The sequence below is a fragment of the Chamaea fasciata genome, unplaced genomic scaffold (genome assembly GCF_029207755.1).
Source record: "Chamaea fasciata isolate MVZ Bird 193981 ecotype frontalis unplaced genomic scaffold, bChaFas1.0.hap1 SCAF_60, whole genome shotgun sequence".
NCBI lineage: Eukaryota > Metazoa > Chordata > Aves > Passeriformes > Sylviidae > Chamaea > Chamaea fasciata.
The window spans coordinates 151,003-221,817 of NW_027094145.1; the positions used below are offsets into that span (position 1 = coordinate 151,003).

General features: G+C 47.7%; 1 protein-coding gene and 1 pseudogene across 1 annotated transcript; one reads left to right on the forward strand and one right to left on the reverse strand.

Annotated features, from left to right (window-relative positions):
- Positions 1-20,060: 20,060 nt before the first annotated feature.
- LOC136304236 (forkhead box protein J1-like) lies at positions 20,061-21,521 on the reverse strand. The gene is made up of 3 exons (XM_066207852.1): positions 21,000-21,521; positions 20,595-20,945; positions 20,061-20,522 (listed from the first exon to the last, which is right to left on the reverse strand). Exons 1-3 carry the CDS (start codon positions 21,519-21,521, stop codon positions 20,061-20,063), a joined length of 1,335 nt encoding a protein of 444 aa, XP_066063949.1.
- Positions 21,522-29,875: 8,354 nt separating this feature from the next.
- On the forward strand, positions 29,876-43,832 carry LOC136304237 (tudor domain-containing protein 1-like; annotated as a pseudogene).
- The last annotated feature ends 26,983 nt before the right edge of the window (positions 43,833-70,815 follow it).

Sequence of the window (70,815 nt, forward strand, 5' to 3'; positions counted from 1 at the left end):
GAGGCCAATCCTCCATCACGCGGATGAGTGCTGGCAGCACCTTCTCCGCTGTCACAGCTGACGAGCCTATGGCTCTCCACATGCTTGCAGCAGCTCTGTGGGATTGGAGCTCTGTGTCAGGGCCGTCTGAGTCACAGTAGCATGCCCTGTGCAGCTGTGGAGGCCCAGGTGACAGAGCCCTGGTGCCCTGAGGGGCAGGGAGGGAGCATGGCAGCAGGCTGGTGGAACAGAGGGGCCCAAGGGTCCTGGACCGCTCCGCCTGTCTGGCAGAGCCCATTGGACAGGCTCTGCAGGGCAATGGGCCCTAAAGGCTGCTGAGCCCTGAGCTCTCAAGGCAGGTGGGCCCCATACCTGTCACACGTTGGGGCACAGCGCAGGAGGGTCAGCACAACGTCAGCAGGTTGCTCTTCGGCCAGCCTCAGAAAGTCCAAGCGCATCCTGGCATCCAAAGTGACACAGGCCGCCAGTCTCTGGTGAAGGTCCTTCACCATGGCTGGCACCTGGAGGATACATGGGGAAGACCTGGAGCGCTGTCCAAGGGAGCAGCTTTCCCCAAGAAGTGCTTCCCCTCCCGCCACACTCTCCTGGCCTCCAAGACTCAGGGTCTCCTTTGTGTTGGTGTTTCTGAAGACCACGCACTCAGTCACTGCCATGTCCGTATTTGCTGCGTCACTGATTGCAGCATCCAAGCGCTGAGTCAAATCTGGGCTGACATTGGGCTCTGCCTGGAGCTCAGTCGGCCTGCGGTCAGGCTCAGCTGTTGCACGGCTTCTGGTCATCCTACGTCGAATGGGCACGAGCCTCCGGAACATCTGCAGGAGGGCAAAGGACAGGGAAGAGAGACGCGTTCCATGGAGTGCTCCAAGCACGGAGCTCGGCCGAGCAGTGACAGCAGGCCCAGCCCAGGCGGGGATGGCTGCACGTACCTTCAGTGATCTGCGGAAGCGGCCACGGGTGGGCTTCTTCTCCTGTGTCTGCTCCATGGCTGCATCTGGCAAAGAGCGAGCGTAGCCAGAGCTGAGGGGTTGCAGGAGAGGCCAGAGAAGCCAGCCCTGCTCTCCCCAGGCAGGGACAGCCCCGGGATGCCCCAGGGGATGGAGCACAGCTGCTGCAGGGGCAGCCTCGGCCCCTCTTCCATCCTGTCAGTGGGCGGAATGGGAACGGGGATGGGATGGGGCCAAGCTGTCCGCAGCCATCGGCCTTGTGGCCCGGCTCTGCCACTCACCACCCTGCTGTGGCTGGAACTGCTCCAGCTCTTGAGGGGGTTGTGCTGGAGCATCTCCAGGGCTTGTATTTCTTCTCCTCCAGCAAACTGTGAAGAGGTTGCGAAATCTGCCCGCCATGTCAGTGTCTGGCCTCGAGGGCACCTTCAGACAGATGCCTCTGAGGAAACCAGGGAAAACCCTGAGGCAACAAGTCGTGCAGTTGTGCCTTGAAGGCACCTGCGGCAAAGAAGCCTCAGGAAGGCTGCAGGACAGCAAGTCCTGCACACTGGTCTTGAGGGCTCCTGCCACAACGACAGGAGACTCCTTGTGGTGCTTCAGGTCACCAGATCCTGTGGTCTGGCCGCGAGGGCACCGACCGCAGGGTTGGGAGATGCCTCGGGAAAGCTCCGAGTCACCAAGTCCCGCAGTCTGGCCGCGAGGTCAGCTGCAGGAGCAGCGCTTCGGAAAGGCTCCGGGTCGGGCACAAACGAGCGGGCTGTGTGGGAACTCCTCACAGCACCTCTCTGGCGCGTCCTGTCCCGTGGCGTGCTCCGAGCACTGTGGCGTGGCTGCGTTGTTGCCAGCACCTATGTCACCGCGTGTCACAAAGGCTCCTTGGACACCCTGTGCTGTTCCCTGCCACGGTGACCACGCTGCTGCACCGTGTCACAAAGGGCCCATGCACACCCTGCCACCTGCCCCGGCCCTGCCCCCGCTCCACCCAAAGTGGCCCAGGTCGGAAGGAATCCCTCGGCCCAAGTGTCTAAGGGAGCCCAACAGGACCTTGAATGATTTGATGGCTCGAGCCATCGGCAACCGCTGCCCTGCTCTGCGGGCTCAGGGCGGCAGAAGGAGCCCCCAGGGCTGCCGACGCAGCCGCAGCGGGAAGGGCACGGGGCCTGCCGCAGAAGCTGGCACGGCCTCCCTTCTCTCAGCTGATAATTGTCTTCAACCAAAGTCAGACTTTCACTTCAAACCCAGCTCAGTGCAGGCATCCATCTTTCCATTTGCTGTGTTTCCAAAGCAAGGAAGGGGCATGAGTTTAGGAGGGGCTGGTTCAGCTCAGCCTTGCTGATAAAGCAATTTGGGTTTTCCCTCATCAATCTGTTTCATTAACTACAAATGCAGAATTGGAGAAGTTGTTGGATATTTTTGCGTTTTTCTGCAGCTGGCGGCAGGAGACTTTGCTCAGACTGCGGGTTGGGGCTGTCCAGCCTGGAGAAGAGAAAGACCTGGGGAGATTTCATTGGGGCCTTCCAAGACCACAAGGGAGCCTGAAAGAGCTGCAGAGGGACCTTGGACAAGGACCTGGAGAGCCAGGACAAGGGGGAATGGCTTTAAACTACAGGAGGAGAGATTTAGATGGGATCTTGGGAAGGAATTCCTCCCTGGGAGGGTGGGGAGGGCTGGGCTGGAATTCCCAGAGCAGCTGTGGCTGCCCCTGGATCCTTGGGAGTGTCCAAGGCCAGGTTGGAGCCCCTGGGACAGTGGGAGGTGTCCCTGCCCGTGGCAGGGTGGGGCTTGAAGGTCCTTCCATCCCAAATTCCATGATTCCAACCCAAAGATAACCTGGATTGGAGGCAGCAGTGCCTGGGGGCTAAAGCACCTTCCCAGCTGTTATCAGAACAGGAGTTGCAGACATTTTATCCCTGGGTTTTCTTCATTGTCCCTCAGCTGGGAGGTGATGGGAACGACCAGCAGGAGCTTCCCCAGGCCCTGGGACTGGGACACTGGGAAGGGGACACTGGGAATGGGACACTGGGAGTGGGAAACTTTGGGAATGGGATACTTTGGGAGTGGGACACTGGGACTGGAACACTGGGAATTGGACACTGGGAGTGGGACACTGGGAGTGGGACACATTGGGACATTTTGGGAGTGGGGACACTGTGGGAATAAGACTCTTTGGGCATGGGACTCTTTGAGAATGGGACACTGGGAATGGGACTCTTTGGGAATGGGACACTAGGAATGGGACACTTTGGGAATGGGACACTGGGAATGGGACACTGGGAATGGGACACTGGGAATGGGACAGTTTGGGACAGTTTGGGAAGGGGACTCTTTGGGAGTGGGACGCTTTGGGAGTGGCACTTTTACAACCACTATTGGCTTTGTGGTTTATCCTGAGACAACAGACCCAACCATAAATTGTCACTTCAGGGCCAGCATTTAGTGCCAGCTCAGGGAAATGCAGGGTGGTTGTGGCAGGTATTAAACACCCCCAATAAATCCTGGAGGAGGATCCCAGGGTAACAATGCCTGCTTGCCAAATCTGTTTGCAGAGCGCACAAAAGCAATGAGGAAAACATTGCAACAGCACAAAGGTTTTCTCACAGCTCCACCCAGGCTTCTGCCTCAGCAAAGCTGATTGTTGGTGCTTTTCTTCCAGCCCCAAACTGGGATTGAGCCAGGCCCTGCATCCATTGGGACTGGGATGCTGTGGCTGTAGGATAAACCCCCAGCCAAGCCCCGCAGGGAGCCATTTATCCTGTTTGGAGCCCGTTTATTTTTCCTCCTTCCCCTGAAGATGTGTGTGAGGAGCAGAGATTCAGCCAGGCCCTCTTCCCAGGCCCATGGGATGTGTGTTTCTTTCCCGTTTCCTGGAAGTGCTCGGTGTTTGGGGAAGGTTGCTGGGCCACGAGGAGCTGCTGGACACCATCCACAGCCCCTCTCAGGCATTTTCTGCTGGGTGGGACTCCCTGAAAATCCCTTCAGCTTTGTAGGGAAAGCACTTTTCCTACGGGGCACACAGGGTGTGAGGCTGGCTCTGGGAAAGAAATATTCCCAGGGAAGAAAGGCTGGGAACGTGCTGACGGCAGCACTGTTCTTTCAGGTGTCACTGTAAGAAGCTTCTAAAAAGCTCCATTTCTGCTTGGTGGGCAGAAAGTGCAGGAAAAAGTGCTGGGAATGTGTGGAGTAGGAGCTGAAATGATGTTGGGACAGCTCGGGCTGGAGGCAGGAATGCTCAGCAGGGAAGGAACAGGCAGCCTTAAAAGAAGAGAAAGCTTGAACATGTGAATTCTAGACAAAAGAATTTATACAGAGCTGATGAATTATGACTGATTCGCAGCGTGTTTGGGCTCCTGAAGACACAGATTTGGGGTCCCTGACTGTCAGAGCTGTGCTGTGAATTTTGTGGTGGTGCCATCCCCTCCTCCCCAGCACCCCCAGAGCAGGGCTCAGCTGGGCCTCATCCCACCCCTTATCTCCAGTGCATCTGCTGGCTCCAATTCCCCGCAAGAATCAGATTTGAAGGAGTGACAAATGCCCTCATCGGTTGTTTCTCCTCTTTGGGTGGGGATGTAAACTCAGAGAAGCCAAGGAAAAGAGCCCAATGCTTCGCAGGGCTTGGGCAGATTCCCAGGGGTGAATTCCCAAAGGAATGAGGAGTCTGTTCCCCAGCAGGCTCCATGTTCAGTTGGATCCAGGGAATTCAGCTGGACATCCTGGAGCCAAGGCCTGCCCCAAAGCTTTTCTTGCTGGGGTGGAACATAAGAAGTGTGAGTTCCCAGTTTGCCAGGCAGCTCAAACAAGGCAGCAAACACCCCACTGCAGGCTGGGATGTTCTGACTTGGCGTGGCTCTCTAAAGCGGGATTTTTATCCGTTCCCTTTCCTGAGGTCACTTTTCTCTCCCCATTTTCCCCTCCCTATCGCTTTCCAGAGCCATACCCTTGGCACTGGTTGGCAAATGTCAGATATTTCGACTTGAGTTGTGTTTTCTATGAATGTTTTGTGATGTGGATCTCAAATTTCCAGGAAAAAAAAACACCAACAAACAAACAAACAAACAAACTCAACAACAACAACAACAACAACAAAACAGTATTTACCTTCCAGATAAGGAAAAAAAAAAAAGAAAAAATTCATTCCTTTTTTCTTCAGTTTCTTCTCATCTGACTTCATCTCCTGGTTTCCATGCCGGGAGTGGTGGAGGCCCCAGCCCTGAAAGTGTTTCACAATCCTGTGGATGTGCTGGGTTAACAGCTGGGCTGATGCTCCTGGAGGTCTTTTCCAACTTTAGGGATTCTGGGATGATTCTAAAAGGACAAAGAACTGGTGGTTCCAAAGGGTTTCAGCTCCTCTGGGTGTAAGCAAAGCAGATTCCACAGGAGATGTGCATGGCCAGGTCAGCCTGGTGGGATTTCCTTCCCCATCCAAGGGGAAACTGGTTCCTATGTGCAGTCACAGTCATTTACATGTTAATATCTTTGGGAATGTTGTTCCCAACGGAAGCAGGGAGAGGTAAAATCCCTTGCAGCCTTCCCAAGTCTCTGGGATCCATTCCTCGTGCTGGTGGTCAGGGGTGGGTGGAATTCAGGATTTGCCCAAATGGAAGAACTAAAAATAGAAAGAAACCAAGTTGTGAGGGAAAGCTTCTCACAATTTCCACTAAAACAATCCGAGAACTTGCTTTACTCATTTCCTTCTGCTCAAACCAGGTTCTTGTCAATGAATCCTGTTCTTTTTCCTCCTTCTCAAGGAGCATGTGGAGCCCAGGCCCAGCTGTGACTCAGGTGAAAGCACAGCACCATTTTTCCTGCCTCGGGGGAAGAAGGTGAGTCCTGGAGGTCCCCTAAGAAATGACCAAATTTTGCAAGCCAAGGAAGCTGGGATGAATCTTTCCTTGAAACTCTGGGCTGGGAATAATTCCCTTCGCATTTCCTGAGCGGGGATGAGCTGGTTGTGGTGCCAGGAAAGGCCTGGGGAATATCTCAGATACTCACCTGTAGGATTTGTGTTTTATACACTTGGCATTTGTGGGGAACAGCAAGGTGAACACACTCGTTTCCTTCTCTCAGGCCGTGAATAACACTGAGGAAATTGTTTGCACTTGGAAACCACAAGGTGGGGAGCTCAGGGACATCAAAATGCAAAGAATTGTAATCTGTGGGTGAAACTCTGAAATCGAGTGTTGAGCAAGATGCTTCTAAAGGAAACAATATATTTTCAGAATTAGATCACTAGGGATTTTTTTCTGCTGTGCAAAATAATTTCTCATTCACTCTTTGAAGGAAATAAAGAAGAAAATTGCATTTCACCTCCCTCTCCAGCTCCTTACTTTAATGTATACCTAGGCAGAATTTCTTGTCCTCTAATTTGAATTATCAGTTTGTGAAATGGTTTTTTCCTCCCCTCTTCCAGCTTGTTTCCAATTCTTTGCCTATAAGGAAATGATTGTGCTCCCCCTTTCCCACCCTTTTCTCATCCAAATTAGAGCTTTTTGTCATTTTTTTCCCCCATGGTATCACTTTCTTGGGTTATGAAGCAAAGCCTCATGCTCTGAGATAAACCTGGATACGTGGAGATGACTCAGGATTATTGGAATAATTGTGACTTTTCTTTTTGGGTTTTATTTTAAACCATCTCAACCCAATGAGAACATTTAACACAACCATGTCAGCTACAGGGGTAGAATTTAATTGAATTTCCTCAGATCCAAGGCCTGGCAGAGCTGCTGAGAAGGAATTCCACAGAGGGGAGGAATTAATCTAAAAGTGAGGGATCAGGTGTATCAGCAAAGGAATTCAAGTTGAGGAAACAAGGGGAGCACTGAATCAAGTTGTCTGCTTGGGAAATTCTCCAGGCTGCAGCAGAGAGAAGGAAAGAAACCCAGCCCACCTCAGCCAGGTCTTGGAAAATCTCCAGCAAAGTTCAGGCACTGGAGGGCAGAGGAAATGCCTGAGGAGGAACTTCTGGATGTGCAGAAAATGCTCAGCCCTGGGCGGGGGAGAAGCAGGAGCCTGCCAGGAGCTCTGCCCTTGGGATAAAGAACTGAGGGAGAGAACACAGAGCTCAGAGGGGACAGCAGGAGCCTGCAGTGAGGAGCTGCTGGGCTGTCCCACAGCCCTGGATTTGGGAACAGGATGGTTTCTGTGTCAGCCCTGCCACGTGGGGAGCAGTTCCCTGTCCCATCCATTCTGTGCTCCCAGAGGATGAGGAGCCCTGGTGACAACCAGCTCTCCTCGGCCCTCAGCCAGAGAAGGGAAGCAGAGCCCTTGCCCAGGCTGGGAACTTCCTTCACTCCCAGCCTGGGTGACACCAACCTCCAGCATCTGATTCAGGATCAAAGCTTCCTCCTGCAATTCCAGCCCTTAGCGACGCAATCCTTCGTGTCCATCCCGCTGGAAGAAACTGCAGAGTTTGAAGGAGTTTAAATCTTTTCAGAATGCATCTTTTCAAAGGTGAACTACCCAGGAAATGCTTTGCTTCAGTGGCTCTCAGGCAGCTGCAGTTGTTCAGGATTTCCACCAAATAACCTGGAAGATCCTCCAGGAGTTTGTGTATCCTGAGGAAAACAGGCACAACAGGAAAGTTCGTGCATGGAGCCAAGTTCAGGTGTTACCCAGAAATTCAATTCTGGTCCCCAGAGCCCAAAGCTCTGAATTCCCAGGATCACAGAACCCCAAACTGGTTTGGGTGGGAAGTGACCTTCAAACCATTCACCACACCTTCCACTGGACCAGGCTGCTCCAAACCCTGTCCAACCTGACCTGGAACATTAAAAAAAAAAAAAAAAAAAAAAAAAAAAAAAAAAAAAAAAAAATTCCTCCTGGAAGTCCTGGCTCAGCTGAGAAGCTGCACATCATTATTGGTGCTCCTGCACTCTCCCAGGGGGTGTTTTTCACTCCATTCCCTGAGCTGGCTGCTGGAGAAGGAGCCTGGCATCAGCTGCCCTCGGGAAAAACTGTGAATTTTGGGGAGGATGCAGAACAGCATTTAACAGTGTGGGACAGCCATAAACCCACCCTGCTGGTGTGACTCAGCAGAGGCAGGAGCTGTTTGCTTTGGCACAGGAGCTTCCTCAGGCCAGGATCTTTGCTCTCACTGAGATTTGTGGGGCAGAAAAGCTCCCTCAGCCTCTTCCCAGCACTCTGAAGACATCAGACTTGTCTTGGGATGGTGCATAAACGCCCAATAACATTCGAGTGACACAGAGAGGTTCATAATAACCCATTCCTCAGCACATGGAGTGATTCAGAACTGTTTGCATGCCTGTGTGGGACAGATCCTTCATCCTCTGAGGGGAAAACGTGAGATTTTTCCTCCAGAAAGTGGATAATGGGGTACTGATGGTGGAGTCAATTTGATCACGTGAAATACAGCTCCTGCTTGGCTGCAGTTTTGAAGCACCTTCCCAAAGACAGCAATAACTCTGAGGAGCTGAACCCTGAGACTCATCCTTGTCTCCTGGGAGTTTTTACTGCCCTCAGTGCTCCCTGCACCTGCACTGCAAGGAGGGCAGGATTTTATGGCCCCTCGAAAGTCCTGTACACAGCTTTCCCTGCATTTACTGCTGCTAAACACAGCCTTTGTGGGATCATATGGCACTTTAAGTGCTCTGATTTACAGAGAGGCAGCAACTCCATCTGTAACAAACATCCTAAAGCTGAGTTTAAGAGCGATCCACTGTATTTATTTGGCACATAAACACTCCCCTGCAAGGCATGTGCCTGAACTCACAGGAACATCACGAGCACAGCAAGGTCACAGCCAAGGTGAAGGTGACAGGGGAGAAAGGCAAATCTTGGGAATTAGCAAATGGAAAACCGTCCTTTTCTCCTGGTAAATATTCCGGATACGTGGCTTAAATTTCTTACTCAGATAAAGAGCCTGGTGGTACACAGAACAAGAAAAAGACAACCCCAGGCTCGGTTTAGCTTTAGCTTTTCAAAGTTATCCGTTTTATCTGTGGACAGAAATTGTTTCCCTGGAATTAGGAAACTCCAGGTGGCTCTGTGAGGTCAATTATCTTTGAGCTCCCTCAAGTGGCACTGAAACCTTGGGGTTTGTCACAGAAATCCTTGAGTTTCTTACAAAAAATCCTCGAGTTTGTCATAGAAATCCTCGAGTTTGTCATAGAGATCCTCAAGTTTTTTACAAAAATCCTCAGGTTTGTCATAGAAATCTTGGAGTTCGCAACAGAAATCCTCGAGTTTGTCACTGCAGTCCTCAACTTTGTCACAGAAACCCTCGAGTTTTGTACAAAACCCCTCGAGTTTGTCACTGAAATCCTTGAGCTGGTCCCTGAAACTTCCCAATTTGTTGCACAACTCCTTTCCTAACGAAGCCCTGTCATTCGAGCCCGTGTTTTTCACAGCAGCTGTAGCAAACAGAGATGCTTGGGTTTCCAGGAATCGAAACCACTTCAGAGCAGTTGAAGGCGATCCATTTAATAACACAGTTCTCTTCTGACAGATCTCTGAAAAGACACGGATCAAGGGAAATGAAGCGTTTTATGTCCAAGAGGAGTTTGCAGCTGATTCCCAACATGATACCTGCGTGTTGTGAGAAGTTGTTTTGACTTTTTTTTCTTTTTCTGTGGTTCCTTCTCAAATTCATGCCTGAGTCGCTGGAAAGTGAATGTGTTGTTCAACATCTCAGGTAAAACTCAGCCCTTTGCTTTCTACACCTTGAAGAGGTAAATAAATCCTCTGGCTTCAGTCCAGAAGTTTTTTAACGTGGTTTTGCCTCATTAAAAGCACATTTTATTTAAGAAGAACATCTTTTAATCAGAAAGCAATTGATGGGCACACAGGATTCAGGTCGTTTTTGGTGCAAGGAGATGAAATTTGATAGCAGACTGGAGCTTTTCACAGTAAAAAAAAAAAAAAAAAAAAAAGTAGTAGGTTTTTCAAGGGTTTGAATAATATGGCAAGAACCTTTTGGAGGAAAGAGCTCAAGAACAAAATGACTTTGGAGAAGAGAAAACTTCCAGTGTTTGAAGGAGCTACAGGGAAACTGGAGTGGGAGTGTTCATCAGGGACTGCCAGGACAGGAGGGAATTCATTTCCACTGTGTAAAAAATGAGCTCCACTCTCTTTTCAAATGTTTATGAGTTGAATAAAAATTAAAGGCAGACAATTAGGAGACATAAGAGGAAACGTTTCAGCTGGGGTGCCTCACCAGAAAGCAACGCCCTTCTCTTTTCAATGGCTGTGTTTTTAAGGATTGCTGTTTGACATATTCAATAGATATTAAAACCTTTTGTTTGCTTGTTTTAAGTTTTCCTAATTATCTTATTTGATTGATTTGTTTGTGGGCGTTTTTCTTGTGTTTGGTAACGTGGGTTTTGGCTGGTTTTATTTTGATAAAGAAACTAGAAATCCAGCAGCTTTTATGTAGGGTGATGACCTCTCCCTCATAATTGTTGGCTTGGTCAGTCTCAGATGTCACAAAGAAAAAAATGAATTTTTCTGCTATTCACACTCTGTCCCAATCAGAAAATGCACTCATCACCTTTCTAAACATTGACATTTATCTTTACATTGACACTTCTGAGAGGAATGACAGGTTTGTCTTTACAAACAAACTCTGGGTCTGCTGGTGGATAAAACCAGCACTGAGAGAGAAAAGAAACAATGGGAAGGATCCCACTGATTGATGAATGGAAAAGAAGACGTTTGCCTTCACAAACAAACGGTAGGTTTGCTGATAAATGAAAATGGATGTTGAAAGATGAAAGAAACAATGGGGAAACCCCATAAATTCCATAAAAATTCAAAGTTTAAAGGGGGTTGTACGTTAAGGAGGAATTTTGGGTATTGGGCACTCTGGGAAGTATGTAACTCTCAAGCACCTCAGGCAACAGGGGAAGAGAGGGAAACGGGGCCAGGAAATTGGGATAAATAGGAGGCTGCGTCCTCCAAAATTTCACAGACCTCAGGGGAAATGCCCCATGGCCTCTCCCTTTATTCTTTTATTATTAATTATCATTTATAAAGTAAAAGCACTCCTCTGGCTCCTTTTCGCACATAAACCTGTGTCGTTTGCGGGTTAATTTTCCTAGCACTGACATTCACGCTTACACTGACACTGACATATTTTTAATATTTATTTCACGTTCCTATTTCCCAGAGTTCCCCCCCCCGCCCTCAGGCCTCAGTCCGGCGTTGCCGTGGCAACGGGGGGTCACGTGCCGGGCGGGTCACGTGCCGGGCGGGTCACGTGCCGGGCGGGTCACGTGCCGGGCGGGTCACGTGCCGGGGCTCACGCGCGGCGGGCGCGATGGCGGACGAGGAGCAGCGGGCGCTGCTCGGCGCTGAGGGCGGCGATGGCGGCGGCTCCCCGGGCCCTCCCCGCGCTGCCCGCCGCCTGCGATCCCCGCCGCCTCCCGCACCGCCTGCTCGTGCTGGCCCTCATGCGCTTCCTCGGCTTCGGTGCGGGCGGCGCGCGGGGGATCCGTGTGGGGGCCGTGTGAGGGGGGGGCGGGTGTGGGAGCCGGCGCGGAGCCCTGAGCCGTCCCCTTCTCCCCGCAGGCAGCTGCTACGACAACCCGGCCGCTCTGCAAACGCAGGTTCAGCGGGTGAGTCGCTCTCGGGGCGGGGCTTTAAAACAACAGGAGGAGTGATTCTTTCCGTGGGTGTGGGCTAACGGGACAGGGGGGGAGGCTTCCAACTAGGAGAGATGGGATTTTGGGAAGGAATTCCTGGCTGGGAGGGAAACAAAAAAAAAACAAACCCCCAAAAACAAACAAAAACCCCAACAACAACAAAAAAACAAACCACTATTTACCTTCCAGATAAGGAAAAAAAAAAAAAAAAAAGGAAAAATTCATTCCTTTTTTCTTCAGTTTCTTCTAATCTGACTTCATCTCCTGGTTCCCATGCAGGGAGTGGTGGAGTCCCCAGCCCTGAAAGTGTTTCACAATCCTGTGGATGTGCTGGGTTAACAGCTGGGCTGATGCTCCTGGAGGTCTTTTCCAACTTTAGGGATTCTGGGGTGATTCTAAAAGGACAAAGAACTGGTGGTTCCAAAGGGTTTCAGCTCCTCTGGCTGTAACCCAAGCAGATTCCACAGGAGATGTGCATGGCCAGGTCAGCCTGGTGGGATTTCCTTCCCCATCCAAGGGGAAACTGGTTCCTATGTGCAGTCACAGTCATTTACATCTTAGTATCTTTGGGAATGTTGTTCCCAGTGGAAGCAGGGAGAGGTAAAATCCCTTGTGGCCTTCCCAAGTCTCTGGGATCCATTCCTCGTGCTGGTGGTCAGGGGTGGGTGGAACTCAGGATTTGCCCAAATGGAAGAACTAAAAATAGAAAGAAACCAAGTTGTGAGGGAAAGCTTCTCACAATTTCCACTAAAACAATCCGAGAACTTGCTTTACTCATTTCCTTCTGCTCAAACCAGGTTCTTGTCAATGAATCCTGTTCTTTTTCCTTCTTCTCAAGGAGCATGTGGAGCCCAGGCCCAGCTGTGACTCAGGTGAAAGCACAGCACCATTTTTCCTGCCTCGGGGGAAGAAGGTGAGTCCTGGAGGTCCCCTAAGAAATGACCAAATTTTGCAAGCCAAGGAAGCTGGGATGAATCTTTCCTTGAAACTCTGGGCTGGGAATAATTCCCTTCACATTTCCTGAGTGGGGATGAGCTGGTTGTGGTGCCAGGAAAGGCCAGGGGAATATCTCAGATACTCACCTGTATCTGAGGATTTGTGTTTTATTCACTTGGCATTTGTGGGGAACAGCAAGGCGAACACACTCGTTTCCTTCTTTCAGGCCGTGAATAACACTGAGGAAATTGTTTGCACTTGGAAACCACAAGGTGGGGAGCTCAGGGACATCAAAATGCAAAGAATTGTAATCTGTGGGTGAAACTCTGAAATCGAGTGTTGAGCAAGATGCTTCTAAAGGAAACAGTATATTTTCAGAATTAGATCACTAGGGATTTTTTTTTTCTGCTGTGCAAAATAATTTCTCATTCACTCTTTGAAGGAAATAAGTTGCAGTAATTACTGCAATAATTACAATTTTCCACATAATGTCCGTAATAACTCTTAGTCTATCTCTTCGTAGTTCTGAGTGAGCTTCAGCTTCAGTTCGTTATCACCTGGTGTGATCTTCCAGATTCCTTCTGGGGCTTTCTTCACTCGGGAGTGATGGATCCAGGCTTTCTGTTCTTTGATCTTGATTGCAGTGAAGGTAGTAAGAAGCACCTGGAATGGTCCTTCTCACTGTGGTTCCAAGGTCTTTTCTGCAAAAGACTTAACATATACATACTGGCTTATCTAATTCTCGGTTTTGAGCTTCGGCCACGTATTTCTCAATTTCTCGAAGTTGTTTATTTAGGGCCTTTATATACTCATGTAGGGTTTCTTCCCCTACTTGCATGGGTGTTGTTCTTTTTTGAACTGCATATGGCCTTCTATACAGTATTTCAAAAGGGCTTAGTTTCTTTTTTTGCCCTTGGTTTTGTTCGAATTTGCAATAGTGCCAATGGGAAAGCCTGGGGCCAGGGCAAATTTACTCCTTGCCCCAATCTCACAATTTGTTGTTTAATCAAGTGGTTCATTTTTTCCACTTGACCACTAGATTGAGGGTGGTATGGGGTATGCAATTCACAATCTATTCCCAGGTGATTACTTATTTGCTGCACAGTTTTTGAAATAAAGTGTGGCCCTCTATCTGATGATATGGTGGCTGGAACTCTAAACTTTGGTATTATTTCTTGTAACAGTGCTTGTTTACCTCTCGGGCCTTAGCTGTCCGGCCGGAAAAGGCTTCTGGCCATCCTGAGAAGGTATCAGTTAACACCAATAGGTAACGATGTCCTCCCTTCCTGGGCAGCTCTGTAAAGTCAATTTGCCATTGTTGCCCAGGTCCACAGCCTTTCCCAATTTGTCCCACTTTAGGCTTTGGAGTATTTTTGAGATTAGTTGGGAGGCAAAGGCTACACTGATGAGTTACTTGTATCACTGTGCCCTGCAATTTCCTGGCCATGATCTTTTCTTTGAAATGGTTAGACAGGGCATCCATTCGCCAGTGTGTTTTCTCATGCTCCGTCTGTACTAATGCCCACAACAAATAGGAGGGTACTACAAGTTTCCCTTCTTCTGTTACAGCCCATCCCTCCTGGTTATAACTTGCCTTTTCTGCCTTAATGAGTTTTTTATCCTCTTTATTGTATATTGGCTTACCCTCAATAGAAATTTTTCCATCTGGAATTAATGCTGCTTCAATTGTCTCATTAGGTATCTCACTTTTTGCTGCTTCTTTTGCCTCTCTATCTGCCAGCATGATCCCCTCTTCCAATTCCGAGCTCACCTTCTGGTGTGCCTTGATATGCATGATGACTGCCTTCTCAGGTAGTTGTACTGCCTCCAACAGTCTCAATATTTCTTGTGCGTGTTTAATATTCTTCTTTTGTGAGTTTAGCAGTCCTCTCTTTCTCCAAGTGGCTCCGTGGGCATGCACAACTCCAAATGCATACCTTGAGTCTCTCTGCTTGAGGTAACTGCATACTCAGCATGCTTTTTCCTACTGTTGACATAGCTGCTCCCATCAGTAAAGCAGGTCTGGGCATTTTCAAGTGGGCTATCTTTCAGATCCGGGCGACTGGAGTAGGTGGCGTCAATGGTCTCCAGGCAATCATGGATCGCTGGTTCTCCCATGCTTCCGCTGAGGAAGGAAGCTGGGTTCACAATGTTAGTTACCACAATCTCAGCATCATCCTGTTCCACCAGTATAGCTTGGTGCTTCAGGAATTTCTGTGGGGAGAGCCAATGCCCCCCTTTCGCTTCCAGGACTGTACACACTTTGTGAGACACTAGCACCGTCGTCTTCTGGCCCAGGGTGAACTTGCGTGCCTCTTGGATGTTCACTGCCACTGCTGCAACGGCTCTGAGGCACCCTGGCCACCCCTTAGCTGCCGTATCCAGCTGCTTAGAGAGGTAGGCAACTACCCTTCAATACGGGCCCAGGTTTTGTGCTAGTATCCCTAAAGCGATCCTTTGCTTCTCGTGAGAAAACAAAAAGAATGGCCTACTTACATCTGGAAGTCCCAAGGCTGGTGCTGACATGAGGGCTTTCTTTAGCTGGTCGAAGGCTCGAGCCGCTTCTTTGGTCCACTGAAGATCTCTGCTTCCTTCCGTGATCAAGGCATACAGAGGTTTAACAAGTAATCCGTAATTATAAATCCACAGTCTGCACCATCCTGTGATGCCTGAGAAGGTTCTCAGTTCTTTCACTGTCTGAGGCTTTGGGGTCTGGCATATTGCCTCTTTGCGATCTTGCCCTAAGGTTCTCCGTCCAGCACTCACTTCATAGCCCAGGTAAATTACTGTTTGTCTCACCATTTGGGCTTTCTTCTGGGACACCCGATACCCCTGCAGGCCCAAGAAGTTGAGGAGGCTTACCGTCCAGTCCACACATGTTTCCTGGGTCTGGGTGGCTATTAGGAGGTTATCCACATACTGGAGCAACTGTCCTTCTCCTGGTGGAGGTTCCCAAGACTCCAAATCTTTTGCAAGCTGTTCCCCAAATATGGTGGGGGAGTTTTTGTACTTTTGAGGCAAACACACCATGTGAGCTGAGTTTTTCGTCTACTTTTGGGGTTCTCCCGCTCAAATGCAAAGATTTTCTGGCCGGCTTCATGGAGAGGGAGGCAAAAGAAAGCATCTTTCAAATCTAAAACAGTAAACCAGGTTAGTTCAGGGATTAAACGAGTTAAAAAGGTGTAAGGGTTAGCAGCTACTGGATACGAGTCTTCAGTTATCTTATTAACAGCCTTTAAGTCTTGTACTAGCTTGTATGATCTCTTAGGCTTCTTCACTGGCAAGAGAGGAGTGTTAAAATCAGACTGACACTCTTTTAGTAGTCTTATCTTCAAATGTTTTCAATAATTGGACTAATCCCTTCTCTGTCTTCCTTCTTTAGGGGTTATTGTTTAACTTTTACTGGCTGCCTTCTTTCTTTAAGTTTGACCTATACGGATAGTGCATTCTTTGCCCTGCTTGGTATGTCAGAAGCCCACACCCCAGGAAACACTTGATTTATTATTTTTTTGAAATTCTCTTCTTCATTGGCAACTTCAGTTTCTTTGGTTATCATCATTAAGCTTAACAGTTCTACATATTGTTGATCTTTTACCTCCAAAATAATTTTCCAATTCTTAAATACTATTTTTGTCTCCAGCTGCTCTAGCACATCTCTGCCCAAAAGTGCAGATGGAGCTTTAGGCATATATGAAAATCAATGAATTCTTCATTGTTTTTCAATTTATACTTCAATGGTTTGCAAAAAAAATAAGCTTTTTCAGATTGGCCAGTTGCTCCTTTTACCATAACATAGTCGTTGTTTACAGGTATTAGGGCCTTATTCAGCACTGAAAATGTTGCCCCTGTGTCTATTAAGAATTCTCTTTTTTTTTTTTTTTTAATGCTTTTTGATCTTATTCTAATTCTTAAGTTTCACTTGGTATTATTCTGGTACAAAAATATGCTGGCCACACTCAACTTTAGGAATTTGTACTGGTTTCTTTAAGATCTTTGAAATTTCGTTTTCCAGCAACTCAAATATTTTACTGCTGCGCGGGCTTATGGTTCCACTCTTAGGTACTAGGCACTTGTACCCTTATCGGACCCACGAGCCTTGACAGAGTGCACCACGAAGCACAGTCCACTGCTTACAGTAGCAGCCCCTCCTTGGGCAGGGGAACTCTTTTGAACCAGCTTCCCAATTCTTGTGCCTCCTATTCCTGGGCATATATCAAAATCAACACAAGAGAGAAAAAACAACAAAACGAAACAAAAACCAGTTTGTTGACTTTAAAAAGGAAAAAGTTAGCTGTACTTTCAGCTGTTGAGGAAAGAATTATGGTTAAAAAGCAAAAAAGGAAAAATCAAAACAAGGCTCGAGGCATAAAAAGCAAAACAGATGTTTTCAAACTAAGGCTCGAAGCATTACCTGTTGAGACAAGAACTTATGGTTAAGAAAAGGATAAACATCTTTTTATTAAAGCAAACAAACGAAAAGCAAAACCAGACAAACGAAAACTTTTCCAATCAGTCAGGCACAGTTTTAGGCTCTCAAAGGAAGCAGCCAAGGTGGTGGGGAGATCCTCTATGACTCTGAATACATTCTTAAAATCCTACAGACTTCGGCCGGGACACAGCACAGACCCTCCTGCAGGAAAGGGGGGGCGGGGCTCGATCCCACACTCCCCCTTCGCTCTTCTGCAGTTGCAGCCGAGGACTACAGCACTTTGAAGATATTATCACACACTCTGGCAATTGCAAACTTCCACTTGCCAAAAATCCCTCCGCGTTTTACAAAGAGCTGGGAAACATAGCCTTAGGCTGTGAGTTCAGCCTGTTGTCTGACTACCAAGGTGACACTAAGTACCCTTGATCACCAGCTATGTCAGGCATAGATAGAAAGAGAGGGGAAAAAACCTCCTTGCCTGTTTTGTTCCTTTTTTTTTCCTTTTTTTTTTTTTTTTTTTTTTCTCTACAAACAGTTTATTCACTCACGGGGCTTTTCTACTGAACAACAAACTAATTGAAGTCACACTATCAGTTAAACGATCAAAACTAGCACACAGCCTTCCCGTGAGACGCCACAGCCTTCCCAAATCCCTTCTCCTTCTCAGACAGAGGTATCTCTCCGCCAATGAGCGGGGGTTTTAAAATCTCTTCCATGTTGCAGAATTTCCAAAAACACAGAGATTAGAGATTAGTAGCAGATTCCAAAATGACACAAACAGAAACGACTGCTCTACAAGCTTTCACAAACCGCAGCACAAACGGTACAAAATTGATTCACGATCACAAAACCTCGGGATCGCCAAGCAGACACAGATCTGCCCGCAATACACACACACACATCCGGTGCGCGGGCCCACGACTCAAAACGGGACCCTTTGCATCTCAAAACTCAGGCTAGCCCCTCAGATTATGCATTACCAAGGTGCACCTTTAAACTACAAGCCGAAACCGGAGCTAGTACTGCTTTAGAACCAACAAGACCCTAGACCAGCGGCTCTGCTGCCGCCGTTGCTGCCCCGCCACTCGGGATGCAGCCACCAACTGCCAGGTTCTTTACCTGGAAACAAAACAACCATCTACGATACTCCGCGGAGTTTTTCCAAAACTCATTCAGGCCTCTGCTTTGCATAAGACGTCTCTTATGACTTACAAGCTGCCTCTATTCAAAGGTACCTGTCTTCAGTATTTGTTCTTGACTTTATTTTTTAAACATACCTTTTTGTCCGTAGTTCCAGCAGGCTCTGGTCTGTCTCCGGGGGCGTCAGGGGGTCGCAGGAGCCTTCTACCCAGAAAATCCTGGGGGGCACCCAAAAGGGTCCTAGACCCCGATGGCCCCCTCAGCGAGAGAGAGCAGGCTCCTGCCTGGCTCGCCATAATGAATTATTAAAAAAATATGAATATCGCCCTAATGCCGATATCCAACTATGACGGACAAAAGACTCTCTAAGAGTTTAAAGTTAGAAAGTGTATGTTTAACTACGATGCCGGGCAGCCTGCGGGATAGCTCCCAAACACACGCGCGCTCACAGAAGATCACAGGGTCTTTTTATCTACAGAAGTATTGAATACCCAAAACACAAATGTATATTCATGACTTTAGTGCATCCCATTCCCCGCTTCGTATGGTAATTAGCCAAAAGCTATTAAGCATGCGTGGTTTGTTCTTTGAAATGGGTCGGTGGTCTTTTTTATGGGGCGGGGTCTCAAAATGATGAAGTAAGTGAGTCTTCTTTGCTTTGACTTTTTAACCTTTTAGTGTTGCGTGACAACTGAATCCTGTTTTCCCAGGAGTATTTGATTTATGAATTCATTGTCCTTCTTGAAGCCTATTGATTAGTCAGAATACACAAACATAAGTTGACAGGCCCCATGATTTATCAGTTCCTTAAATCCGGCTTCTGCTTATCAAAAGGGAAGTCTATCTGTCTTACTTCAGCAATATCTGGTTCAACTAAAATCTTTAATTCTTCAAAATGAATGTTTCAGGAATGGAGCTGGAGCACCGGGAGAGGCTGAGGGATGTGAAGGGGCTCAGGAGGGACCTCCGTGGTCTCTACAGCTCCCTGACAGGAGGGGCAGCCAGGTGAGGGTCAGGCTCTGCTCTCGGGTGACATGGTGAGGCAGAAAGGCTCCCAGAGGAGGTTTAGGTTGGATCTGAGGGAAAATTCCTCCTGGAAAAGGCAGTCTTGGCCCAGGCTGCCCAGAGTAGGGGGACTCCCCATCCCTGGGGGGGTTTCACAGCTGTGTGGATGTGGCACTTGGGGACGTGGCCAGGGGTGACCACAGCCTTTTCCAACCTCAGCCATCCCCTGATCCCTTTGGGACCAAACACCAAAAACTCCGGGTTAAACTGTGCCTCCCCACCCCGGGGGGCTTTCCTTGGCCTCTCCCCCCAGCCTGCATCCTGCCTGCCCTGCTCTTCCCTCCCTGGAATCCTCCCCCTTTTCCTCTCCCCAGGTGCCGGACGGAGCGCCCCCTTCCCCCCGGCAGGACTCTGGGGTGAGTGGTGACCCCCCCCGGACACTCCCTGACCCCCGTGTCCCCATCCCTGCACCCCAGACCCCCCCTCACCTCAAACCTCACTCCCCCCATCCCCCCCCCGCTCGCCGGGGCAGCGGAGAACGCGGGGGCGGGCGGGATTTGGGGGGGCCGAGCTGGGAGGGGTGGGGGACAGGGCAGGGGGGCGCCGGGGAGGTGAGGGGGGCAGAGCAGGGGGGCATTGAGGGGGTCAGGAGGGGCCTGGGGGGGGCAGGGGGTGCTGGGAGGTATGGGGGGGGGGCACTGGGGGGCTGGGCACAGTGGGGACGGGGGAGGCACAGCGGGGACAGGGGGGCACTGCCCGTGTCCCCCCATCCTGTTCAGGTCCTGTCTCCCCCCCACGCCCCCGGGTCCCACCCAGGAGGGGAAGCAGCATCTTATCTTATCTTATCTTATCTTATCTTATCTTATCTTATCTTATCTTATCTTATCTTATCTTATCTTATCTTATCTTATCTTATCTTATCCTATCCTATCCTATCCTATCCTATCCTATCCTATCCTATCCTATCCTATCCTATCCTATCCTATCCTATCCTATCCTATCTAATGTAGTCTAATCGCCCATCTCTACGAAAGATTTAAAGGGGTCGACCACAAAGTCCATGACATCCATGTTGGGCAGCGAGGCCTGGATGTTTTCAGCCCCTTGCTCCAGGAGGCTGCAGCTGGGGAGGAGATTCTCCGGTGTCTCCTCGTTCCAGGCAACCTCCAGGAAAGCCATGGCCGTCAGGTTTTCATCCAAGCCCGGCGTGGTGAGGCCGGGCTCGGCGGGGATTTGCTGCTGCTCTTGCTCCCCTGCCGGGCACAGGGGCAACACTTCAGCCAGGGTGGAAGGTGGCAGCTCCAGGTTGTCGAGAGCGAGGAAATCTTGCTCCAGGGAGGGGATGAGCAGAGTCTCCCAGTCAATGCTGCCCATCAGTGCGGTCAGCTCGTGCGGCTCCTCGGGGTCGCCCGGGGCATCGCTGGGGAGGCAAGAAGCCTCGGCCACCAGGGCTGTGGGGCAGGGCTCTGGGAACTGCTCCGGGAACTGTTCTGGGAACTGCTCTGGGACCTGTTCTGGGAACTGTTCTGGAAACTGCTCTGGGACCTGCTGCAGGAGCTGCTGCGGGAACTGCTGCCCCTCCTCGTTCCCCACGGGATCGCTGTAGAGGTTGCTCCCAAACTCCTCGAACTCTTGGAGCGGCTGCTGCAGCTCCGCGCCCACCTCGAGGCTGCCATGGGCCGGGCTGGGCGCACGCTGAGCTGCTGGCTGGGCTCGCTTGCTGGAGGCTGGCGGGATTTGCTCTGGAAACGCCCCGCGGCCCTCGGAGCTGCTGCTCTTGGGCCACGTGGCGTATTGAGGGTGAAACTTCCAATAGGCGCCTCTGCCCGACTCCCCCTTGTCCCAGGGAACTTTGACGAAGCGCTTGTTGACGCACAGGTTGTCCTGGATGGCGCTCTAGATGCAAAAGAGAACAAACCCCAGGGTTGAAGTCCTGCCAACGGCTCCTACCTGCCAGCTGGGATGAGCGCGGCAGAAGTAGCTGAAGTTGTCGCGGATCCACTTGCAGATGGCGGCCAGGGTGAGCTTGGGCTTCCCGCTGGCTTCCACGGCCATGCAGATGAGGGTGGCGTAGGAATAGGGCGGCCTGACGTGCGGGTTGGTTTTGTAGTCGACGTCCTCGGCGGCCGGAGGGGACCTGGGCACGGTCTGGGGCAGGGACGCAGTCACCTCGCCTGCGCTGGAGGCGGAGGAGGAGGACGTGGCCGTGCTGGGAATGTCGAGGAAGTCGCAGAGCTCCTCGGAGGTCAGGGGAAAACCCGGGCTCTGGAAGTCCACCAAGCTCACCAGGTTCTCCCAGATGCTGCAGCGATCATTGGGATCCTCGGAGATGGGAGGCAGGCCGAGGTCGGCGCCCGTGAGATTGACCAGCCACAGCAGGTTGGGCTCCTCGCGGCGCTGCTGCTGCTGCTGCTGCTCCTGGCTGGAGCTGGATTGCTCCTGAGCCTCGAGCACGGGGCTGGGGCTCGCCATGGCCTCGGCGCCGGGCAGGGCTCACGTGGAGGCAGAAAATGCATGGGGCAGATGCTGCAGGGAGAAGAGGCAGAGGGTTGAGGTTCAGCGAGGAGCAGCACCCGGACAGCGCCGGGTGTCCCCGGTGCCGCTGGGTGGCACGCGTCCCCGGGGCGCTGGGCGCGGGAGCCACAACGTCTGCCCTGGGAGGGGCTTTAGCAGCCTCGAGCCTCGGGGAAATTCCCTTGAAGCCTCGCGTCCCCGGGCCCCCCAAAGCCAACCCCGCCCAGTGCCTGGCGAGGTTTTGGCCGCAGAAAGAACGAAAGAAAATCAACATCCCCTCCCCGCCCTCAAACAACACGAATCCAGTCCTGCCCTCGCACCAAGCAAGGCGGTTTCTCACACCTGCCACAGGTCAGGACGGCACCTCAGAGTCCGACACCTCCACCCTACGGACCCTAAACCACTCGTCCATCCTCTCCCGCCCCATCCTATCCCATCCCCGCTCCCTTCGCTCTGCTGCTGTTCGCCATTCCTCCTGCCCCCGGTCCCCCAAACTAACCCGGAGCAGGGATCCACCCCAAGCGCGGCGTCCCTCGGAGCGACCCGGCGGCTTCAGCCTTGGGGAAATGCCGTGCGGGGGACGCGGCCTTGGCTCCGGCCTTGCAAAGCCGGGATGCCGGCGCTGCTTTTGGGCCAGGAGACCGAGAAACAGAGAGAGCCAGAGCGCGGCCGGAGTGCAGCAGCTGCCGCTGTGTGGGCGGGAGTAGCTCTGGGGCAACGGCAGCGCTGCCGAGCCTTGGGCTCGAGGGGGACGCTGCCACCAACGGGCATTTCCCCGCCCGGCCGCTGAACGGGCTCCTCTGGCGCCGTGCGGGGCTGAGCCCAGCCCCCGCCGCTTCCCGCAGCCCCTCGAGGGCAGCCCCCCGCGCCCCCCGTGCCCCCCGAGGCCCAGCCCCGCGGGCTGTCGTGGGTCAGGAGAGGGACAGTGGGTTTTGGAAGTGCAGGAGGGCACAAGACATGAGAAAAACAATGTGTGGGGGAAAAAAGAAAAACCCCCCAAAAAAAGGGGGCAAAAGCAGGGCGGTGCCCAGGGAGGCGCCGTGCCCAGAGCCGGCAGCCCCCAAAGTTGTGTTCTGACCCCCAAAGCCGTGTCCTGCCCCCCAGGGCTGTGTCCTGACCCCCCCCGCCAGAGCTGTGTACTGGCCCCCCCAATCTTGTGTCTTGCCCCCATGTCTGTGTCCTGGCCCCCCAGGGTTGTGTCCTCCCCCCACCCAAGAGTGTGTCCTGACACCCCCCAAGGCCGTGTCCTGCCCCCCAGGGCTGTGTCCTGCCCCCCAATGTTGTGTCCTGCCCCCCAAGTCTGTGTCCCGCCCCCCAAGGCCGTGTCCTGCCCCCCAGGACAGCTCTGCCGGCTGGAGCTGTGGAGCTGCTGCAGTGGGGATACAAAATCCGGGCTCTTGAGCTTTTTTCCTCCCGTTACCTTCAGTGTGGGAGCCGCCCCTGCTGCCCTTTGTGGACTCGATCTTTCCTGAGCTAGCTCTCCTCGAGGGAAACTTTTCGACAGTTTTTCTTTTTTCCCGAAACAACAAAAAATATTCCTTTCCCATGACAACAGGTGTCGTTTGCAATTTCTGTCACTCAGCCAACGGGAGAGGTGTCAGCCCTATGGGCCAGTAACGTGGGGGATTTTTAGCTCAGAGTGTTATAAAAGGGCTGAAAGAATTGTAAAATAAAACCTCCTGACTGGAGTCAAGCATCTTTATTTTGTGTCCAATCTCCACAGCCGTTCATTGGGATGCTGGATCCCTGGAGGGTTCTGAGGGAACACGGAGCTGAGAAGGAAAGTGCAGACACCAGGGCGGGTGGGGCCGTGCCAGAAAATTTGGGAATTTTGGGGAAAATTGGGAATTTTGGAAGTAAAATTTGGGGATTTTGGGGAAAATGGGGAATTTTGGGGGATATTCAAGAATTTTGGGGAAAATTTGGCAATTTTGGGGGTAAAATTTTGGGATTTTTTTTCATTTTTTCCTCCTTTTTTGTCACTTCCTGTTTGCTCCTCCTTGGCCACGCCCCCTCCAGTGCTCAGCCAATCGCTGCTCTCGCTGCTGCGCCGGGTGGGCGTGGCCGACCCTCAGCGCTTCCAGGTGGGCGTGGCCTCCATGGACTCCGCCCAGGCCGCCATCTTGCTCCCGATGTTGCATGACGTCACCAGCAGCCAATAAAAACAAAGAAATAAAAAGTGGGTGTGGCTTGTTCTATGGTGGGCGGGGCTTGACATTATTGGGATTTTCCCCCAAAATCCTTTAAAATTTTGGGGATTTTTTGGATTTTTTGTGCGCAACATAGAAAATTTCGATGAAATTCCGAAGAGTTTTTCAAAAAAATTCCTGGAATTCACCCAGATCCTGAAATTTCACCCGAAATTCCCGAATTCAACCCCAAACCCCCCCAAAATTCCCAAAATTCCCCCAAATCCGTGAAAAGTCCAAAAATAATCCCCCCAAAATTTCCAAGTTCTGTCAAAAAAATTCCCCAAATTTCCTGCCCGATTCCCAAATTTTCCTCCCAAAATCTCCCAAAATTTCCCCCCCAAATTCCCAAATTTCCCCCTAAAAACCCCAGAATTTTCCCCTCAAATTTTCCTGCCAAAATTCCCAATTTTTTTCCCAGAATTCCCAAATTTTCCCCCCAAATTCCCAAATTTATCCCTGAAAATTCCCGGATTTTCCTCCCAAAACTCCCAAATTTTCTCCCCAAACTCACTTTTTTCCCCGAAATTTCCCCCCAAAACTCCCAAATTTCTCCCGAATTCCCAAAATTTTCCCCAAATTTTCAAATTTATCCCTGAAAATTCTCGGATTTTCCTCCCAAAACTGTCAAATTTTCTCTCCAAGCTCACTTTTCTCCCCAAAATTCCAAAATTTCCCCCAAACACCCCAAATTTTCCCCGAATTCCCAAATTTCACCCTAAAAATCCCCAAATTTTCCTCCCCAAATTCCCAAAATTTCTCCCCAAACATTCCCAAGTTTTCCTCCCAAAACTTCCCCAAATTTTCCCACCCAATTCCCAAATTTTCCTCCCAAAATTCCCGATTTTTTTTCCCACGTTTCCTCCCCAAATCCCCAATAAAACCTTCACAACTCCATTTCCGGCCATGTGGGCGTGGTTTATTGACGCTGTGGGGGGAGCTTGATGCTGATTGGGCCGTAGGGGCGGGGCTGCTCCACTTGCAGCCAATGGGCGGCACAGAGGTCTGGGGGAAAGGGGGCGGGGCTTCAGTGGGCAGAAAATAAGTGGGAAGAGAAGTGGGAGGAGCTTAAGGGGGTGGGGTTATAGCAGGGATAATGAAAGTGGGTGGGGCTTGTGTGAGTGGGGCTTAAAGTGGAAATAAGCGAGGCTTAAAGGTAAAGGGGTGGGGCTTAAATGGGTGTGGCAAAACGGGAGTGGGCGTAAAATCGGGTTGAGGAAAGTGGGCGGGGCTTCAGTGGGCGGGGCTTGAATGACAAGTGGGCGTGGCGTAAAGTGGGTGGGGGATAATGTGGAGGGAAATGAAGAGGTGGGGCTTAAAGCATGGTTTAAGGGGAAGTGGGCGTGGTTTAGGAGAAAGGGGCGTGGCCGAAGCCCACCCAAGCTCGGCCACCAGGGGGCATGGCCAATCCGGCTGAGGATGGCGCCAAGCTCCGCCCCTTCCGGGGGCTGGGCGAGGTCAAGGAGCAGCCTGGGAGGGGGAGGAGGAGAAATTTGAGGAAAAATTCCCAAAATTCCCTGAAAAATTGCCAAAAGTTCCAAAAAAATTCCCCCCAAAATTAAAACATTGTAATAGAAAAAATCGGGAAAATCAGGCAAAGTTTGGTGGAATTTTGGCCAAAATTTAATAAAAATTTAATTCAAATTTCATTAAATTTCAATAATTTGTTTTTTAAAATTTGTTAAAAATTGATCCAAAGTTCTGACTCAAAAAATCGCGAAAAATTTCTCCAAAAACACCAGAATTGAACTTGACGAAAATCATCCCAAAAAAGTTTAACAAAACATTCCCTAAAATATTCCTGGAAAATCAGGAAAAAATTCCCGAATTTTTCCCCGATTTTTCCCAAACTTTTGATGGTTTTGCAATGAATTTTTGAAGAATTTTGATTCAATTTTTTTACCAAATTTCTACAAATTTTTTTCTTCACAATTTTTCCCCAAATTTTCCCGTTTTTTTCCCAAAATTTTGATGAATTTTGGACAAATTTTAAAACAATTTTGACAAAATTCCAACAAATTTTCACCGACCCCCCCCAAAAGATCTCAAAAAAATCCCAAAATTCTCCCCCATATCCCAAGAAACTTGGAACTATCCCCAAAAATCCCACAAATTTCCCAAAATTCCCAAATTTCGCCCTCAAAATTTCAGGATTTCACCTGCTGAGATCGAGCGTCGGTGGCTCCGGAACTTCTGGAAAGACCTCGGGGGGCGGGGCCGGAAGGGGCGGGATGGTAATGAGGGAGAGAAGTCGTGACATCATCAGGACACGCCCCCTTCTTGACATTCTCACCCTGAGCTCATTTTGTGTTTAAACGGTGTCATGTCCTTTTTAAACCACGCCCACATCGGGTTTTCACGCCACCAACTTCCTGTTGAAGCTCCTCCCACTCATTAGGGACAATTAAAATTGCCAGAATCTCAACGTCCGGATTTCTCCGCCCACTTCCGGTTTAAAGCCCCACCCATTTCCTGTTTACACTTACACACTTCCGGTTTAAGCCCCGCCCACCCGGCCGCCATTTGGGTTTTTTCTTTCTGTATCTCAATTTTCCTTTAAAGTTTTCCAAATTTTTTTTGTGGAATTTCTCCCCATTTTTGGTTTTTGGTCCCACCCCGACTCGAGTTCTGCTTAGGCCCCGCCCACTTCCGGTTTAAGCCCCACCCGCTGTTGGCCGCCATGTTGGTTTTTTCACCGTTTTATTTTATACATTCTGTCTGGAATTTCTCAATATTTTTACGATTCCTTTGGGAATTTCGCCCCATCTTTGGTCTTGGCCTCGCCCCCGAGTCTCGTTTGGGGCTCTGGCTCCTCCCACTTCCGTTTTAGGCCCCGCCTCTACGTGGGCTCCTCCTCCAGCGGCTCCAGCGAAAGCTCTGAGGAGGGGGAGGGGCAGAATTAGCGAAAAATTCCCAAAAAATCCCAAAATTTCCCCAAAATTTTCTCAAAATCCCTCAAATTTCCAGACATTTTCCTGATTTTCCTGAAATCCCCCAAAATTTTCCCCCAAAATCCCCAAAAAAACCCCAAATCACCAAATTTCACCAAATTCCCAAAAATCTCCCAAAATCCATAAAAATTCTCCAAAATTTCCCCCAAATCCTCCAAATTTCCCCGGAAATTCCCAATTTTCTTGAAAATTTCCCAAAATCCCTCAAAATTGTTCCAAAATTTTCCAAAAAATCTCCAAAATTTCCCCAAAATGTCCCAATTCCCAAAAATTCCTCAAATAATCTCCCCAAATCTATTAAAATTCCCCCAAATCTTCCAAATTTCCCCAAAAATCCCCAATTTTCCCTAAAATTTCCCCAAATTACCTAAAACCACCAAAATTCCCCCAAATTATCCCAAAATTCCCCAAATTTTTCCCGAAATTCCTGATTTTTCCCCAAATTTTTCCCTAAATTTTCTCAATTTTGGACCCGAATTTTCCCAAATTTTCTGAAATTTTTCCCAAATTTCACCAGTTTTGACCCAAATTTCCCAAATTTTGGCCCAAATTTCCCAGAATTCCCTATTTTCCAAAAAAACCCTTTCCAAATTTCTCCATTTTTGACCCGAGTTTCCCAAATTTCCACCAAAATTTCCCAAAAGCTCCCAAAATCCTCTTAAACTTCCCATTTCCCCCCAAATTTCTCCAAATTTCCACCAAAATTTCCAGAATTTTTCAGAAATTTCCCAGGTTTTTGCCCAAATTTTCCAAAATTTACAATTTTCCCCCAAAATTTCTCCAAATTTCTCCAATTTTACCCCAATTTTTCCCAAAATTACCCCAAATCCTCTAAAATTTCCCATGTTCCCCCGAAATTTCCCAAATTTCCACCCAAATTTCTCCAATTTCCCCATTTTTTGCCCAAATCTGAGGGATTTCCCCCCATTTCCTCACGTGTGGGGAGGGGCAGCTCCAGCTCCGGCGCCTCCTCTGCGGCAGGAGGGGAGGGGAAAGAAAAAGTCACAGAAATCGTCAAAATTGACCCAAAATTGACCCAAAATGAACCAAAATGTACCAAAAATGATGAAAAGACACAAAGTCGTTCAAAATTGACCCAAAATTGACCCAAAATGGCCGAAAAATGACCCAAAAATATTCAAAAATGAGTCAAAATTGTCCAAAATTGACCCAAAAGGAGCCAAAACCACCCAAAATGATAAAAAAGATCAAAAATGTCAAAAATGTCCAAAATTTGGCCCAAAAGGAGCCAAAAATAAGAACATCAAGGTTTGAGAAGCTTGACATAGAAAGAACAGCTGAGAGAAATGTTCTTGCTCAGCTGTCAGAAGAGAAGGCTCAGGGAAAGCTTTACCACCATATCCCAGTATTTAAAGGGTGGCTACAGAGAAGGTGGAAAATCCTTTTTTTTATATGGACTCCCATGGAAAAGACAAAGGATAATGGATTCAAATCACTTCTGGGGAGATTCCAGTTAGACACAGGAGTAAAATGCTTCGCAATAGGAAAAATCAGCCATTGGAAAAATCTCCCCAAGAAAGTGGTGGATTCCCCAGCACTGGGCAATTTTAAGATTCAGCTGGACAGGGTGCTGGGTCACCTCGTCTAGATGTTTTAAGCTACAAGAAAGCCTAAATTTTTTTAATTTATTTTTTTAAAAGAGATTTGAATGACAGAGAAGTACTTCTTAGTGCCTTATTTCTTAGTTCTTCCTAGGCATGAAGATTACTGGGCTAATCTTAGGGACAGAGGGACAAGGGGCAGGGAGATGATGAAGGCGGTATGATCATGATTGCCCTGTCTCCTCGCAATCTCCCACATAACAAGTGTGCCTACTCTGATATGCAATGCTGAGTGCTTTGGCAAGTGGATTTCTTGAAATCCCACCACATCCCACCAAATCCCACCTAATTTTCCTTCTCCTTGTAAGAGCAACCTCTGATCCACCCAGCTTCTGCTCAGGCTAGAGCTAGGGGCTGGAGGTTCATGTAAGCCAGGAGAAGCCTTTCCTCTGACTTTAGTAGGTGGTATCTAAAGCACTGAGAGAAAACTCAGCAGTCCTCAGATGTGTTTTTCACTTTTGAGAATGCTTAGTTTAGCAGACAGGATCCTAGACTTAAATACAGATGATTTAGACTGAAACACTGTCACAGCCAGATGCCAAATGACTTAAGGCAAAATAGCCGTGCTTCAGCTACTTCTCTGTGAACAGAGATAATTATTCCCTGCTGTACAGAACATGTAACAATAAAATCCATCAGTGATTTTCTGCACTTCAATAATAAGTACAACAATTTAGGCACTAAAATAGATCAGATTAATTTAGTTTTTGGTGAAAGCTTAATTGCACGGCATTGGGAACACCTGAGATCACGTCTGACTAGCAGCATAAACCTGCAGCAGTCTTGAGGATGAAGTGTATTTTCCCATGAAGATAGAGACATGGAGGTGGGAAACAAAAGTTGAAGAAAAGGGAAAAACACCTTGTACAGAAGAGAAAGAGGAAAAAAGGACAAAGGAAAATGAGAATAGGTTGGAAATGGGAGATGAAGTGATGTACGTTCTCGGCTGCAGGGCAAAATTCAAATACTTTAAAATACAAATGCATCAATTTTATGTATCAAATCTCAGCTTTTTGCATAGCTCCCACAGCCATTTCCTGAACTTGTATGAAATAAACTTGTGTTACTGGTTCAGCTGTGGGTAATTATGCCCACAAGAATGCTCAGAGGCCTGGAGCGCCTCAGCTATAGGGTCAGGCTGGGAACTGGAGTTGTTCATCCTGGAGAAGTCTCTGGGGAGACCTCAGAGCACCTTCCAGTACCTAAAGGTACAAGAGAGTTGAAGAGGGACTTTTTACAAGGGCACGTTGCGATCGGACTCGGGAAAATGGCTTCAAACTGAGAGAGGACGGGTTTAGATTAGATATTGGGAAGAAACCCTTTGCGAAGTGCTGGCACAGGTTGCCTAGAGAAGTTGTGGATGCCCCATTCCTGGAAGGGCTCAAGGCCAGGCCGAACGGAGCTTGAAGTAACCTGGATTAGTAGAAGACCCCTCCGACCTTCCTCCCTCCTCCCGGGCCGCGATGGCGGCGCAGCGAGCGGCCGGGCAGCACACGCCCCGCTCCGCCCCTGAGGGTCGGGGACCCGCCTGGGCGGGGCGGGATGGGCGGCCCGGACCCGCCGGCCCCGGCTGGAGACGGGCCTGGCCTCCGGGGGCGGCTGCTTCCTCTCTTCCCGCCCGTGCGCCTCGAGTGAGCGGCCGGCCCTGCTGCCCGCGTGGGGCGGCGCGGACGGCGGGGAGGAGACCGGGGTGAGCGCTGCTCTGCGGGGATACAGGGGCAGGGGCCGGCCCGGGGTGAGCGCTGCTCTGCGGGGATACAGGGGCAGGGGCCGGCCCGGGGTGAGCGCTGCTCTGCGGGGATACAGGGGCAGGGGCCGGCCCGGGGTGAGCGCTGCTCTGCGGGGATACAGGGGCAGGGGCCGGCCCGGGGTGAGCGCTGCTCTGCGGGGATACAGGGGCAGGGGCCGGCCCGGGGTGAGCGCTGCTCTGCGGGGATACAGGGGCAGGGGCCGGCCCGGGGTGAGCGCTGCTCTGCGGGGATACAGGGGCAGGGGCCGGCCCGGGGTGAGCGCTGCTCTGCGGGGAGAGAGGGGCGGGCGGTGGTCTCTTCGCTTTCCCCCGGGAAAGGAGCCGGGGCCGGCCCGGGGTGTGCGCTTTGCTGAAGGGAGAGAGGACCGGAGGTGGCGCGGTGGCTGCGAGCTTGGCTGGAGGCCGTGGGACGGGGCTGTCTAATTTTATTCTGAGTTATTCAAAATGACTTAATTTTAATAGCACCTGTTTAATTAGTTGCCGTTGTTGAAAGCGCGTTACTGGTGGAGTTGGTTCGCAGCGTCCCTTCAAAGACTACTCTGCTTTATTAGCAGCTTCGTTTTGGTTTGTTTTCTCCTATACTTTTCACTTAAAACAATTATATTGCGTCTTAGCATTTGGAAGGCAGGTGCTGAAGACACCTTTCAGCAGAGCCCAGGGCACTGCTTCCCCTCGGGCAGTGCCTCCCCTCAGGCTCCCGGGCATGAGGAGCCCAGGAGTGCAGCCTGTGCTTTTTGTTACTAAAAACTTCTTTAACAGAAGCACAGCGAGGTGTCTCCTCCAGTAACACAGCGAGCTTCACCTGCAGGTGTTGATGGTCACTCCCGTTTGTCGGTGTGATCCTCTCCTAAAGGAATTTTCATCAATCTGCAGTATTCATTGTTGAGTTCTTTAACGCAGAAAGTGTTTTGCTGTGCAAATAGAAGAAATAGATGGTAGAGAATTAGCCTTCCAAAGTGAATGCTTAAATATATCTTCAGAATATGACCCAAAAATGCTTTCATTTGTGTGCCTACCTGAATTAATCTTTAAATCCATGCTTTTGCAGTTACCTGGCTGACAGCCACCTTTGGTTATACTCTAATGGTAACCTTTACATGATGGCAGAACCACTTAATCTTCAACATAATGAAGTTGCAGATGCAGATTTAAGCAGCAGGGTCACAGGTACAAACTTACTGTTGAAAACTTTTAGTTTTGAGGCTGAGTTTCTGAAATATCTAACAAAATCCAATATTTTGTAAGCAAACAGTAGAGGGTGTTTTTGGCAAATGTAGAAACAGTACAGAAAGTTTTAACAGCAGCACAAGTGCAATAACGAGAGACTTTGTCCTAAGCTTGACAGAGGTATCTTGATTTTATTCTTCTGTGATTGTGTATATGCTTTATTATTGATGCACATCATTAGTATGAGTATAGCTTATAAATACAGCTACTAATTATCCAAACTTCTGCCTGCTGAAATGTCTCAGAAACTAAAAAAACCCACCAGGATAATTGAAGTGTTAGGGAATTTGGACTGATATGTGGGAGTTGGAGTTCCTTCAGCAATGTTTCTTGCTTCTTAAGTGCCTCAGTACTGTCTGATCCATGGTCTCTTACTCCAAGCTGGGGAGAGGGGAAGGCTTCACTTTGGGAGATCTGAACTAGCTTTATGTAAAAACACCTTAGGTCTGGAGAGCTCATGGAGTTTGATTTCATGTCAGGCAAGAGTTATAGTTCAGGCAGAGTTTACAGGATTAACTTGCTTCCAGGTGGGGAAAAAAAAGGCCATGTAAGCTTTGTGCTGTCTCAGTGGAGACCTTCGACAGGCCTGCCAGGCTGGGACAAGATGTGAATGGCATGTGTAGCCTAGAACAGAAACAAATTCTTTGTAGCTGGATGAGTTGCCCACTTATAAAGAGAGTTCCTACTATACTGATATGCAGGCTTAGCTGAATGTCTTCTAAAAATTGTTTGGTAAAGAAAAAGTCAGAGGGTTTATAAGGCACTCACTGGAAAGTCAGAATCTCTGCTTTCAGAGTGTTTTGTTTCTCAGTCTTGAGTGATAAGCACAAAAGGTGAAACTGTTGTTTTAGTAATACCACTGATTGCATTACTGAACAAATGTGGTATCAGAATGAAAACAAGTGACTTCCAGAGTGTGTCATGGTCCAGGCATCTCCATTCACTCAAATGGGCTGGCAGAATAGTAGGAGTAGCCAAGAGCCTTGTTTCTTCCTGCAAATATTCCTTAACATAGGCATGTGTTAGCGTTGTTAATCAGATCCCTTTTGCAAATACTTCTGCTTCTAGGAAGTTCTATGGAAGACAGAACTGGTAGAGAGAACTGCATAGCTGCATCTGATAAAGAAAATACTGTGAGTTATTTCACTTTATAGTTGCCCCAAGTGTTCTGAGCATTTCTAGATAGAAGGAATTACCAGCATGTATTTCTCCTTCTAGAACTTAGAAGTTTTGTCTCCTTTTGTTGTCATATTTTTGTGTATTAGAATATTTCTACCCCAACGGGCAGCTTCTTTCCAGTAAGAATGACTTCGAGTTTTTCTTCCACAGGTGTCACATTCTAATTGGATAAATGGGAAGCCAAAGAAATGGCAATATTCCAAGGGTGCCTTTTCTGTTCGCTGTGATAAGAGTTTCTTGAGTTTATTAGTACCACCCCGTAAAGGGGGCACTTGCCGTCGTCGTGGTCTGTTTGGTAAGTGCTGTCCTGTAGTCTGTGACATACTGTACATTTATCAGTGAAACTAGATCAGGTTTGCTCAGGAATGTCTTTAAATGGATGTATATTTTTAACTCTCAGACACAAGTACAGACTGTTCAGAACATAGTTGGAGTAACAGAACTGACAAGCAGAAGACAGCATTTCCTTATCAAAAGTGGTGGGTTTTTTTCCTTGAAAAAAGAAGTAGAAGGAATTTGGGACATTTGGGGCAACAATGTCTGATAGCTGTATGTGAATACAAATGCCTATTTTTATTTGCTTAGAATTGCAGGGAAGTTGTTTTTGTAAAGCAGTTATTTAAACAGTTGTTCCTTCCAACACGTGTTTTGCTCAGACTTCTCATCTTTTTTGTTTGTTCTAGGGAAGTTCAGATGTTCACAGTATCTGCAAACATACTATTGCTCTGCAGATTGTCAGAAAAAAGACTGGCCAACACACAGAGCAGTTTGTGATCCCATTAAACAGAAGTAAGTTTGTTGGAAATTCTGCCAAATAATCTTCACAGAAAGACCACGTCCTTCCCACTACAACATAAATGACCATGGGAAGGCACTGTTACAGTAAAATGTCCTGCTTATTCTTAGGCTAGAACTGCATTATCTTATGCCTGTCATTATTACATATTACCTTATTTGTAATTCTGCATTATAGTGAATGAGGAATAAGGGGTGGCAAAAATCACATACTATGAACACAGCCTTTTATCTGTTTGCAAGTAGATTGTATTATTGATGCTACTTGTCAGTCTTTGGTTCTTCAAGTTGACATGTTTTTCTTTGATTACAGTTTAAGTAATAGCAAATCCAAGACAGAAGTTTGTCTTAAGGTATGGAATACGATTTTGACTATGTCTTGAATGGATCTGCTGTGAGTGAGTGACAGTGTGCTTCATTTAACCTGTATGGGAAATGAACAAGTTCCTCCTTTTAGAAAGATCAGTGCTTCAAACGAAAAGTTACTGGGGGACGCATTCAGAAAATTGTTACTTCTAGAGCTCTTAGAAGCACTTAGAATACAGATGTATTGTGTCCAATTCAGAAAACTTCTGGTGTCTTGTTTCTGTGACAAAATCATGAGCTGACCTAGAGCCTTGGACATTTATTAGAGAAATACATTTAATGTATTTTACAGTAACAGATGCAGGTAAGCTGTTGTTCTTTGCTGTGGAAGGAACTAGATGACACAGTTCTCCTTTGTAATGTGTTGAAATCTCTTGATCTTACTTTGAGCCAAACATTTCTTCCAGTTTTCCTATGAACTCTTCTGCAGGATTTGATTTTTCTTCGTGTTTTCTTGGGATCACATCTATGAAGGTGAATAAGTTTGCAAACCTCCAACTAGCCTGTAGAACTCCTTTGTCATGTACTTCTTTGACGTAGCTTATTCATCTGTTTAACTTTTTGAAGGAATTTAGAAAGGAAGCTACATGTCATGGGACTTCTGTTAGCTCATCCTGTTAGTTCCTGTTGTGTGTGTGCTTGTGACTGGGTTCTAATGAAACTGATCAACTGATGGTGAGGGCCCTTTTACCAAATGGTTGCACAATATGAATAAAAAATTTGCAGTCACTTTATTTTCAAAGAATGAAAGGGGCTTTTTTATCTTGTTCACCTTTTGAAGCTCTCAAAAGTTCTGTAGAAGAGAGCTCAGATTGCATGTTGAATGATATTAAGGTGCGTTACATTAAATTAGACTTTTTAAAAATGGATGCCAGCAGATAAAGCAGCAGCTCTAATCTACTCTGGGGTGTTAAGGTTACAGGAAAGCAGGTGGAATTCTTTTCTTCTCATTTATGAGAGTGTTATAACTAGGAATTTTAGCTGAGTTGTCCTGTAAAACAGGTGTGAGGAGGTGAATGTGTGAGTCTCCGGGAGAATGTGTGAGTCTTGTTCTTCATTGATGTTCAGTGTATCTTTGCAGAGTTTCTTGAACTTCCTTACTCTAAGGAGCTACAGCTGAACAGCTTCATATTAAACATAACTTGTACTTGTTTTAAATAGGGTAGTTCAACTTCTGGGGATTCTTTATTTTTACCTTAATTTGCCAGTTCTTTGGAAGAGAGTGCAGAAGGTAGTTGAATTGATTGCACTTCAAGCCCCACTTGAAGCAGCTTTAATATGCAAGGCAATATTTCTGAAGGCCTTAATTATTTAGTCACTTAGGGGGAAATAATCTACTATCCCCTCTTGTTCCAATTATAATTATTTCCAGTCCATTAAGTGTTTCTTTTCCCATTATGTTCCAAAAGGAGAAGGATGTGATGTAGGCATTGCCAGCTTTTTTTTCCACAGCTCATGAGAAAGCGCTATTCACTAACTGGTGTTGATATATTACAGGAGGAAGTGAGGTTGAGTTTTGCTGTAGATGTTGTTCTTCCAGATTCTCGTAAGTGCTTGATTGTGTGGGTAAAAATCCTACCACAATAAACAGCCCTCCCCAACACCTGTAAAAGATGAGTGCTTTTTCTTTTGCCCTCCTCCCTCTTGTCCCTTTCCCAACCACTCCCTTGACTTTTTTTTTTCAATTCTACTTTATTTCACCTTTCCATAAAATGTCAGTGCCTGAAATACCTTGCTAAGCTTACATGAAACTTGAGAAACTCCACTACAAAAATGCAAACATCAGAAAACTAAAAAAATCAAAGCAACATAATGGTATTGAAAGTTAGGACTACGGCTTCATGCATCAGGTATGGAGTATGTAATAGCTGAGAAACCCGAATTTACAAAGACATCTCAACTAAATCATTCCGTACTCAGTATTGTAAATAATGAGGTAAGTTACGAATCCTTGTGTCTGAAAAGCTATGATCAGTTTTTCAGCCCACAGTCTTTAGGGGCTGCAGGTAAATGTTGATTGTTACTGCTTTGCTCATTTTATGAAGTCAGACAGTCTTGGAGCTGTGAATGTGCTCAGAGAACTCAAGTAGTTGAGCTGCTCTGAAATTACCTTTGTTTTGCATTTTAAACACTAAGTGCTGAACAAATAAGTAGAACATGCTCACCTTGTGATAGGGATATAGATCTGGCTCAGGGGGTGGTTCTGAAGTGAAACTAGCTGATGGCTATTTTGTATGATAAATCATTTATTCTTGTATCTGTATTTTAGAAGACTGCCTAAATAAAGTTCCCTTAGAAATGAAGCCTCCTTTAACTTCAGGATGTGATGCCAGAGGAGACTCTCCAAACGGTAAGCAAGCAAATCAAACTGAACTTGGGGAATTTTAAGTCCTTCTGGGCTGCATAATATTCTAGCTGCTCACTAGCATCACTTCAGACTTAAAAATGTTGGCTAATGGAGCTTCCTTCAGGTCACTACTGGCATTAGCTCATATATATTTATATAGTACATAACATTTGTATAGTGGTTATTATGTGAGCATTAATTTCATAATAGGACAGGAGCTATCAAAATCCAAAGTATCAATAGAAAGAATAAACTATTCCAGTATGTTTATATTTTCAAAGTCAGCTAGCTTTTGACTGGCAACCTTTTTTTCTTTTTTATGTGCAGTATCAGAAAACCATTCGAAGGGAAGTGCAAAAAAATTCCCCGAGGATGAAGACTCCTCTCACTGTGCTGATTCAGTTGCCAAGTTTGTCTCTTTAAGTATCGGAGATGAATTTTCTGGTGTGGTTTCTCACATTAAAATCCTGACACCTTTTTTTGTCAGCGGATGCAAAATGCCCGTAAGTGATGGGTTGGAAATGGGATGTAGAATTCCTAGTATGGCATTTTTCTCTTTGGTACGCAGTGGCTGGAGGAAGGTGATTTTTTCATCTGTGTCCATGTGCAGCCTTTTAATTCTGGGTAATCAGTAGCAAATTGTGTCCTTTGGGAAGAAGTGGCCTACCTCATCATCTGCCTGTTGTTGGAAGAGCTGTCTTCCTTGGTTTCTTCTTGGCATGCCTCCACTAGCTTGCTTTCAATTTGCACTGGCATCAACTTTGTCACTTTGCCGAAAAAATCCATCACTGGTTTTCCCTGTCTGTTCCCTGACACACATGAGGGCTCTCTCTTGGATGTTAATGATTGAGGAGCCCTAGTCTGATCAATGCTAAACATTTGAAATAATCTCCATTAGATTACAAGATGTTCTTCCAGGCTTTGAGCTTAATTATTTTATAATGATTGCAAGACAGACTGTGTTCCAAACCCTATGTGTTTTAACATCAGGTCAACTTGCTGAGCTTGAAGCATCTCTTAATGAATACTGTGACAAATTTCCCAGTAGTCCATCTTTCCGTCCTGCTGCTGGCAATGTGTGCTGTGCCCAGTTCACAGGTAAAAATGGAGTGCAAATACTAAGTTATGTCACTTAAATTTATTACCAAAAAGATGCATTTTGTAATTATGTTCAGAAATGTTTCATATAGAGTTTTTTGGTTTTGGTTTTTGGCTGTGGATAATGCTTGGTAGTGATTTAAAAACGATATCTGTAAAGTACCAAATTTAAAATGTCCCTTTATTGAGCAAACTCTTAATACTGGATTCAGATTATTTGGAATAGAATGGAAAATTTGTGGTTTTTATGTTGCTAAGTACTATTTCCCCAGGGTTGGAAATAAGTATATCTTTGACATTTCAGTCCCCAAAAGAAGCACAGAACAAATGGGATTATATGTAATGATGCTGCTCTGATAGACTACTTCTCAAAATGCTACTTTGCCAACACCTGGTAGTCCTGAGCTGTTCTGGGATGGATGTATTTTTATATTGGCCTGTCAAAAAAAGTAAAATTGTGTTCTCAGACATTACATCTGTATCTTCCTTTCTAGAAGATGACCTTTGGTATCGTGCTGCTGTTACAGCTTATGCTTCTGAAGACACAGTTTTAGTGGACTATATGGATTATGGTAATTCTGACTTTCTTCCACTGACCAGACTTCGTCCTATAATTCCAAGCTTAATGGACTTGCCAGCTCAAGCCATAAGATGTAGCCTGGCAGGTATGAAAGTTTCAAACTAGACAGGAAAACAACAAGTGGTATTACATAACCATCACACCTGTAGTTATCTCACATTGAAACATGGGGAAGGATGGAGGTAATGGTAGGCATTATTTCCAGAATTCTTAACTTTTATGGCATATCTGCGAGATGCGACAAATATTTCAGAATGTCCTTGCAGTTGTTGTACCTGTCCACACATTGATGAGAGTTGGACTGACCTCAAACCTTTCCATACTATGTGACTTTCTAGATGTAAAGCCACCCTTGGGATCATGGACCTCAGAAGGTATTTCTTACATGAAAAGGCTGGTGAAAGACAAAGTGTTGACAGTAAAAGTAGTGGATAAAGAGAGTTCTGGATCTGTGGTGGAGCTTACAGATGCATCAGGTACCCCAGCAGTAAATATATCAAGCCTTCTCATCAAGGAAGGCTGGGCAGCTGAGAAACTGAGCATGGCCCTACCAGCAGCCAGAGGGAGTGATGATGAGCAAGCCCATGGTGAGTATGAACACATCTTGCTGCACTGGCATTATTTAACCTCCTGCTAGAGTGGGCACAGAGAATGCAAGCTCTTGTCTAGTAAACTTTTCAGTCTGGCTCATCAAGTCCAGCCTTCACAAGTCCATAAGCTTCTTTCAGGTGCCTGAGTATAATATACAGTGTCAATTTCTGTGACCAGTCTTTCTAGTAATCTTTTTTGCTCTTCCTCCTTAGATTGTTTCCAGTAGCCTTGGTGACAGTAGTTTCCCTCTTCTATGCTCCCTACCCAGTTTGCAGGAACCAAGGTTCCCCAGTGTCCCTCTTGCCCAGGCTGCTGCCAGCTAGTCTTTACCTTTCTGTGTGGTTACTCTTCCCTCTTATCTATGGCTTGCTCTTTTTGATAATGAAGAAATGCATCAAACAGCTGGCATGCTTTTCTTACTTGGTTTTAGTCTGCAAAGAGGCTCTCACTGGTAATTAGTCTGTTGGACAGTTTATAACAAGAAATTCGAGGATGGGAATAAGCATTTGGGATTATTTTTTTTTCCTGTAAAAGTTACTTTAATTTCTTTTAATTCTGTGCTTTTCTCTGTCCTCTCTAGAGGACACAACGAACAAAGGAATGTGCAAGTGGATTAAATTAACTCTTAACCAAACACTCAGTGTCATAGTATGTACAATGTACAATCCTGGAGAATTCTACTGTCAGATTTCAAACAGCCATGGTAAGTTTATTCAGCTTAATTCTGTCTGATTTGTCATTTATTATAGTTCTAATGAACTGCTATGTCAAGTCAGCTTACAGCACAAAGGCTTTCCTCTGGAGTTTTTATCTAAGAATACAAGTGGAGTGACAAAGAAATTGGATCATGGTATTGAAATCTGAAAATGTTGAAGATAAGCAGTAGAGGAGAGTGAAAGAGTTACCATAACCTAGCCAAAGGATATCTTAAATTGTATTTCACTGAAAGAGTGGCCAGGCATTGGAATAAGTTTTCCAGGAAGGTGGTAGAGTTCTTGCCTCTGGAAGTGTGCAAGAGGCATCTGGATATGGTACTTAGGGGTGATAATGGTGGTGCTGACTTAATGGTTGGACTAAATGATCTTGAAGGTCTTTTCCACCCTTCATGATTTATTGATTCTGTTAATAAAAGCAAGTAAGAGAAATGTTCCCTGTGCCAAGACAGTGTTTACTGGAGCTCTCTTCTAGTACGCTCTTGTAATTTATAAAAACTTAAAGAGATCTAATAATGAAAGTGCAGCCATTGAGATGTGACTTCCTATTGGATTAGTTAAAAAGGAATCTTGTTTCTCTATCAGAAGCCTATATAAAGACTTCTGATTGCCACTGGCCTTTTAAGTGCTAGAAAAGGAATGTGACAAAATTCAGTGGCTGAAGAGGGAGCTAAAGGCATTCAAACAAAAAATATGGGGTAGCTCTTAAAAAGTCAGGGATGTTTGTTCATTGGCTTACATAGTCAAGGAATGCATTTGAAAGTTAACAAGGAAACTGTAGAGTGAACAGCATTGATAAAATTTAAGTCAGCTCATTTCACTGATCTCATCTTGTTTTTTCAGAGTTACTTGCTCTAAACTCACTTAACAAATCGTTGTCTGAATACTGTCAGAAAACACCTCCAGATGTTTTTGAGCCTGAGATTGGAGACCTTTGCTGTGCTTTCTACTCTGGCAAGTAACAGACTTAAAATGCTTTTGTTTTTATAGGGTGAGCATGAAAAATTAGCTGATAGTTTACATTGGCAGAGGACAGCAAAGAATTTTTTTTATTTACTAACAAGTGAAGGCTGGTAAACTTAGCAAATTTGTGAAGTAATTATTAATCTTTTCTTTAATCTTTTCTAAAATTAGAGGATGGTAACTGGTACCGTGGGGTGGTGCAAGATGTCACTTCAGATGGGAGTGTTCGAGTGAGCTTTGTGGACTATGGCAATACTGAGGAGGTACTACTGGATAATATCCGCCTGATCTCATCCTCGTTCCTGAAACTTCCATTTCAAGCCATTAAATGCTGGCTCTCAGGTGAATCCTGTGAACTTTCTCTTACAAGGGCTCTTGCTTTTAGAGACTTGCTGCTTTGGGGGAAGGAGGTGGTGACAGGGAATACTCTGCAGAGCTCTGTAATTCTGTAGTTTTGGATTTGTTTGTTTGCTTTCACTTCTCTGAACTCCTGCCAGTTCTCTGGAGTGATCTCCATGGATTTCACTTACTGCTTCACTGGTCAAAGGGTGCTTGTTTAGCACTGCGTCATCCTGTAGTGCTTTCTGGTTTTTGGTTGTTGCCCTGCTAGGAGTAAATGTGCTTTTGTTCAACTTTACTTCTCAAAATTTTTGAAGGCAAGGGAGCTAATCTGTTTTAATGAAGCAAGTTGGCCTTTCAGTTCTCTTTCATTTGGCACTGTACTTGTATTTGTACTTGTATTTGGCTGTTTCTCAATGCTCTGCAAATTCCTTTTCCACACCATTCAAAATTCTGCAGAATTTTTCTTTCTTTCTGATGTAGTCTGTTTGGTTTAAAAATGAAAAATATGGAAACAGGAATAAGCTCAAAACCTCATTTTGTTCAAGTGTCTTTTGCAGTTCCCCCACCCACCCACTCTTAAAACACATAGGTTTTGTCTGCTTCTTTGATAAAAAGGTCTGATTATACTGATTCAAAAACAGTTTTACTGGTGTTGTTTGTGCTAAGGATTTACTTGGTTGAATCATAAAATATAGAAGATGAAACTTTGGAGTCCTGAGGAAATGTTGGCATTTAGAAAAAATGAGGAGGAGGGAGAGCAGTTAACAGGATGAAGGACAATGTGTTGCCCTAGGGTAGTAAAAGTGGCCTTGATATTTCAGGGTATGCTCTAAAGAAATTTTTTAAAGGAAATTATAATGCTGAGGAAAATTAATATTAATGAAGGGAGATATTTTAACAGTTATTTTACTTCCTAGGTATAAAGCCTGGAAATAGCAAATGGAATCCAGAAGCTACAAAAAGATTTCATATGTACACTTCAGGCTTAGAGCTTCAAGCCACAGTAACTTCTATTTCTGAGGATGGGGCAGGTGTAGTGCTTACTGACAATTCCACAGATTGTCCAAAAACGATCAATGAGATACTAACTTCAGAAAATCTGGTTGTAAAAGAAGTTCTACATGATAAAAATAAGTTCCCAGACAAGTCTGTTGACCAAAAAGGTAATTAAAGGAATGTTAACTTTTACATTTAAAAAGAATTTTCAGTATTCCAGCCTTTAACTGTTATTTTCTTTTTTAACTACAATTAATATCAATGCATAGTTTTGGTTATATTGTCAGTTTTTACAGTTGAACACCAGCTGCCTTGCAGGTGGCATTACAGACAAAAAGAGAAAGGTAAAAATAGCTGTGTTTGTCTCAAATGAAGGTTGACTGTGGGAATCAGAGAATTAGAAGTTTTCTATGACTGAAACTTTTCTCATGTTTGCTTTTCAGGATCTTATTTTTTCTGAGGTGTTTTTTACTTGAGCTGTTTTTATATGCCAACAGTTTATGAGCAGCAAAGTTAGGATAATTTATCTTGGTTTAGATTTGTCTTCCTGAAGAGAAGATAATGTATTTGTGTCTGAAATTGAAAAACTTATTCTAAATATCAAATAACACTTCCTTAAAATGTATGTATGCTTGGTGGACAGTGATAACACTGCATTTTCTTGCTATTTCTATTAGCAACCTCAGTTGGGCACTGGAAGTCAATTGAATTGGCTGTAGATGAAACCATGTCTGTCTGGGTAACAGAAGTTGTAAGCCCAAATTTGTTCTATGCTGTACCAGCTCCAAATAAAGGTAAGAAAAAGTGTTCATTGCTCCTAGTAGCAGTAAGAAGTCACTGTTACAAGCTAGTTAATAAAATGAATGTGTGTGGTGAACTGAACCGTGTGGAAATGTATCTTGGGCAGGAGGAAAATATAAAAAAATTATATTTTATATCAAAGGTGGGAGCAGGGGGGCTTAAGTATGCTCTTCATTGTACTGAGATGTGGTTAGTGAATGTGGGTTTTTTCTCTAGGTCAAAAGAAGCTCCTTAAGGAGCTGATTTCACTGGAGGACTATTGTAGATCTTGTAACAAAGAGCCCTTCCTACCAAAACTGGGTGAAGCCTGTTGTGCTCAGTTTTCAGGTGAGACAATCGTTTGTCCTTCCATTTCCTTGGCCAGTGTAAAACACAGCTTTCATTTTTGCTTTAGACAAAGGAAAAACAACTTGAAAGTGCTTATGGATCTCTTAACTGTGCTTCTTGTCAATTGGCCTTTTATATATCCACCACAGTATTTAAAAATTTCTGGAAAACTCTATGGTTTCTTATTCTCAGGATAAACTGTGTTTATAAGATGATTCTTCAGACATGACCATTCTTGTCCCAATCTTTTCAGGCAATGGCAATTGGTACAGGGCTGTTGTTCAGGAAGTTTCCCAAGCTGCAGTGAAAGTACTGTATGGAGACTATGGCAGCACAGAAATTTTACCCCTTTCAAAGGTGCTGCCAATCACAGATTCCTATTTGAAGCTGCCTTTTCAGACAATTACATGTTCACTTGCAGGTAAAAAAGCCTCCCCAAAATAAGCAAAAAAAACCCCACCCCAAAAACCCCTGACTGGTTTTCTTGAACATTATAAATTTCATATAATTATAACATAATAATAATAACATTATAAATTATACCACCAGAACAGGTGGTGGTGTTCATTCCTTAATACTGGTAAACAAAATGATGATCTTCTGAAATTGTATATTGGTAAACATGGTAAAAGCTGGTTTAGAAAACATGATTTTAGTTCATCATGTCTAGAATTTAAGCTATTTGTATTAGGAAAATTTAGCATCATATTTTCCAAAACATGTACGTACGATTCAAGTTAGAGCTTAAAGGAATTATTTATACAACAAACTTGATTTTCCTTTTTTTGCAGGAATAGAGAAAGCTGAGTGGTCTCCATTAGTGCTTGACAAGTTGAAAAAACTATTATTGAAGCAATATGTCACAATTACAGTGAAAGGGATTAATGGAAATGTTAACTTAGTCACAGTGGAGAAACAGTTTGACAATGGTTCTGTGAATGTAGCTGACAAACTGCTAAAGGAGGGTTTGGTCAGGTCCTGCAGTGCTGAAAACTCGCACCCTGCACATCAAGGTACATACTTTAGCTTGATTACTTCAGTTTACTTATTCTGAAGGGCTTGTAAGCACAGGGGGTGGCTAAATGACTTTCTGTTCTAAAAATCCTGGACAATGCTACATGTTACCTCTTAAATTAGGGAAGGAATGTACCTGTGTATTTTGCTCATTCACTTTGGTTTTTGTAGGTAACGGAGGCGAGACCAGCTGCTGCTGCACGGAATTAAAAGTGCAAGTAAGATTCACTCCAAGCAATACTTTCTTTTTAATGTTTCCAGAGTTCAAAAGAAACCCTGTGTAGGAAGAAAATGGGAGTAGGAGGAGTAATAGCTACTGAAACATGGAAGTTTCATGAAATGTATCCTGACACTTTTTCTCAGGGTTTTTTTATATACAGTAGTAATTAGAGCACTCTGAAGCTGCTCGATTCCTGATAGCCACAAAAGGGATCCCAGAGCTGCAGCAGCCCAAGCTCCTCTCCCCTTTGCTGCGTGACTTCCTGAGCTGCTGCCTGCAGAGAGACGAGGCGCGGCGCTGGTCTGCCAAGGAGCTGCTGCAGGTAAAATGCCAAGGGGCTGCAGGGGAAACAGTGTCCCAGGGACGGGCTCCTCCTGCACTGAAGTGCAAGGCATCAGGGGAGCCTCCTCCTCCTCACCTCCACTCTTGGTGCTGTTCAAATGAGAACAGTCAGGAATCCTAGACTGGGCTGGGCTGGCAAGGGCCTGTAAGGGTCATCTGCTCCAAGTGCCCTGCAATATGACCAGGGACCTCTTTCAAGAGATCAGGATGCTCAGACCGGAGATATTTCCAGGCCTGGGGCATTTAGCAGCTCTTGCAGCAAGCTGTGCCAATGTGGCCCCACTGTTGCTCCTTAGACCTACTCTGACTCAATCCCCTTTTCATTGAAAAAAAGATTACCCTGCCTTTGGGGCTCTTAGCTTGGAAAGTAATGGTTCATTCTTGGCTTTTTTGTTTTCCTTTGTGCAGCATCCATTTGTAACATCGGCCAAGCCTACATCCAGCCTGGTGCCACTCATCCTTACATTTAAGAAGTGGAAGGAGTTGACAGGAATGGACCAGTCACTTAAAAACTTTTTCCTCCATCACCAGCATCGTAGAGGATTGTAGAGTAGGATTGTAGCTAGGATTGTAGAGTAGGATTTTAGCCTAGGATTGTAGGGTAGTATTTTGGCCTAGGATTGTAAATAAAGTTTCTGAAACCTCAAGTCATTTTGAAGATTCTCCTCCTTCTGAGCCTGTGAGAATGCTCAACATTTCCTTCTGAGCTGTCCATTTTTGCTTAGAGGTGGAAAGTGACATTGATGCCTTCTTTGGTACGGTTTGAAGGGGGAGTAGGCTCTTCTTTCGTCACGCTCTCCAGACCGCAGTGCCTTTGGAATATGGCCCACTGGCTGGGTTTTACCCAGCTGTGGCACTTGTGTTTGAGGCAGGAAGGGCAGTGGCATTTGCAGGCAGAACCAAAGGACGAGTGGGGCAGCCCAAATACCCTGTGCAGATGCAGGCCTTGAGCTCTGACTCGAGAGCATTTGGGTTCCTGCCACTTGCATTTGTATCTCTAAGTGCAATCTCTTTGTCTGGGGGAGAGTTTTGCCCAAGTGAGACAGCAGAAAGATCAGGGAGGCTGCTGGGAAAGGCGCAGAGCTGGTGCAGAGCTGTCAGCGGCTGCCAGGTGAGCCCAGGCCCCACCTTGCCCAGGCTGGAGCCCCAGCAGAGCCCTGGCAGAGCCCGGAGCAGCCTGAGCCTGGGCAGAGGCAGCTGCAAGGAGGCCCTTGGAGCTGCAAGAGGCAGCAGCCCGGCCCTGGGTGCCTCTTGGTGGCCCCGGGCGAATCCTGCGCTCTCAGAGCCTAGCTGGAAGCTGGCTGCTCCCAAGGGGAAGCGTGGCCGTGCTGGGCACAGCACAGACCGGTGGCATCGGCCGTCCGGAGCGTGCACAGGAGCAGAGAAAGGCAAACCACAGCCGAGGGCTGCAGGCCTGGCTGAGGATTGCCACCCTTGTGCCGGCTGCCCTGTAACTCCTGGCCAAGGTGAGCAGTGTGTGCAGCGCTCTGGGCACAGGGGAGGGAGCCGGGCCGTGCCAAGCCGAGCCGTGCCGCGCTGAGCCGAGCTGTGCCGAGCTGAGTCGAGCTGTGCTGAGCTGAGTCGTGCCGAGCCGAGCTGCGGCCATTGCCCTCCGGCCGTTGTGGCCACAGTCGGCGATGGACGCCATGGCGGAGCTGCCGCTGCCCGCCGGGCTCAGCGCCGGCACCTTCCCCGCCAAGCTGTGGCGCCTGGCGAACAGCCCCCGCGTCCGCTCCGTGCGCTGGGACAGCCAGGCCCGGGGCTGCTCATCGAGCGCTCCCTCTTGGAGCGGGAGCCGCTGGGCCCGGGCGGCTCCCAGGGGCCGGCCCCGCACACCTTCCGGGCCACGCGGTTGCGCAACTTCCTGCGCCAGCTCAACCGCTACGGCTGCCGCTCGGTGCCGGGCCGGCCTGGCGATGCCGGCGCCTGGCGCCACTACACCAACCCCTGGTTTCGCCGCGACCGCCCCGACCTCCTGCTCTGCATCAGGCGCCGGAGCGCGGCCAACAGGCAGCGGCCGGCGGCGGGGCGGGAGGGGCGCAGGCGCCCGCCCTGCGGCTCCCAGCAGCTCCCCAGGGCGCGGCCGCCGCTGCCGCCCGGGCGCCCGCCCCGCGGCTTCCTTCTGCTGCACAGGGAGCAGGTGCTGCCGGACGGCCGGGAGCTGCGCTGTGCCCGGCTCGGCCCCTTCCAGCAGCCGCCCAGGGAGCTCCACAGGTATCAGGAGATGATCGTCCCTGAGTGACTCCCCTGTTTTCCCTTGAGCCCAGGGACATTCCTGTTGAATGATCAATAAACCCCTTCAGCAAACCCAGAGTTGTGTCCCTCTGTGTGTGTGTGTGTGTGTGTGTGTGTGTGGACGTGTCTAGATGTCTACTGTCCTAGTATTTGGCTTGCCAGGGCATTGCAGAGACCCTCTGTGGGGACAAGGGCCCTTGGGGAGCTGTGGGCAGGTCCCAGCCTGGGGCAGTTAGAGCCTTGTTGGGGATGGGATCCCTGGGAGTCTTTGTGCGGGGCAGCTGTGCAGAGAGGGAGCCAGGTACTCTGAGATGGCAGAGTGGCTGCAGGTGTGACAGGGCGAGAGGCAAGGCAGGGTATGCTCCCATCTGGAATCTGCTCTGGGGCTGGAGACAGAAGCAGTTTGGTGTCTGCAGGGTTGAGAAATGGGGCGCTGTGGATGTGGCAAGTGCTACAGCTGAGTAATTCTCAAAGCTTCAGCTGTGTCTGCAGGTGTTCACCATTCCTCATTGCCTGGAGATCCCAGTTATGCGGCTGATCCTATTAGCCATGACCCTATTGTTCTCCCACATTCCACTCTGGGGCTGGGTTCAGCTCTAGAGTGTCCTGCAGGGAAAGCTCCCGGAGGGGAGGAGCACTGGGAGATGCGGGGATCTGGGGGACTGTTGGAGGATGGATAGTGTTGGAGTAGGGATCCACTTGCCTTCAGCTCCCTGCCAAATCCCTTGGCCCCCAGAGGTACTTGGGCCCTACAGGGGCAGGCGGCCCGTGCAGGAAGTCGGCGAGATGCCAGGGCCGCAGGAGGGATGGACTCTGTGCCAGGGCTGGGCTCATAGCCAGGGCTGAGGGCTGTGCTAAACTGGGTTTTGGCCTGAGGCATGTACGGGAGGGGGCAGGGAGAAGTTCTGGAGGGGATTAAGGTGCTCCCGCTCTGGTGCCACCTCAGCCAGAGCTGCCCAGTGTGATAGGAAGATGAAGGTGGCTCTGCTCAGCATGGCCCTGCTCCTCCCCATCCTGCTGTGCCTCCCAGTACAGGCCAAGATGAGGCCCAATATCACAATGTCCCTATATCCTACCCTATGTAGCCTACCATCTCATCCTTTTGGCCTCCTCAGACATCTCCTCTCCAGGTTCTCCTCTTGGTTGGATTCCCTCCCACTGATCATTCCCAATTCTTTTTCCCCCCTTTTCCCCCTCAGTCCTTTGCCTATCTCCCTGTCCACGGCAGCACCGTCTCCTGATGCCATTCCTGGACTCCTCACCTACTCCCAAACCATCTCCCAGCCTCTCTGGTTTTGTCCTCATCTATCCTGTTTCTTCTGTCTCTATCAAGCCCCTCCCTTGCAATCCCATGTCCCTACAATGGAATTCCTTTCTTCTCCCCTGTATCCAACAGGGCCCCTTCCACACCCTCAGCCCAGTCCCTTGGGCTCTTCAGGTCACCCCACTTCAGTGTCTTTCATCTCCTTGGAGGCTCTCAACCCCCATCCCATTGTCTGCACCTCCACCCTGATCCATGCACCCGTGTCCCCCCACAGCCCTACAAGGCCCAATCCAGCCCAGACCTTTGCAATCCTTTCCAGGCACTCCTGAAAAGGGCTGAAAATGATCACTGGATGAGGAGCGGGGTGCTGGGATTGGAGGGCATCCCCTCTAGGAATGGAGGGGCAGTTTGGTCCTATTGTCCCTTGCTGACACTAGGGTCATCCCAGGGACCTGCAAGGTCTCCTGGTCCCTCTGGAGATTGATTCACACAATGTTGAAATAGTGAAAACACTGCTTGTGGGTATCATGAATTCTGCCGGCCTCAGACCCTACCCCCACAGGGCCACCACACTGCAGGTCATCCCAGTCTGTCCTACACGGCCCAGTGCACCCCTGCTGATCGCCTAGACACCAGCCCTGCCCCATGGAATTTTCCCAGGGAACCCCCTTTCCCAGGGCCCCTGTTGCCTTCTCGCCCCTGTCACCCCAGGACCCCACTGGATGACTCAGGACGCAGCCCCTGCCCCATCTGTGCCTCTCGGTCAGGACCCCACAACTTCTGGGCAGGAACACAGCAGCTCCTGCACCCCCCCATTGCTCCCCGCAGGCTTCTTCCCAGGTACCCCCTTGCTTTCCCCTGCCTCCCAGTCCATCCCAGTGGCCCCAATGTGTCTCTAACGCTGCCTTTGTCCCTTGCCCCCCCGCAGCTGAAAAGCTGTCAGGGTCCGCAAATATATGCGGGGAACCTGATGATTCGTTTTAGGGATCTCAAGGCGCAAAAGACACAGCGGGGGACAACTCAGTTTGCTCAATCCAAAATGCATTTTTATTTAGTGCCCAGAAGTGCAATAGAGGGGATTTGAAGGGAAATAAAGGATAGTGAGGAAAGAGAAAGTGGGGGTGGGTTATAGCTACCAACGGAGAGATGAAATCCTCGTGGTCCAGCCAATAGACCCGTCTTCTTCTGTGGGGAGATCTCAAAGTCTGTGATTAACTCAGGGGTCCTTATAGTCCTCTTTGAAGCGACAGGCAGTTGGCCAAACAGGTGGGGGAAATCATTGCAGTGTGTTCATTTAGAGAACTCAGAACAAGTCGGTCGTCAGCAGGTACAGTGTCAACCAGTACGAGTCAGCAGGCGCGGTCACTTCACCGTGACTTGCCCATTGTTTCTGCGCAGGTTCTGATGTTTCAATACGCATGCTGGGTTTTTTCCATCGAACACACCTGCAGGCAGCACTCGGCCAACATCTCACCTCAGCCAGGCCAGAACTCCTATGTTGAGATTTTAAAGTCCCTTTTAGGGGTTTCAGTCTCTGTCCTTGACGATGGTTGTGAGGCAGATGAGGGATCTTCGGACCGTCTCTTACACCACCCCGTGACTCACGATTGTCGTCAAGAGAGCTCCTTCAGCAGGATTTCGTAGTCTTGCGAAGTCTTCAGGACTCGTCCACGTTGGTAGCATATCCCAGAAAACAGAGACAGTAGAGAGAGTGACAGAGAAAGAGAGAGAAAGAGAGGAAAAGGAAAAATAGGGAAAGGAAATAAAAGAGAAACAGAATCAATCAATATTGATTAGAACAATTTCTGAAAATAATAATTAGCAAAAGTACAATCAATAATAATTTAAAACAATTTTTAAAAACCATTTTTTTCAAATAATCAAAACAAATCACAAAAATCCAACATCAAATCATCCAAACATCAAATCATAAAAATCAAAACTAATCATAAAAACTAATTTTCACCTAAACATAATCTATTTATAGTTTATAATGATGGATTGTGTACATTCATTATAGACATCAATTGCGTTAACCATTTCATCAATCTCCAATTCATAATGAATAAGATTGCTAAGAAAACAAAACCAATCAAAACTAAAATCAAAAGAACAACAATGGGATGACACACTTTGTTCAGGATACCTGTGGCAGTAGGTGACCACCCAAAAAGGGTATCCCACCACCTGTGTTCAGCATCTTTTCTTACCCTTTCCATGACATAATGTATTTTTCTCACATTGTGATGAATAGTTACCAGGGTTTTCTGTCTGTTTTTCTTGATCTTTTCCAAAACTTCAATTAAGTCCTGATGAAGCAACAATTGCTTCACCAAAATAAGATTCATCCCAACAGGGGGAGGCAATAATTTGTGCATCACTGTATAATCAGATTGTAAAAGGTAATAAGAGGTAACTGGGGCTATGTAAGGAAAATCACATCCTATAATTTTGATAAAGTTACAAACAGTAATTTGAGTGATTTTTAGTATCCACCATTACATTTTCTAAACTACAACACCAGAAGCAGTTCTAGAGCATGCACACCCATTGCCCATATATATTAGCACTGTTACAAAAGTCTGGTTAGGGTGAATTTCAAAGTGGCAGATATTTTGTTCTGTGTCCAGACAAATATCTTGAGCGATAATTGCATTAACAGTATCAGGTGCACTGAGGCATTACGTATGGTTATTATAATTGAGGCGGCAACTGACAGCATAACACAAAAACTGTGACTGTGTTTGTACTGGGGTTGTAAGTAAAATTCACTAAAATCCACCAGGATTGGAAATCTCTTTCAAAATCATTGGCATTGTCCCAAACTATTTTCCGAATTTCAGCAGGAGAAGTGCCTTCCTCTCCTTCTCTTATAATTGAGGCGGCAACTGACTGCATCCATAGCTGTGCCTGGATACAGCTGAGAGCCAAAGAGACATTGCTTTGTGTGGCACCAAGTGTATCGATTATCCATTTGTGATCATTCACATTTGTCTTTTCCCAGCTTGGTAATATGTTTGATAGCAACCACTGATGTGTCCCCAAAGCCAAGAAGGATGACTGCAATGGTTGTTATAATTTGGCCAAATCCCTAGTTGTAGCAGCCAATGTGTTCATTAATACTTCTGAGAATTCCCAATTTCAAATATTTATCATGTTTTATATGGCCTTCATGTCCCTCGAAGTTCTCCTGTGAAAAGTAAGCACAACAGAATCTGCCACCAGAAGGCAGAAAGTTAGAATGATGGGCTTGCTCTTCGGGTCACAAAAAGGGGCACAAGGCCTTGTCCACGCATGGACACGAGGGTAGGGAGGGACCCACTACCGTCTCGGAAGGGCGACACTGCTCTTCAGGCCACAAATTGTGCACCCGAAGCCTTGTCCACGGGCTACAGTTGGACAAAGTCAGGAGAGCGGAGAGGGCTGCCTGCTAACTTAGAATACCCTCAGCTGTGACCTTGCCCGCGACTGTGTAATAGGGCACGAGCAGTAGGGAGGGACTGACTACTGTCTCGGAAGGGCAAACTGCTCTTCAGATTGAAAAGTGTACACCTCTACCTTTGTCCACGGGGTACAGTTGGAAACAATCAGTAGCTTTTGAGGGACAGCTACTGTCTCTGATCTCCCTCAAGGCACAGTAACATCGTGGCGGGAAATGGTGCAATCACTTGTATTACGGTGCATATCAACTGCCACTCAGACTAACGATTTAGATCTTATAGTTAGGCCAGCTGATAGTCCTATCAAAGCCCAGACTGTAAGCAAGGAAGAATTCCATCTGGCTAGTTTGGAATTCTTGAATTCTGAACATGTATATGTAGATGGGTTTCATCATGAAAAAGTCTGGGAGGGACTAGCTGAGTTCCCAGAACCTTATGAAACTCGAGTTATCAGAGAGAATAAGGGAGATGGGACTGAGTGTGCAGGAAAAGGGCGTGAAGAGCAGGATACATCTGCAGCTCTTCCTGGGAAGAACACAGCGGATGGGCCTTCAGTACCACCTATGGTTTCTATTTCGGATACCATTCCGCCTTGTCCGTGTTGTTCAACCCGGTTCACGAGAATGCTAGGCCTTATTGAACACCTAAAAAGGGCTCATGGACATAAAAACATCATGTTCCAGTGCTCAAAATGTGGGAAACAAAACACCAAGTACCACAGTATTGCATGTCACATGCCACGCTGTGTCGGCGTAAGAGATGTGGTTCAAATGGGTGATTGGAGGTGTGAAGTATGCCAACAACATTTTAACACCAAAAGTGGCCTCAGTCAACATAAGAGGCACGCTCACCCAAAGGTGAGGAATGAGGAAAGGATTTCCTCTGGTAAGGGAGCCACCTCTGCGAAGGGAGGCCGTAAGAGGGTGTGGACTGAAGAGGAAGAATCCCTCCTAAGACAATTAGTGGTGACCTATGCCGATGAAAAGAATATTAATCAGAAAATAGCCGAACATATTCCATCTAAAACGGTCAAACAAATTAGCGATAAAAGACGCACCTTGAATAATTCCTCCAAAAAACGTAAAGTTCATAATGATGCTGAGAAAGAGGAGATTGATGGTGCTCCTAAGAGATCTATATTTGGCTTATCTGGAGAAGGTAAACTGAAACAACATTACCTAAATGTAATTAATTTGGAATTGGCTGATGGCAGGTTCCCTAATTACCAGGAGGCGGTTCAAAAAATACTAGATGGGTTAGATCTGCAAAAAGTGGTTAATGAGGTTTATGAAGATTTTATTGAAAGACGTTTTGGTAAGCTTAGCCAGAAAAGCAACACCAAGCAAGGGAAGAAGAGTAAGAAAACATCTAGAGTGAAGGAAAGGAAAAAATCCAAGAATAAAACCAATTGGATGTGTAAGAAGACGTTGAGAAAGGCCAAGTACTTAAGGTATCAGAAACTATTCCAGGACCATAGAGGAAGGCTAGCGCGCCTCATCATGGACGATACGGAGGCTTTGAAATGCCCTATTCCATCCGAGGTTGTCCACCAAACCTTTAAAGAAAGATGGGAAACATCCGTAGAGTTTAAAGGCCTCGAGGATTTTCCACCGTACCATGAGGCTTTTAACTATGCTTTTGAGACTCTAATCACTAAGAAAGAGATTGACAAGAACTTGAAAGAAATGCGTAGAGTCTCTGCTCCCGGGCCAGATGGGATTACGGTGGGAATGCTTAATAAGGCAGATCCCGAGTTTTCCCTGTTGAAAGAGATCTTCAACATATGGCTGTTTACTGGAACATACCCTGATGCACTTCGGGAATGCACAACGGTTCTATTACCTAAATCCACCGAGGTAAGCAAACTTAAAAACATCAATAACTGGAGACCCATTACCATCGCCTCCACTATTTGGAGGTTGTTCTCCAAAATTGTTACCGCTAGGGTAACCAGTGCATGCCCCATCCACCCATCTACCCGTGCATCAGGTTGTTCAGAGAATCTTAAGCTATTACAGCTTTTGATGAAGCATTGTAAACGGGAGAAGCGAGAATTAGGGGTGGTTTTTGTGGACATTGCCAAGGCATTTGACACCGTATCTCATCAACACATCATTTTAGGATTGATGCAGAGGGGAGTTGATCCACACGTGGTTCAGCTCATCGAGGAAATGTATAAGAACATTACCACCTGTATTGATTTGAAAGGAACAAAAACCAATCCTATTAAGATCCTAAGAGGCGTTAAACAGGGTGATCCGATGTCACCCTTGTTGTTTAATCTGGCGCTAGACCCTCTTTTATGTAAACTGGAAAGGACCGGTGTGGGGTTCCATCAGGATGGGTTCAAGTTAACAGCAATGGCGTTCGCCGACGACTTGGTGTTGCTTAGTGATTCATGGGAAGGAATGTGCTCGAACATAAAAATACTGGAGACCTTTTGTGAACATACTGGTCTCCTGACGCAGGGTGAGAAATGCCACGGCTTTTACATCAAGCCTACTAAGGACTCTTATACCATCAATAACTGCCCTGCTTGGAAAATCAATGGCACCCCCCTTAATATGATTCATCCAGGAGAGTCCGAGAAATACCTGGGGGTTATGATTGACCCATGGACTGGCTTTGCTGATTCCAACCTCTTCGGTAAATTGGAAAAATGGTTACATCGGATTTCGGAGGCACCACTTAAACCTCTTCAGAGGATGGACATTTTGAGAACATATACCATCCCGAGACTTATGTATCTCGCTGACCACACCGAGCTTAGATCATGGCTCCTCGCGACCCTTGACTTGCTGATTAGGAATAAGGTCAAGGAGTGGCTTCACCTGCCACAATGCACTTGCGATGCCATCTTTTACGCGGCATTTAAGGATGGAGGGTTAGGGCTACTCAAATTGGCGGCGCTCATTCCAAGTATTCAGGCGCGTAGACTGCACAGACTTGTGCACTCAGCGGATACGACTCTACATGAGTTTTTGAGAAGGGAACAAGTCGAGAAAGTGTACGAGAAATTATGGATACAAGCAGGAGGGGAGAAAGAGTCTATCCCATCAATTTGGGAGCCTATTCCGAGTAATGGAAGTTTCAAACCAGGAGCAGTGGTGGGGTCTGAATGGGAGGTGCCTTTCCATAAAATCCAATATCCTAAGCCATGCGACTGGCGAAAGATTGAGTTCAATCGCTGGAAGACACTAAGTGTCCAAGGGCATGGTATCCAGAGTTTCGAAAATGACACCATCAGTAATGCGTGGGTGAGGCATTATCGGGGCATACCACACCGCCAATTGTTAACTGCATTGCAATTGAGGGCTAATGTCTACCCGACAAGAGAGTTCCTGGCTAGGGGTAGAGGTGATGTGCAGGCAAGATCTTGTAGGCATTGCAGTGCAAGTCTCGAAACAGCTGCCCATATTATAGGTACATGTCCAATCACCAAAGACGCCAGGATTAAGAGACATAACGACATCTGTAACACACTTAGCAAGGAGGCTAAGAAGAGTGGTTGGACAGTGCTCAGCGAACCACATATAAGGGATAACAACAAGGAGTTGCTCAAGCCGGACTTAATCTTTGTCAAGGAAGAGAAGGCGTTCGTGGTCGATGTCACTGTGCGATACGAGCACAGCAGCTCTTCACTGACTGAGGCTGCCAAGGAGAAGATTAGGAAATATCAACACCTTCAGCCTCAAATTCAACGGTTAGTCAATGTTAACCATGTTCAGTTTGTTGGTTTTCCACTAGGTTCTCGTGGAAAATGGTTTAAGACTAACTCTGAGTTGCTATTGGCCCTGGGTCTCTCTAAAACGAGGCTAGAGAAGATCGCTAAGGCCCTAGCTTCCAGAGCCCTTTTTTCATCAGTTGATATGGTTCATATGTTTGCCAGCAAATGTAAACAAGTTGTTGCACCTAAATAAAGTGCCTGGCCCCTTCCCTCTGGGTTTTGTTGGATAGTGAGGAATCGGTTTTGGGAGGGAGGGGTTCATCACATTCATACCCGCGTCTTGCCCATATTTGGGCCTTAAATTCTGATTGGACACAGGTGGACGGGCCACCTTTACTTAACTCGGAAAAGGACATAAATTCATTTTATGTTTTATTAATAGCCAAATGCCTCGTCATCTAATTAGTGACGCCCATGAATGGATGAACGAGATTCCCACTGTCCCTACCTACTATCCAGCGAAACCACAGCCAAGGGAACGGGCTTGGCGGAATCAGCGGGGAAAGAAGACCCTGTTGAGCTTGACTCTAGTCTGGCGCTGTGAAGAGACATGAGAGGTGTAGAATAAGTGGGAGGCCGGGCGCACGCTCGGCGGCGCGGGGCGACCCGCCCGTCGGCGTCCCGGCCGTCGGTGAAATACCACTACTCTGATAGTTTTTTCACTTACCCGGTGAGGCGGGGGGGCGAGCCCCGAGGGGGCCTCTCGCTTCTGGCGCCAAGCGGCCGGCGCGTGCCGGCCGCGACCCGCTCCGGGGACAGGGGCAGGTGGGGAGTTTGACTGGGGCGGTACACCTGTCAAAGCGTAACGCAGGTGTCCTAAGGCAAGCTCAGGGAGGACGGAAACCTCCCGCGGAGCAGAAGGGCAAAAGTTCGCTTGATCTTGATTTTCAGTACGAATACAGACCGTGAAAGCGGGGCCTCACGATCCTTCTGGCTTTTTGGGTTTTAAGCAGGAGGTGTCAGAAAAATTACCACAGGGATAACTGGCTTGTGGCGGCCAAGCGTTCATAGCGACGTCGCTTTTTGATCCTTCGATGTCGGCTCTTCCTATCATTGTGAAGCAGAATTCACCAAGCGTTGGATTGTTCACCCACTAATAGGGAACGTGAGCTGGGTTTAGACCGTCGTGATGTGATAAATAAGAATGGTGATTAAGTTATAAGTTGTTGGTTATAGAGTTGTAATGTTTTGTTCAAAAGTTATAATGCTGTTTGGCAGTTTTGTCCACTCTGTATCCCCTACCCCAAAAATCCCACTTAGCTTTTCCATCAAGTCAAGCTGTTGCTGCTCCCTGGCATCACTGCTCCCTGGCATCACCACTCTCCATCTCTGCTGCTGCTTTGCCTGCCTGCACCCAGCCTGTCCCATCGGCTTGTGCCCTGCTTGCTCCACTTCCTGTCGGATCCTCTTCCTACTTCCTGCTGACAACCGGCCTGTCAGTCAGGCTGCTGCTGCCACCCTTACGGTAATTAGAAGAGCCCAGCTGCATGATGGGACCATATCAACACCAAGAACCCCTAGCCAAAACGAGCCAGCTCAAAGTTTCAATCTGCCAAAGACAGCACTGGACTAAGCATACACAAGGGTATTTATGCCGAGGGTTTTCATAAGTTTTTGTACCTCGCCATAACTTACAAAGTACTTAAAGAGCAAGACACCCCTGGACTCCATGACCCAGGAGAGTTCTTTGGAACCCCCGCGAGGCGAGAACTCCCACTCTGCAGCACCAGCAGCAAAGTGGATTGCACCTCCTCCTCAGTGGTGTGGACGAAAGGGAGCAGCAGCGGCGTAGGCCACCCCTCGAGACCCTGTTTATTAATAAAGGCATTTAAAGGAGGAAACTGTGTCTCCTGCCCATTTATAACAATTTGGGGACTCGCCCGGGAGAAGCCACGCCCAGAAGAGGACCAGGACGGGAAGGCGCCACCCGACCTCTGACCTCCTGGATCGCTGGCCTCCTGGACCAGAGGACGACGCTCGCTAGCCTCGAGGGACAGCACTGAGGAGAACCGGTAAAACCAACCGGTGGCGGGAGTGGAGGCGAGTGAGTGTGTGAGTGAATGAGAGGGGGGCCGGCAGCTCGGACCCCCCAAGCGAGTCTGGACTCCTGAGTACCGCGGTTCCGGACTCCCGCGAGGGGGCCGGCCGGGAAAAGGAGGAAGCGAGTGGATCGGTGAGTGAGGCGTCTCCAGGGGCTTAGGGGGCCCCCCTCCGAACGGGCGGAGGAAACCTAGAGTGTGCGTGGCCCGTCATAGGTTGCCTGCAGAATAGGCCTCCCCATTTTCAAGCTACAAGGGTAGGCTGCCCAGGTCAGTCCGAGTGGGTGGATTGATCCGAGGGAGTGAAAGGTGCACACCACACTGCCGGGGCTACAGTCCAGGACACACGGGTGATTTGTGGGGTCTGGCTGAGGTAGCTCACAGGGTGTGGAGAGTGTTGATGGTATGGTCACCTTGGTCGGGGGCACCTGAAGGAGAGGTGTGCTGTCCGGGGGTGAAGAGTGGCATTGGTCGGGGGTATTTCTAGGTGCATTTCGCGTTTCTGGAAGGGCCTAGAAGATATGCTGTCCGGGTGCCAGGAGTGAAAGTTAGGGGAGCTTCAGCTGGTGCGGGAAGCTCAACAGTAGTGAGAGAGAGTGAGCCGCACACTATACACCCGATCTCGGCAGTAGGCAGTGCTGACACCTTGGGCCCCGGTCGACCGGCTGTCTAACGGAGATTTGTCCTGGTGTATAGGGGCAAACGTGGGTACTGGCTGTGGTGGTAAGGTGGTTGAGGCCCTATAAGGGGGGGGGCCAGTTTAGGCCACTTACGGGTACCAGGGACTGAGTGGAAAAGGGTTGATTTAGACCCAGTGAGAATGGGTGGATATGTGAGTAAAAAACAGCAACAGGAGAGAGTAGAAAGCAAGGTAAGGTACAATTCAGCAGAGTGCCCCCTTGGGCACATGTTAAAGACATGGAATGAAAATGATAGAACTAGAAACTTGAATAAAGAGAAAATGATCCACTACTGCATTGAAGTTTGGCCCACCCTAGACCTGCCAAATCAATGGCCTTGGTGCGGGACCAGGGACTCATGGATGTGCAATCTGTTATATCAACACCTAAAGGCTCAGGGAGATTGCAATGCCGAGCAAGTTCGTTATGCTGCCTGTTGGCAGAACATTGCATCTGGTGAGGAAATTACAGAAACTTATAAATTAACAGAAGGAAAAGAAGTAGATAAAAAAGGAAAGGAGAAAGAAGAAAGTAAACAGTGGGACCCTTTGGGCCATCTACCCCCTCCCCCAGCTTCTCCAGACATTCCCCGAATCCATCCTATAGACCCTCCTCCATTACACTTGAGTCCCCAGCTTACCTGAGTCCCCCAGCTTTGCCTCCTCCCCTTATATCCCCCACGTGTAGTCCCTATTTGTCCACCTCCTCCAATTCCTTCTCCACAACCTAATCCCCATATTTACCCTCTGGACCATCTACCCCCTCCCCTAACTTATCCAGACAGTCCCCAGCTTACTTGAATCCCCCAGCCTTGCCTCCTCCCCCTATTCTAGTATCCCCACCTGTAGTCCCTACTTCTCCATCTCCTCCATTTCCTTCTCAAACTAATCCCCATATTTAAAAAAAGATGACCCCTTCCATTCCACCACCTTACATTCAACACCTGATAGCAATAGCACACTACATCCTTTACCGTCATCAATTTCCACTTCTCCTCCAAGTTGGGAATCAGAAATATCAGCCTCTTGTGCTGAAACACCCCAAGTAGCAAAAACCCCTGAGAGACCATACCAAAATACGAGATCAAAGACCAGGTTGTTCCCTCTGAGGGAAGTTCCCATGGGAGGAGTGGCTGGAGGTATAGGTTTTGTCAATGTACCACTAACAGCCTCTGAAGTGAGGAATTTTAAAAAGGAATTAGGGAGCCTGGTAGAAGATCCTGTGGGTATAGCAAACCAGATACATCAGTTCTTGAGCCCTAATATATTTACCTGGGGAGAGTTTAATTCAATCCTAAACATACTTTTCAACCCAGATGAAGTAAGATTAATTAGAACAGCTGGAATGAGGGTATGGGAGCGAGAAAATCGAACAGGCCCACCAGGAGACCAAAAATTACCAGTAGTCAACCCAGACTGGGACCCAAACCAAGAAGAGGGTCGCAGGAATATGGAGGACTTCAGGAGGTTAATAATAAAAGGGATTAAAGAATCAGTTCCTAAGCCCAGTAACACCAAACTTGCCTTTGAGGCATCACAGGAAAAAGATGAAACTCCTGCAGCCTGGCTAAGCAGGCTCAGGAAGAATGTTCAGCAATACTCAAACCTTGACCCTGATAGCCCAGAAGGGCAAGTTTTCCTAAGGCTACAGTTTGTGACAAAATCTTGGCCTGACATTAGACGGAAGCTTGAAAAATTAGAAGATTGGCAAGGGAGAGAAGTGAATGAATTATTAAGAGAGGCATTAAAAGTATATTTAAGAAGAGAAGAGGAGAAGACCAAGGCGAAGACTAGAATTATGGTAGCGATAGCAAGGGAAAGTGTCAAAGATTGGAGAGTTGATAGAGACTCTCAGAACAGAGAAGGTATAAGACCCCTGGCAGGACGGGGAAGGAGTAGAATGTTGCCACCCTGGAGCACTCCCCAGAGACCGGGAGAAACTAGATCCTGTTACTATTGTGGTGAGGAAGGGCATATAAAGAGGGATTGTAAGAAGATGATTTTTGATGAGAGAATAGTGAAAGAACAAGAGGCACTAGAGAAATTGTTGAGAGGAGAGACTAAAGAAGACTAGGGGTGTCATGGGCTCTTTGCGCTAGGGGACCTAAGAGAACACCAGGAAGAGCCCATTGTAAAGTTAGAGATAGGTCCCCACCATGAAGAAATTGAGTTCTTAGTAGATACAGGAGCAGAAAAATCTAGTATTAAACAGCTCCCAACTGGACTGATGATAGGAAAAAAGACCTGTGATGTTTTAGGGGCAGAAGGAAAACCCTTTAAAGCCTCTATAGTTGAAGGTGTAGAGATCAGAGGAAACTCAAGAAAATGTGTCACAAACCTTATTTACTTGCCAAATATTGATAGTAACCTACTCGGACGTGACTTACAAGTGAGATTGAAAGTAGGAATTATTCCTAGAGAAGGAAAGATGGTAGTACAAATGATGAAGTTGACAACCAAAGACCTAGATGAAATAAAGCCAGATGTGTGGGCAGAAGAGGGGAGGTATGGATATTTGAACATTGCCCCTATAGAAATCAAAATGCAAGGAAGAATGTCACCAGTCAGGATAAAGCAGTACCCCATCTCAGCAGAGGGAAGGAAGGGATTGGCTCCAATCATAACTAATCTATTAGCTGCAGGAATTTTGGAGCCCTGCATGTCCCCTCATAATACGCCCATCCTTGCTGTTAAAAAGGGAGAGAACAAATACAGACTAGTCCAGGACTTGAGGGAAATCAATAAGAGAACCGTCACCAATCACCCAGTGGTATCTAACCCACATACTCTATTGAATAAAGTCCATACGGATCATGCATGGTTCACCGTAATTGATTTAAAAGATGCTTTTTGGTCCTGTCCCTTAGCCAAAGAGAGTCGTGACTGGTTCGCGTTTGAATGGGAATGTCCTGAGACCCACAGAAAGCAACAACTGAGATGGACTCGCCTCCCACAAGGCTTCACTGAGAGTCCAAATCTGTTTGGGCAGGCTTTAGAGGAATTATTGAACCAGTTTATTCCTGAAAATGACACCCAAATTTTACAATATGTGGATGACCTTTTGATTTCAGGAAAAGAGCAGAGTGAAGTCAGACATACTAGCATAAACCTCCTAAATTTCTTAGGAGAAAAAGGCCTCAAAGTCTCAAAAGAGAAACTACAGTTTGTGGAGTCTCAAGTCATTTATCTCGGACATTTAATCAAAAAGGGGTGTTAAGAAACTAAGCCCGGAAAGAATCTCAGGTTTACTGTCTATTCCGGCACCAGTCACCAAAAGGGATATAAGGAAACTGTTAGGGTTATTTGGCTACTGTCGATTGTGGGTTGATAGGTACTCCCAGAGTGTTAAATTTTTATATGAAAAGCTAGTGCAACCCGAACCAGTTAAATGGACAATAGAAGATGAAAAGCAATTGGAAGATTTGAAAACTAAATTATCCACAGCACCTGTATTAGGCCTTCCTGACCCCAGAAAGACATTTGATCTATTCATCAATACAGAAGAAGGGGTTGCGTACGGAGTACTTACCCAAGAGTGGGCAAGCCAAAGAAAACCCATAGCCTATCTCTCCAAAATCCTGGACCCAGTAGCCAGAGGATGGCCAGCTTGCCTCCAAGCCATAGCGGCCACTGCAATCCTCCTCGAGGATGCACAAAAGCTAACCTTGCAAGGGAAAATCTTAATACACACCCCACATGACTTACGAACTGTTTTAAGTCAAAAAGCCCAACAGTGGCTGACTGATTCCAGAATATTAAAATATGAAGTAGTACTCACTACTGCAGAAAATATAGAGCTAACTACTTCAAAAATTTTGAACCCGGCCCAATTCCTCTCGGGGGAACCAGCAGCCAAACTTGAGCATGATTGCTTAGAAGTCATTGACTTACAGACTAAAATGAGGGAAGACCTGGAAGACACTCCCCTGTCAAATGGAAGAGTATTGTTCAGTGATGGATCCTCCAGAGTGGTTGAAAGGAAAAGAATTTCAGGCTATGCTGTAGTTGAAGGCACTGGAGGCGAACATAACAGGATATCATCCAGGCACTAGGAATTAGGCGGAGACTACATACCCCTTGGCATCCCCAGAGTTCGGGAAGGGTCGAGAGGATGAATAAGACCCTCAAAAATGTGTTAACCAAATTAATAACAGAGACAGGCATGAATTGGCTAAAGTGCTTGCCTCTAGCACTTTTAAGGATCCGGGTCCGCCCCAGATCTGATGTTGGAGTTTCACCCTATGAGATGATGTTTGGACTCCCCTTCTTGTTAACTCCCTACAGCGCTGGAGATTACATAGACGGGGAATCAGAAGCTCAAAAATATATAAAAACAATTAACAACACATTGGCTGATCTCAGAAAAAGAGGGCATCTTCCTCAAGCCTCTCCCTTAGACGCAGATTTACATCCATTCAAACCAGGGGACTGGGTTCTAATAAAATCATGGACCAACGCTCCACTAACTCCTAAATTTGAGGGTCCTTTCCAAGTTTTGCTAACCACCCACACTGCAGTAAGGACAAAAGAAAAAGGCTGGACCCATTTCACCCGAGTCAAAGGATCTCTACCGCCCCCAGACAATCCTCCTGACACAAATCCCACCAAATCATCTGAGTGGACTATAACCAGAGACCCAAGCACGCTCAAAATGACTCTAAGAAAGAAAACTGGAACTCATTAACGAATCAGAGACTAGAGGAAAACTGTTACTGAGCACCAAACATTTTGTTATTATAAAGGTTCTATTTAAAAGGGTTTTTCATCCCCAGTGTAGCAGTTGGAATGTTTTTTTTTTAGTGTTGCTGTAAAATTTAGTAGCTGAAAAGTTCTTTGGTGTTGATTAAAGTGCTACTCCTAAGTGTTTAAAAAAAAAACAAAAACAACAAAAAAAAAAAAAAAAACAAACACCACAAAACCGAATCATCATGGTAGTCAGAAACCAGAATAGCAGCCAATCTTTCATAGGGCATTACCTAGAAAGAACTAAATTTGAGAAAGTAGGGGTGGGTAAAAGTGGACTGGAGGGATCTCTACAGGTGACACTCAGGAATTCTTCAACCCAAGAGGCAAGACCGGGCGGAATCAAGTCGGTTCGTACCGGACTCTTGGGAAGGCTGATAGTGACTTTGCTAGCAGTCAGACTAGCCGAAGTAGCATGTACCAAGTGCTATAAGCCCATTCACGACGGTGAAAGCCCGCAATCCTGGATAAGAGTCCCCATACCCACGTTAACCCTACCTGTTTTGATATAAGAAAGCTCTCCACCTGTGAAGAGGATGGAAAGCAGTATTGGGTCGCCAAAAATACTGCAAACTTTAGGCAGCGCCTTGCTGGGGAATGCCCTATCAAAGAATGGGTTTGCTTTGAAGAATTAAATCATTTAAACGAAGTTGCCAATCTTATTAAAGAAAAACCTGTGGTTAAGAAAGAGGATGAGATTAATGAACCCCTCAGCAAAAATTTGTTTATTGATCTTATTGAAAGAATTAGTCGTGAATAAGAGAGTACTCCCAGGAAATAAAGAGCGATAGAGGTTGATGCGGGCAAAGCCCGATCAAAGAAATAGAGGGGGGATTGTGATAAATAAGAATGGTGATTAAGTTATAAGTTGTTGGTTATAGAGTTGTAATGTTTTGTTCAAAAGTTATAATGCTGTTTGGCAGTTTTGTCCACTCTGTATCCCCTACCCCAAAAATCCCACTTAGCTTTTCCATCAAGTCAAGCTGTTGCTGCTCCCTGGCATCACTGCTCCCTGGCATCACCACTCTCCATCTCTGCTGCTGCTTTGCCTGCCTGCACCCAGCCTGTCCCATCGGCTTGTGCCCTGCTTGTTCCACTTCCTGTCGGATCCTCTTCCTACTTCCTGCTGACAACCGGCCTGTCAGTCAGGCTGCTGCTGCCACCCTTACGGTAATTAGAAGAGCCCAGCTGCATGATGGGACCATATCAACACCAAGAACCCCTAGCCAAAACGAGCCAGCTCAAAGTTTCAATCTGCCAAAGACAGCACTGGACTAAGCATACACAAGGGTATTTATGCCGAGGGTTTTCATAAGTTTTTGTACCTCGCCATAACTTACAAAGTACTTAAAGAGCAAGACACCCCTGGACTCCATGACCCAGGACAGTTCTTTGGAACCCCCGCGAGGCGAGAACTCCCACTCTGCAGCACCAGCAGCAAAGTGGATTGCACCTCCTCCTCAGTGGTGTGGACGAAAGGGAGCAGCAGCGGCGTAGGCCACCCCTCGAGACCCTGTTTATTAATAAAGGCATTTAAAGGAGGAAACTGTGTCTCCTGCCCATTTATAACAGTGAGACAGGTTAGTTTTACCCTACTGATGATGTGTTGTTGCAATAGTAATCCTGCTCAGTACGAGAGGAACCGCAGGTTCAGACCCCTGGTGCGTGCGCTTGGCTGAGGAGCCACTGGCGCGAGGCTACCATCTGCGGGCTTATGACTGAACGCCTCTAAGTCAGAATCCCGCCTAGACGTAGCGATACCGCAGCGCCACCGGCGCCGCGGTGGGCTGGCGATAGCCGGCCGCCCGCCCGTCCGCGGGCGGGCCCGGTGCGGAGCGCCGCTCGTGGTTGGGACCCGGAGGGGCGGACGGATGCGGCGCCGCATCTCCCCCGTCGCGTACCGCATGATCGTGGGGCACCCGGCGCTAAATCATTCGTGGACGACCTGATTCTGGGTCTGGGTTTCGTACGTAGCAGAGCAGCTCCCTCGCTGCGATCTATTGAGAATCAGCCCTCGACACAAGCTTTTGTCGCTCGGCGTGCCGGCCGGCCCCGCCGCTCCGGCGGTGCGGGCGCGCGGCGCCTTCCTCCCTCCCTCCCTCCCTCCCTTCCTTTCCCGAGGGCCTCTCTCGGCGGGCCGGGGCCGACGAGGGGGCCCTGGTGGCGGCGGGCGCGCGGGCACCCGCGCCGGCGCGGTCCGGCCTCGCGCTCTCCTCCGCGCGGGTCCCGGGCCCGATACGCGGGGCGGGGGCTTGGCCGTGCAAAGGGCAGCGGCGGCGGCGGGCGTCCCTCGGCCAGGCGCATGCCCGGGCAGAGGCAGACCTGGTGTTCGGAGGCGGGCCTGCGGGCCGGGCAGGGCAGAGGCGCTCGGCATCCCTTGGAACGCCGAGAGGGGGCGCGCGCGGCGTTCCGGCGCGGTGTCGGGGCGCCGCCCTGCCGGGCGGGTGCCGGCTAGAGCGGGTCCCCCCGTCGGACTTGGTCACCGGGCAACGGGGCCGGAAGGCTAGACCGGCTGGCGAATCCAGGGTGCGCCCGTTCCCCCGCGCGGGACTTGCGAAGCCTAGGTAGACCAGTTGTCCGCCGGCGGACTTGGTCACTGGCTGGCGAAGGCCTGGGTAGGCCTCTTGTCCGCAACCGGACTTGGTCCCTGGCTGCTGAATGCCCCGGGGTAGACCTGCTGTCCGCGGCAGGACATGGTCCCTGGGTAGACCTGTTGTCCGCGGCAGGACTTGGTCCCTGGCTGCCGAATGCCCCGGGGTAGACCTGCTGTCCGGGGCAGGACATGGTCCCTGGGTAGACCTGTTGTCCGCGGCAGGACTTGGTCCCTGGCTGCCGAATGCCCCAGGGTAGACCTGCTGTCCGAGGCAGGACTTGGTCCCTGGGTAGACCTGTTGTGCGCCGGTGGACTTGGTCCCTGGCTGCCGAATGCCCCGGGGTAGACCTGCTGTCCGCCACCGGACTTGGTCCCTGGCTGCCGAATGCCCCGGGGTAGACCTGCTGCCCGCCGCCGGCCTTTGGACCTGCCCCTCAGCTTCTTCCCAGACCGGCTGTCCCGGGCCCAACTCGGGACCCGATGATCAGATCCCGGGCGGACCCGTGTTCCTCGGCCGACCTTACCCTGGCTAGACCCGTTGTCCTCCGCGGCCGGTCTTCGGACCTGGCTCGCCCGAGCCCTGGGTGGACCGGCTCTCCTGGGCCGCCCGCCCGAGGCCCTGGCCGCCTCGGCGCCTGTCAGCCTGCTCCTCGCCCTGCCGCCGCTGCCGCTGCGCCGACCGCGTCGACGGGAGAAGAGCCGCGGGCGGGAAAAGTTTGAAAGCGGCGCCAGGGAGGCCGAGGGTGGAGGGCGGGGCGCCCCCAGCCGTTGATGGGCGGCAGCCGCACACAGGGCAGGGGCAGGGGCGGGGTCGGGGAGAGAGGGCGTGCGACTGTATGGGTGCCTGCGCACCCGCCTGCCTGCGTGTGTGCGTGTGTGCGTGAGAGAGAGTGTGTGTGTGTGTGTGTGTGTGTGTGTGTGTGTGTGAGTGAGTGTGTGAGTGTGTGTGTGTGTGTGTGAGAGAGAGTGTGTGTGTGTGTGTGTGTGAGTGTCTCTGCGTGTGTGAGTGTGTGTGTGTGAGAGTGTGTGTGTGTGTGTGAGTGAGTGTCTCTGCGTGTGTGTGTGTGAGACAGTGTGTGTGAGTGTCTCTGCGTGTGTGTGTGTGAGTGTGTGTGTGTGAGTGTGAGTGTGTGCATAGCACAAGTTATGTACACAAAGTGGTAAGAGGTAATTAAAAGGTCACATATAGGCCTGGCTTTCAACTTCATTTGTGGTTAAACTTTGCTAATTTTCTCTACTTGGTAAAAGCAGGGATGGAATGACAGACTGCAGAAACAGCCTGGGAGATCAGAGTGGGCAACCACCCTAAACTGATATCATGTGGAAAGAAACACCTGGATCTTCTGTTCAGATCAGTCACAAACAATTATGTTTCGTGTCAATGTTGATGGAGGAGGTGAAGAATCTGGTTCTGGTCCTCTGGATTCACACTAAAGGAATTTTTGATATACTTTTCTTAGCTTTCAGTGTAAATGTAGGATTTTTGAATATTTATGAGCTGCTTATCAAGTTTGTGTTATGGAAGATGCTCTAAAAACTCTATTACTGTTTCATCAAATCATTAAACTATTTGCAGGTGATAGTAAGGATTAACTGAATGATTGACTTATCCCTGTTTTACAGACACAGCACCTAATATTTACTTCATTTTTTTTTTCTTAAATCAAGAACCAAAATACGAGGGCAAGGAGGAGAAGAAAAATAATGCCCGCTTGATCCTTTGCAGTCAGTAATTCCATGTTCATTTTCCAGCCCTGATTTCTTTCCCCCACCCCATTATTTGGTTCATTGTTTCAATGTATCCTATTTCCTTGTATTTTCTCCTCGATGCAAACTGCCAGGCTGAAATAATAACTAGGCGAGTAGATTACACTATAAAAAGATTCTCATTACGAGATCTTGGTTAACTCCCAACCACAGTTCACATCAGGGAAACATCACCAAGAACAGGAATTGATTCAGCCTCTGGAACAAGCCATCATATAAAATGCCACGGGCTTTTCTCAGGTGCAACTTGGTTTCTGAGCGAAGACAATTTCACGGATGAGATTGTTTTTGCTGGAGGCAGGATTAATTTAAACAGTTTTTCTCAGTATACTTTTCATGTGTGCTATTGGAACTTTATTTTTTGTTGTTGTTTGCATGGCCTTAGATTGGGCAGGATTTGCTCGGTTGGTGGAACTTTGAGTGTTTACTAGCTATGTGGCTTTTGCTAAATTAATACTTTAGTTTTTGAAAGTTTTTTTTACTTAGTGCTTTTAAGGTAGCTTTAAGCAGGTTATTGCACTGTTTAATTTTTTCGACCGCTGGTGCATGATAAGGAATATGGCATACTTACTTAATGCTATGTTTTTTAGCTTAGGTGCTTATAAGACAATTTTTGAAATGGGTTTTATTGTTTGATTTGATTTTTTCAGGGGTGCTGTGTTTTCACAGGACTTGTTTTTTAGGCTCAGAATGGTGTTTTGGACAGTAGCATGAGGCACAGGGTAGGTTTTTAACTATTTAGTGGTGGCTTTTCCTATGGTTAGTACATAGCGCTTGCCCTGGCGGGTTTGGAGAAGGCTGATGGAGTTAATTTGTTAGGTTTTTTTTTATATTTATATTTGGACTACTGCTTACTATACTATAAGGGCTTTACTTGCTTGGTTTGCTTGATTGCAGCTCGTGTTTTATAGTTATGGATAACTTGAGAAATACTGTCTATGGTTAAATTTACTTCTTGGTTTTGGGCTCACTTAGAGGTGGCATTTTTGCTTGGATGATTCGAGGCATTATGGGCTTATTGAGCTAGGAACAACTTTTTTCTGTCTTGCTAATTTAAATTTTGATACTTTTATTTTGGCAGCTTGATTGACTTGCTTATTATTTTGGTGGTTTTTATTAGCTTGATTCTTGGGAACATGGGGATTTACGTGGCGGATTTTTACAGGTAGTTTTTTTACGCGAGTGGCAATGTTTTTTTTTTTTCATCAGCAGCCTAGATTTTTTTTTTTTTTTTATGTTGCAAGTTGGCTTTTTTCTACTTTTTTAGCCAACTCTACGGAGCATTGGCTGCTACTTACGAATTAGTGTAGAGGTAGAGGTTTGGCTACTCTTTGTTTTTAGCAATGTCAAGGGTTAATTGGACAGCTTTGAGTTTAGCATGCTGACTTGATTTTTTTTTTCCTTTCAGTGGCTTTTGCAACTTGTCGTGTGGGGTTTTATACGGCTGCTTTCTACTTGCGGTTCATTTTTACGATGCGACAGGAACCGTCAGTGAAAAGGGCGTAGTGTGTTTTTTTTGCCAGCAGTTGGTTGTACGGAGGAGCTTTTTTAGCTTGTGTCATTTGTTCTTGCTTTTCTTTGTCTGTGAGACTAAAGTTGTTTCTTTTTTCTGGTCAGTTTGTAATTATTTTTAAAATTTATGGGCGATTTGGGTTTTTAATACGGGTGCGCTGTGTGATGAGGGCAATCTATTTGCTCTATGCGGTGTCAGTGGCATGGTGGGTGGAGGCAAATGAGGATTCGGTACCTTCAAATGTTCACAGAACCATGGAATTCCACGCTGGATGGGTTGGAAGGGACCTTAAATCTCTCATTCCCAAGCCCTGCCATGGGCAGGGACACCTCCCACTGTCCCAGGCTGCTCCCGCCTGGCCTGGGACACTTCCAGGAACCCAGGGGCAGCCACAGCTTCTCTGGGAATTCCATCCCAGCCCTCACCACCCTCCCAGGGAGGGATTTGGGTTATAGTATTTGGGTTTGGCTTAGGATATAAAACCATGTCCAGGATGGGTTAGGTAATTTGGGTTTTTTTCCAAAACAAAAATCCCTTCAGAATTGTGGAATTTTATTCTTCCAGGTTCTAGAATGTGCTGAACTATTTGTATGGATGAAATGAATGAAATTATCCCAGATGAAATAATTTGCTGCCAGTTAAGAGCCTGCTGCTCTAATTATTTATTAAGCATAGATCTCTTTAGATTGGTGATGTGTTTACCAACACCACAGTGCCTCATCTACATAAATTATAAATAAATACATCTATATACATAGTGTAACCCATGATTGAAGTGATGTTGTGCCTGAATCCCTGATATCACCCACCTTTCCCACTGGAAGGATTTTTAATTTGAGTATTTCAGGGAGAACTTTCCCCTTTTTGTGTGTGTTAGCCATTGCAGAGTTTCCCTGCAGAAAGCTCCAACCTGTATTGACATTTTGCTTTCCTTCTTTCCCTGATCCTGCCTGCCCTTGATTCCAGAGGAGAACAATGGGAGGGGAGTGAGTGCTGAGGGTATTTACAGCACAATCATGGGAAACGCTCCCATCACCACTGAGCCCTTTTCCTTCCCCTGGCAAATCCTCTGGCTCTGCTCCAGCCTCGGGATCCACAAGTCTCTTCCCTGAGGGAATTGTTATCAACCTGGAAAACTCCTGTATTCCAGTGGCACAAGGAGACATCCGAGATCCACCTTCCTGGTGCATTCAGAAGGTGCTGCTGGGGGAGTTACACTGATCTGAACAGCTCCAAAGGTCAGAGATTTCTTTGTAATCAATTCTTTTTCCCAGCCTTCTGAAGTCTAATGATCAGCTTTCCATGTTTGTTGTGGTGGTTGCAGGGTTTGAGGGGCAGCAGAGTAAATTGGATTTAGGGATAAATTGCCATTTCTTCACAAGACTCTGAAAAGGGAGGGGAGGGATGTTAATATTTCATGTGGCTGGGAGAGGAAATGCCTGGCAGTGCCAGGGGAAGAGTCACAGCACCTGGGCTGAACTCACCCAGGTTTTTTTGGCAGCAATGATCTCATTGCTCATCATGGACGGAACAGAAAACAATTCTGCCCCAGGGCAGGAGAAGCCTGGCTCAGGAGGGGCCATCACTGCAGTCACAGAAGGTTTCAGTGAGCTGGAGAAGGCAACAGAAATGGGATGTGTGCTAAAAGAAATGTGAGGGGGTAGAAGGTCAATACCAAAAATCAAACCAAATTAATCCTTCCTTCTTTTGTTTTTGCTGTGTTTCCATCTGTTTCCATCTTTCCATTTGCTGTGTTTCCAAAGCAAGGAAGGGGCAGGAGTTTAGGAGGGGCTGGTTCAGCTCAGCCTTGCTGATAAAGCAATTTGGGTTTTCCCTCATCAATCTGTTTCATTAACTACAAATGCAGAATTGGAGAAGTTGTTGGATATTTTTGCGTTTTTCTGCAGCTGGCTGCAGGAGACTTTGCTCAGACTGGGGGTTGGGGCTGTCCAGCCTGGAGAAGAGAAAGACCTGGGGAGATTTCATTGGGGCCTCCCAAGACCACAAGGGAGCCTGAAAGAGCTGCAGAGGGACCTTGGACAAGGACCTGGAGTGCCAGGACAAGGGGGAATGGCTTTAAACTACAGGAGGAGAGATTTAGATGGGATCTTGGGAAGGAATTCCTCCCTGGGAGGGTGGGGAGGGCTGGGCTGGAATTCCCAGAGCAGCTGTGGCTGCCCCTGGATCCCTGGGAGTGTCCAAGGCCAGGTTGGAGCCCCTGGGAAAGTGGGAGGTGTCCCTGCCCGTGGCAGGGTGGGGCTTGAAGGTCCTTCCATCCCAAATTCCATGATTCCAACCCAAAGATAACCTGGATTGGAGGCAGCAGTGCCTGGGGGCTAAAGCACCTTCCCAGCTGTTATCAGAACAGGAGTTGCAGACATTTTATCCCTGGGTTTTCTTCCTTGTCCCTCAGCTGGGAGGTGATGGGAACGACCAGCAGGAGCTTCCCCAGGCCCTGGGAGTGGGACACTGGGAAGGGGACACTGGGAATGGGACACTGGGAATGGGACACATTGGGACGTTTTGGGAGTGGAGACACTTTGGGAATTGGACACTGTGGGAATGGGACTCTTTGGGAATGGGACACTGGGAATAGGACACTGGGAATGGGACATTTTGGGACAGTTTGGGAACAGGACTCTTTGGGAGTGGGACGCTTTGGGAGTGGCACTTTTACAACCACTATTGGCTTTGTGGTTTATCCTGAGACAACAGACCCAACCATAAATTGTCACTTCAGGGCCAGCATTTAGTGCCAGCTCAGGGAAATGCAGGGTGGTTGTGGCAGGTATTAAACACCCCCAAGAAATCCTGGAGGAGGATCCCAGGGTAACAATGC

Excerpts from the sequence above, each read along its gene's own strand:
- LOC136304236 (XM_066207852.1), bottom strand. The coding sequence starts at position 21,521 with ATGGCGAGCCCCAGCCCCGTGCTCGAGGCTCAGGAGCAATCCAGCTCC. Across the intron at positions 20,946-20,999 it reads GCGCTCATCCCAGCTGGCAG|AGCGCCATCCAGGACAACCT; the intron begins GTAGGAGCCGTT and ends TTTTGCATCTAG. Across the intron at positions 20,523-20,594 it reads CGCAGCAGCTCCTGCAGCAG|TTCCCAGAGCCCTGCCCCAC; the intron begins GTCCCAGAGCAG and ends TTCCCGGAGCAG.